Genomic DNA, 72,089 nt, shown 5'->3' on the forward strand with positions numbered 1-72,089 from the left:
CCGTGCAGAAGCCGCCTAAGGGTGCAGCCGGACTAGCACAATAAAAGCAAAATTGACAACACCAAACTGCCCGCGCCAAGACCGACTATATGCGCACCAGCACACCATAACAAAACACACCAGACCAAGTACATAACGCCTTCGCAAGCATAGCCAAGTGTGCGGGGGCACACAACCTCATCATACAAGCCTTTACACATGTACAAGCGAGGGCACCACACTCTACATCGGCTCAACCTTAGGAATGATTCCCATCTCCCTATAATTAAATAACATTATCCTAAGCTCCTCACCCGCAAAAAGACTTCGCAATTCCCCTTCACCAGTACTTGCGGCGGCTGGCAAAGACAACAGTTCCTGCCGGCCAGCCCTACTCACACGAAGCCGACCTCCCTCCGCTTCACTCACTCTGCGCTTCGCAACCGCCCTTCGTCGCCGGCGCCCGGTACTAGGACCAGGCACATCTTCCGCGTCCGCAGCGTGCGGTGAAGCCTCCGCCGCAGCCACATCCAAGGCCGCAAAGTAGTCCAAGTCCTCCTCCGACGACTCCTCGGTCCACTCAACCAAGCTCCCAGAGTCAGGAAAATCAGAAAACTCAGATGCAGAACCATCACATTTATTACCACCATCCACGGTCGAAGCCGCCAAAAATTTAGTAGTGGCGGTTGCGTGCGCAGGCCCAAAATCTTGAACCTGCGCAGCAACCAAAATTCAGCAACATATCCAAAATTCCCCAACTATCTACACCCACTACGCCACCTGCGAAGACCCAGCTGTTGCGGGAGCCTCCGTCGTTGCCTCCGCTGTCGCCTCCGCCGCCACCGTCGCAGGATCCTTAGCACTCGGCGCAGCGGCTGCGGGGGCATCTGGCGCGCCTTCGGCGGTCTCAGGGGAAGGTCTCCAACGGCCGCAGCAGCTGCGGGGGCATCCGGAGCGCCTTCCGCGGTCTCCGGGGGCGGCTCCAGGGCGGCCCCGGACGCGGCCTCCACCGGGATCGGCTCCGGGTCAGGCAGCGTGCTGTTCAATGCCCCGAAGTCATCCACCCTCTCGCCACGCGCCGCCTAAGACACAGCACACAAATTCAGCGAACCCACACATAGCCCACATCCACCAAACGCCAAACAAACGCCAAACGTTACCTGAGCCCTCGCCGTCTCGGCCCGCTCCCTGACCACCTCGCGACCGTGCGGACCCCACATCCGGTCGTAGATGGCTCCGGCGGAGTCCTTCACTATGGGGTCCTCAACCTTGTAGATATCTCGCTCAAAATCTTCATCGGCTTGGTCGAAGACCTCGAAGTGCCGGCACCCTTCGCGGGAGAGCGCGTTCATCGCCCCCTCACAGGTGACCAGGGAGGCATACGACATAAACCCCTCCACGATAGTGGGGAGTGCCTGCAACTCCTCCTGCACCCACTCCAGGCAGCGAAGTCCGGGCTCTCGGTCCGGCACTTCGAAGTCACCGGTCCGCGCGCCCAGCTCATGGTATGTATCCATAAGTTGTTTGCGCGTCCGCTCTGCCTCCGCGCGCGACGCGGCCTCGGCCCTCTCCACGCGGCTCTCCAGGGCGGTGAGCCGCTCCTGCAGCTGCTCGGCGCGCTCTCTGGCAATATTGCCCTCCACCCGCGCCAATTTGGCCTCCGCCTGCGCAGCCTGCTCCTTGGCGAGGGCCTCGTTGGTCTCCCTCCTCTCCCCCGCCAGTTGGCGCCGGAGGTCAGTCTTCTCCCTCTCCAGTGCGGCCACCTTGTCCGCCAGCTTGCGGCACTTGCTATCGGCGGCTGATTTCTCACGGACGGCGTCAGCATGTTGCATCCGAAGTCTCTCGACTTTGGCAGACACAACTGCCGTGAGCGCCCCCGACGCTGTGCGGTCGACGAAGTCAGACGCCTGCAAAACACACGTAAGACCGCGGCCCCAACAAAGCAGACATAAAAAAAACACATCGAAGTCTAGCTCAACGGACCTGACTTAGTGCCTCCTTCACCTCCTTCAGCCGGCGGGACACAGCGCCCGCCTCATCCCTGACAGCCGCGAGGGCCAACACCTCGCCTCCAGCGCTAAGAGCCCCGCCCTTCGCCTTCGGCACTACGGCAGCCGTCGTGGTCGCCGCGGCAGGCGCAACTATAGCAAGTTGGCCTTCGTCCGACCCTGCGACGTATCAACGAATAAATTTTTTTTAAAAAAAATGAGCCAACGACTTACCACCAAGATAGCCGTCCACACTAATATCGGTGGCGAAGTCGGCGACACGCTTGCCTGACGACGGCAACGCTCGGGCCGCCTTCGCGACCTCCGGCACTCTGCTGGACGGCGGCGCAGCCTTCGTCGATTTGGAGCCTCCGGCGCCTGCCGTTGCCTCCGACGCCTTGCTAGATGCAGGGACGCCCGACTTCGCCGCCAGCGGCGGCTTGCCTCCGCCGGGGGTCACAGCCTTCGCAGCCCCCCGCTGCCTCTTCGACCTGGCTTCAACGAGCCTGACAACCGCCTGGCGCTTTTGTGCAGCTCCCTGGCGATCCTTGTCCATCACTGCCGACACAACATCAGCAATATTCCGCCCGTAAGGAAAAACTCTCCATTCATGAACCATGCGAGATGTAAAAAAGTCCTCGCCAGCCGCGCGGGGGATAGGAACATTCCTAGGCCAACAACCCCCGGTAACCCTCAGCATCCGAGCCGAAGACTCCCGGAGCTCGGGCGAAGACATCCTTCCCCCCGGGGCCGCGCATGTCCTCATCAACTCTCTAGCAAAACCATCGGAAACCCCAAGTCCTCCCATGGCAGTACCTAGTTTCCTCTTCTTAGAGGATGGGGCGGCCGCCGGCGCAGGGTCGTCTCTAGTCTCCACCACCGGCTTCTTCCCACGGCGGTCCACATCGTCTTGACCGGGATAGCCGTCATACGGCAGTTGATTCAATTCAAAAACCCTGTTCAGACGGTCATTCGACCCGCGGATTTCCCAGCTGCGCTGGCCCTCTGTCCTCGGCACGTAATGACCAACGAGCCGCACCGCCCCATCCCCTGCCTCACGCACAAAGGCGGCCGGATCGCGGCTTTGCAGATTCAGCGCGAAGGCGGGACTTCGCACCACCCTCCCACCGTGGAAAGGCATCTGGCGAGGGCACACTTCGCCCAACGCCCAGCCATGCGCCAAGGGCCATACCCCGTACGCCACAAATTCTTCAACCAAATCGCGCCCACTGCTCAGGCCGGCGGCGCACCGAAGGGCCCCTTCGTCTGCATCCTCCTCCGCCACCTCAAAGGGCGGGTACGCTGAGTAAAAATGAGAGCACATCTCGGACACGGGGAGTCCCTCATGGTTTTCGACGGTACCCTCAGCAACGTAAAACCAAAACTCATTCCAGTTGCCCCACTTGTTGCGGGCGCAAGGAACCAACTCGACTACCTGCATCGTGGTCTTGCCGGTCTTCGGCGTAAACGTGCAGGACCCAAACTGAGCAACTTCATCTCCAATCATCCTCTTCTGCCAGTGCAAGCAATAATACTTCGCAAAGACTTCGACCGATGGCTGTCCGCCGTACGAAGTCGTCACCCAGACATACTTCGACAGAGCCATGCACCACGACGTTCGGTGTCAGCTGATGTATCTGAACGTTAAACCTGCGCAGGACTTCGCCAACAAATCGGTGCGCAGGCAGGCGAAGACCGGCGACGAAGAACGCCTCGAACACAACCAACTCGCCCTCCGGCTCGGGGACTTCCTCCGTCCCCAGGACACGAGCAACTCCACCGCCGAAGTAACCCAACCGCTGCATATCTTGCACGCGGACCGACGACATCCGCGACACGCCAAAATCCACAGAATCGCCGGCGTGCAACTCCTCCGCCATCAAACTACTCAGCGTCTCCTCAGACGAGGCGTTGGCCGGCGGCGAGGCGTCGGCCGGCGGCGTAGCGGCAGCGGAAGAAGAGGAGGTCGGCATCGCTACGTACCGTCGGCGGCGGCGGGCGGTCTGCTTCACTCGAGCCAGATCTCCAGCGAACAAGAGCACGACGGGCAGACGAGCAACAAGACGGTGAAAAAAGGCGGCTAGGGTTTTCACGGAGTGCGGAAAGCGAAGTTCAAAAAGCACCGACCCCCGCCCCCTTTTATAGACAGGGCGCGGCTCTTCGGGAAACCCGCAATCCAACAGGGCGCGGCGCTTCGGGAAACCCGCAATCCAACAGTACGCTGTCAATCAACGGTCATGTCAAAAACCCCCGCGGAACCACTTCGAGCGAGGGCAGCGTCTCCGCCATCTAGCGACGTCTTCGGCACCAGGTGACTTTGTCGAACTGGTCCCTCGGAGGGCAAATGTTGGGGCGAAGGCAAAGACGCCACCCTTCGCTCGAGGCCTTCGCTGCAGTCGCTGGTCTGACAGAGACAAAACGGGCAGGGACACCCTTCGCTCTATTCGGCACCAGACGAAGGCCTGCGACGGCGTCATCCCACAGTGCAGCCTCGCCCAGCTCAGAGGCCCACGTGCGATCCGGCCCATTGTAACGGGCCCTGCGTGGCCGCCGTGTGTTACGGGCCTAATTTATAAAGGCATCCCTGTAATTACAATCTGTAACCCTGCTTTATGGGAATATTCTGGGGATAACCTAGGTAGCTGAGGGCACATGCGTCCTTAACACAAGGCGCTGGGCGCTCAGGTACCTATAAATACCCCCGCACAGTGCCCGTGAGAGGCCAGATTGACAGAGCTAATGCCATCTTGCGCGTAACCCTGTTGACGTCATTGTTCACCCTTGTTGGTCCCCCTTGCGACCGAGAGCAAGTGCCAACAAGCCTTCGGTTGCTTTGCTCCTCTCTTTTTGAACCCTTTCTTTGAACTTTGTATTGGTTTATTGTGAACCTTTAGCACCTGTAGAACTTATAATCTAGAGCAAACTAGTTAGTCCAATTATTTGTGTTGAGCAATTCAACCACCAAAATCATTTAGGAAAAGGTGTAAGCCTATTTCCCTTTCAGATGCCCCTATTCGTTTCACCAAATTCCTAGCACCATGTTGCACCGAGCGCGGTGGGTTATGGTGTGCGATAACGCTAAGGGCGCATCACGCCAGCAATGGCACCGTCGCTGGGGGCCTGTTCACCGCCGTAGGGCGCCGTCGGGGGGGGAGGGGAGAGAGAAGAACGTTGTCTGTTGGATCCTCGACGTGCGGTCAAGATTGTAAGCCATGTAACGTTTTAGCTAGGAAGTGCTATGTCCATCTGATCGCATATGGGTGGCTTAGATTAGATCTAGTCGTAGGATTAACCTGGGTCGTTGATCGGTGATCTTACGGCTGCGATGTGGTACCGATTCGCGGTCTGTTTCTTTCCATGGATATCAGATTCAACGGCTAGATTGAGCCTGTGTATAAGCCGCTGTGGCAAACTTTCTAAAGAGCCCCTCATATTTTACTAAATAAACCAGCACTCCACTCCTGTTCAAAGAACTTCGCGAACTGGTCCCAAACCTTATAAAACCGACGCTAGATTTCTAAAGATTTGTAACTGCAGTCCTAGGTGCAGTGATATGCATAAAATTAAATAAAGAAATTGGTTTTAAGTATGAAAATAATGCAATAAACTTAGTTAATCCATATCTTAGTCATTTTAACTCCTTTTTAATCCATTCCAGTTGCGTTAGCTTCATAATAAAATTGTCTACATAGTAACAACATTGTTTATATCATAACACATACTTTTATAACTAATTTGTAACCCCTGTTTATTGGATTAACTTATCTAAATCTAAGTTAATATTTTAAATTAGATCATATATAAGTTGACTAGATTGTGAATTAGTGGTCACTTAGATTAAAAGTGAATGAGGTTAGTTACATTTTATCACATGCTTTATGTTAATCCACATAGAACATAATTTTTATATCTAATCACATAAATCTTTCGAAACCCATATCTCCTTAACCGTAACTCTGATTTTAGTGATTCTTGAACCTGCGATCTCATAGCAGCGCGTAGAATATTCTTATGCTATTTGTTCTCATGTTTGGTGTACTGTTTTGTTTATGTACTCCTTGTCTATCTCTGTGTATTGCTATGAGTAGCAGTAAGGTCATGAGTCACTCGAAGACCAATTTGGTGAAGTACCTAGGATCTCAAGTCACATGCAAGTTTTGTCCTTGATCACTCTTCTTTACCTAATAATATTCTATATTAATCACTCTGACATGCTCACGTTAATTTGATGGGACCTAATAGGTTTCTCTAGTACTATTTACCCCACCCCTTGCAGACAAATGAACTATTGAGTAGACTTGCTATTGCTCGTTATTATGATCATGTTCCAATTTTGTTGTTGTTTTAATTATTATTCATGAAAAGATTATTGTATTAGTTGGAACATAGAGCTTAACTTGAGATAACAGTGCTACCACAAGGGTAGTATGAGACGTCCATTGCTGACTAATTAGGAAAGGTAGTAGAGGACTACCTTACCCCAAAGGGGCAAGGCAGTAGGGGAGTTGTCGGTATAGGGAGGTTCTCGAGTTGATCATGCTACGATGGCTTTTCAGACGAGGGTTTCTATATCGCTCTCCTTAGAAATTGTAGCGGGTTTTCTAAATCTAGTAGAACTTTATAAAGGCGCCGTAGTGCTATCCTGCCTCGTCTCCTCGGCGGAGATGAATGAGAAGTCGTGATCCCTTGGTAAATGGGTAACACGACTTGTGGGTAAAGGGCGCAACCTCAAAAGAGAATAAAACTGGTATATCAGCCGTGCTCACGGTCAAGAGCGACCCAGGACTGTCGCATGAATAATTTATGGGACTAAACTTAATTTGTCATATGCATTGCATTGTTGGTGTTATTATTAATTTTGATATCTTATTTAATTGGGTTGGTATCTACTTATACTTAGTAACTGCTAATAAAACTTTGACCAACTTTAAAAGCAATGCTCATCTTTAACCATCTCTTTTGGTAAGCCTTACACTTTACATGAGTCCCACTGTAAGTGAACTCATGCACATTATTACTCACAACTTGTTGAGCGATGAACGTATATGAGCTCACCCTTGCTGTGCTCACATCCCCCATTTCAAAAACAGGTGTCGTCAAAATGAGGAGCATAAAGAATGTCGCGATGATGTTCGTGAGATGTCTATGCCGTCGTTTTCCAGTCAATTATGGTTGCTGGATCGTTGTATTTGTATGATGTAATTATTTAAATATTTTGTACATAACTTCATTGTATATTAAAGGATCGTTGTATTTGTATGATGTAATCATTTAAATATTTTGTACATAACTTCATTGTATATTAAAGATGTGTCATTCGTTTCTGTACCATGAGTCATCATACGTGTGAGACTTGATCACATCACATATTTAATTCGCGCCCGGGTTTAACCCTTAAATCACATAGATTTAGTTGAACATAAATTTATTTGGCTCTAAAAGTAATATTTATGACCCTATTAAGTAGCAGAATCAAGTTTTTGCGGTAACAAGACAAAATAACACAGACAAAAACATTATAAAACGGAAGGAGCACATCTCTAGGTCTGACCGTCTTAGTGACCGAGTCTGGTCAATTTATTTTAGTTTCCGGTCCCATATAGGAATTGAATATATCGTAATGCACACTAGTGGGTGAAGCAACAGCATCATCGCTTCCATATTATTGCATCTTCCGACTCCCTCGATTCACCAGTCAACGGCTTCATTTCTTCGCTGCACCATTAGGCTCCGTTCTACTTCTACCTAATAACAGGTGCGTTAGTTTTTTTTTCTGCTTGCAGTAGGCGGTACTTGCAATAATTATTTTTGGTTACAGCATTTGTTCATAATAAGTCAGCTAGGTTTCTCCTAGTCTGATTCTGTTGACTTTTCTGAGGTGTAGTGGGGATCTCTGATACACAGTGCTTGTGTATCTAGGTCAAACCGAGGTCAAGATCTGATCATTTTCTCAGCATTTCAGGCTATATCTAGATGCTAGTTTCTAGAGGGTTTTTTTGGGGGTTCTCAGCGTTTGTGCTGAAGAAATCACTTCCCTTTCGAATGAAATCGTGCATCTATTCGGGGAATATGCACACACCGTTGGAACAAAGGGAAATAGTGTTTACTGTCAGATTTCAACCATCTCATTGGGGGGTGTGAAGCACTTTTGCTGTTTATCATAGTTCTTCAGTCTGACACTCTGACTCATCGCTTATTATGGACGTTCTTGCACATGATGTAATGGCAAGAGCAAACGTCTGTGCTGCTATAGTGGCAAATTTCTTGTGCTCTACACTCTGACTCTTGCTGTTTATCATAGTTCTTCGCGGCCAGAGCAAACGTCAGTGCTGCTAAAGTGGCAAGTTTCTTGTGCATATATTGGGGTTCCTGTTTTCCTTGTGCTATAGTGCCAAAGCTGAACTTTAATTGCAAGTTATCAGGCCAAATGTTTGTAGATACTGCTGATAATCACGCACTGCGGGTCAGCTAAGCTTCAGGAAACGATAGGCGAAACACTGGCCACGAGTCCAGACCATGTTCCTCTCTTCCCTGTAATGGTCGCCCTTTCCTACACAGGGCGGCTAGAATGCGCAGCAAGGGTCGAGAGGCCTGTCGGCAGTGCGCCCCTTGCGACCGCGTGTGACAGTGCTGAGCCATCACTACTTGTTCTGATCCGTATCTATCCTTGTCACTACAGTTCTGCAAATAATCTTTCATGGTTCTGTCTTTCCTGGTCAAGGAAATTTACTGGTTCTGGCTTTACTAATGTATTGTGCAACTAGTTTGAAGGGTGTAGTTGTTTAATTTGAAATGGACTCTGAAGCCAGTATGTTCGATCACATTGAGCTCATGCTACTTGATGAAAGTGTGGAGCCGTCAGACATGCCATTATCATTTTTAACAGCAATCACCAATAATTTCTCAGAGGATCAGACAATTGGCCGTGGTGGGTTTGCTGTGGTTTACAAGGTTTGACTCACTCTCAAATTTCCCCAGTATGTCATCATCATCTATATATTGCTGACAAGGCAAATGCTCTGACTTTCAACTGCAGGGACTGCTGCGAAATGGACTATCCGTTGCGGTAAAGAAGTTCTATGATACCATTGAACTATCTGATGAAATGTACCGTAAAGAGGTTCAATCCATGATGAGGTTGAAACATGCAAATATAGTACGTTTTTTTGGATACTGTGCTGACACACAGTGGAAAATGTTCAAACACGATGGAAGACATGTGATTGCAGAAGCACGCCAACGATTGCTTTGCTTTGAATTTGTGCCTAATGGAAGTCTTGATAAATATATATCTGGTATGACTGTTGAAAGGAATGTTTTTCATCTTCATTTTTTCGCTGAATATTATCTGTTCCAAGTATCTCATAGGTATGATACAGTGACTTTACAATTTTTCAAATGTGTGGAAATATGTCTTACTGATCGCATAAAACTGCACAATGCATACCTTAATTTGCATCATACAACTCCAGGTAAGATTTGTTGCGATACAAATATTGCAAAAGAAACATATGTGAGTTGTTGGACGTTTATGTGGTTCAAAACGGAGACTGGAAAATAAGAAAAAATTGGTCACTTTGTTAGACACTCCCATACTTATATTATTTTCTCCAGTCCAAAATGTTATGTCATTTACACATTAATGCAGTCTACAAGGTGATATTTTGATTCTAGGGATTTCCACGAAAACGTATCTCAATTAAAAATGGCTATTCATTATGGATAGCAATTTCATTGAGAACATAGCATCATCAATGTCAACTTTTTCTGTATGGGCTTTACAGATATGTTTCATGGCCTCGAATGGAGAAAGCGCTATCAGATAATCAGGGGAATTTGTGAGGGCTTGCGTTATCTTCATGATGAGAATGTTCTTCACTTAGATCTTAAGCCTTCAAATATACTGCTTGATCATAATCTTGTTCCTAAAATTACTGATTTTGGTCTCTCAAGATGCTTTGATGATAATAAAACTCGAACCGTTACAGCAAATCTGATTGGATCGGTGTAAGCTAATCATGCCTTAAAAACTATTTTGTTCACTAAGTAGATTTGTTATGTTGCTCCTATTGTGCACTGTTACAAATTAAACATTATGTCTTCATGCAGGGGATACCTGGCACCAGAATTTTTTAGTGGATTGATCTCTTTCAAGTCAGATGTATATAGCCTTGGTGTTATAATCATGGAGGTGGTGACAGGAATAAAAGGATACTGCGAAATTGAAGATGTAAGGAAAATTTTATATAACCCTTCTAGGATAAAGGAAATACATAGTAATTGGTTATACAGAGCATTTCATAGTACTGTTTTTGAAACATGTCTAGTTGTGGAAAACAAATTTGGTTCCTGAAAAAAATCAAATCATACTATTTTCTTACATTCCTGTGTCCCAGTGAAATTTGCTCACAAACAACAAAGTATTTTGTCCCAACAAAGTAGTAGTAAAAACAGTGATATTAGAAAAGGTGGATGGTAGCTTAGGTCATGGTTCAGATATGTAAATTGTTAATTAATTTAGTTCCACAAACCTCTGAAATGATAATAGTTCTTGAGGTATACTTTGTTCTAACGGATCTCTTTGCTGAATGTCCCAAATTGTCTCAGATAGGGTTGGTGTAATACCCTGCATCCAAAATTGGAATGTCCCAAATTGTCTCAACTACTGTTGTTGTAGCACCACTGCACCAGTGTCTAAAATCTACTTATGGCCCAAGTACCACATGGAATGAGCCCGCAGAGGAATAACACAACACCCCACTAGGACTAATTCCAGCATAACACAACACATGGGCTGCAACGGGCCGAAACCAAACACTAATGGGCTGGGGTAATACAATTGGATAAGCATTTCATCAATTAGTGTTATACTCAAAGATTATCATGTTTAACATTATTTTGAACTGATGCTTCAAATGCTCCAACCGCATATCCATCACAACATGCACATTTTTGTATAGTCACTGGCTTATATATAAGCACACATTCTGCACCATATATACAATCGTTGGCGCCAATCTGGTCACCAAACGCTAGGGGTGTACCGCCTGGCGGTGCCATCTGCAGTGGCGTGGACGGTCCGAAGCCCTAGACCGGAAAGTCCATGACCTCGCTGCAGGAGCGGCTTCTCCCTGTGTGCTTGCCAAACGTTCTGCGCCTGGGGCCGGACAGTCTGCGCGTGCACAGAGGGTCTTCTCTTTCGCAGGAACCTAAATCTCACCTCCCGGCAGGGACCCATCAGGGAGGAGAGATCCAAGGGTTGTCTTGGGGTCGGCAGGCCACCCAAGACGTCTCTAGACGACGCCGGGCTGAAGAGAGCATGGTTTTTAAAGCGGTAAGGCGGTCCAAGGCGTTGGACCACCGCCTGGACGCCTAGGCGGCGCCTAGGCGACGCCTAGGCGAGGTAGGCGGGCAAGGCGCCTAGGCGTTAGACTACCGCCCGGACGCCTAGGCGACGCCTTAAGAACAGAGGAAGAGAGGTGAATAAATATGTCGAGTAAGACTAATACTAGGGCTAAACTAAGGCTAGATTACTCATACTCCTAATGAATGGAAGAACAATGCAAATAAGATAAATTTATTAAGTAGGTTTGATTGGATCGATTGTGGGGCATCAATCGACCGTACCCCTTCGTTTATATAAGGGGGGAGGTCTAGACCCATTACGGTTCCTGAGATAATCCCGCGAAGTTTAAACTGTTTTGTACCAAAAAATTATTTTAATTTGTTAGAATATGAAATTTATATTTAGAAACTTTGAATAGTCTCGGATATTGACATGCTCTACACCAAAATTTTAGTTCTCTATATGATCTAGAACTTTGTACTTTACAAGTTCTTTATTACGATGGCGCCCGGTCCGCGCGTCTCCTCGCCTCCCGCGCGCGACCCCTCCACTACCCACAGCGCCGCACCTCCCACCAACGGTTCGGCTACCCACCAGCCTACGCCGGCCACCGTCCACGCCATAAACGGAGCCGTCGCGACTTCCCTTCGATAGGTGGCCTCGTCCTCTGTCCCTTCATCCCCTTCCCTGGATTCGTCCACCTCCGCTACCTAGGGACGGTCCAAGTTCCAGAGGTGGAGCGGGAGTGTGTCGGGATCCCCTGAATATGGTCTTCCTCCACAGTCCTGGGCTGGCCGGCCTCTGTTCCGCGACATCCTGCTTCACCAGTGTGCCCCTCCTTTTCCAGCACCGAGAGTTTCAACTCCGAGGGAGCCCTCCCCACTTTAGACCGGGACGTCGAACCCTCATCAAGAGGAACGGCACCGCCAGTTTCGTGGGCTGGAGAGTGCGCCGGAGACAACACTCGGTGGGTGGACCAGAGTAGAATCAAGGAAAGCGAAGAAGCGTCGCCTGCCGACACGTCGTCTGGTGCCAGGCGACCTATTCGGTCGTTGTTTCAACTGCTTCGCGGACGATCACCTTGCTGCATCCTGCCGCCTTGGGCCAAGATGTTTTCGCTGCAAGGCACTTGGTCATCGCTCCTACGCCTGCTCTAGGACAGTGAATGGTGATAGGAAGTTTCCTGTGCATCTACGACTGTTGAGGGGAGCGGTTTGGAGCAGACTATCGACAGTTGCGCCAATGAACGCCGACCGTGCGGCGACAGGGCCTGTCCCGTAGCACCAGTTAGCTCGGGCTTCGGTCTGGGAGCGACTTCAGCCTCTAGCGCCCCATCCACGGAAGAAGAAGAGGGTCAGTGTCTGGCGTAGAATCTCCCCTCCAGGCATTGAAAAGGGTCGGGTCCATTTCGAGATGATGGAAGGGGCAGTGGATGCACAAGCATTTGTTTCTCCATCCAGTGACGTCGGAGCTGCAGCTGGTCCTGTCTCGCAGGGCCCCCTCCCGCCCCGCCCGTGACGCAGACGCCATCGAAAGCGCAAGTCATCTCCTAGGGGTGGTTCTGATCCGGGTCGTGGGCAATCTGATCAACCCGGAAATGATGAGAACCCTCTGGCTGAACCCAGCCCAATGCATCATCAGCACCCATGTGTGATCGGTTGGAACAGTTTGATGTATAAAGCAGAAGAGGATTTGAAGAACGCAGTGTCTATCTTTGTGGTCAGTGATGTGCTTGTGCCAGTCGCTCAAAAAATTGAAGTCAATTCTGATTCGCTAATCCTAAGGCAATTGGCTCATGGACATTTCCTGCTCATGCTTCCCACCCTTCAGTCAGTTGACCAGCTAACAGTGAGATGGAACACTATTCATGCAGGCGCCTTCTCCCTGCACTGTAAAAGATGGTTCAGGTTCTTTGGGTCTTCAGGTGCAAGTTTGCCTATCCCTGTGGAATTCGAGCTAAGTGGCATTCCAATTCATGCCTGGGAACTGTCCATTGTCCGACACAGTTTGAACCCTTTTGCCTGGGTGCAGAAGGTACATGAGGAGACTCTTGAGCTCAAGAATTTGGAGGTCTTTCGCTGTTATGGTTGGTGTTATGACCTGGCCTCAATCCCTCAGTCTAGAGACCTTTGGATTACTGATTCGCTGGGAAATGGACCAGACGTTGGAAGGCTATCTCTTGCCTATCGTGTCCAGATTAAAGTGTTGGAAGGACAACGTGTTGTCCCAGATCCCATCCAGGTCCCAACAGATATGGATGGTTCTGCACGGCAGAGGCGGCGTTTCCGTTCGCGTTTGCCACCAGGGGACCGTGATGGTAGAAGGGGCTCTGCGGAGGATGGTGTGCATAAGGGCAGACGATCTGCTCTTGAACGTCTAGGCCCAAGGTCTGAAGTGCAGCCTAGGGAAGAAGGCGAAGCTAGTCAGTGTGATCAGACAGTTGGAAACTATGAGATATTGGAGAAGTCCTCGGCTGTGGAGATCACCGTTGGTATATCTGCAGAATTGGCTGCTGTCCCGGGATTGGTTGCTGACCGGGCACTTTTGGGGCTAGATTCTTCCCCACCACAGGCGTGCACCTCTCAACCCCTTGCGGTTTCTCATGCCTTGGACGTGGTAGTCCCACGAACTCCGTCTGAGGCCTTATTGCTTCCTCTGGATGTGGCTGTCATGTCTACTACTGCTATGTGGGGGACCATGGCTCCGGCCCCAGAGCATGTCCAGGGTCCCTTGGCCTCTGTTGATGAGCTCGAGACCGTGGAGCAGCTGGTGCCCAGTATTGATGATGCTCACGCTGATTCCTCTATTCCAGCCGTGAATCTGCCTCTGCTTGTTTTGGAAGAAAGAGGTCTTGGTGTTGCTGTGGTTCTAGACACTGTGCCTGCCCAGGGTACCCCTCACCCTGTTGAGAGGCCTATGTTTGTTGAGCCGCAGGATGATACCATTTTTAGCAGAGGTGACCTCCCTTCCCACCTTCAGGACCACACTAACAACAGATTCAAAGTAAAGCCTCCCTGCTTCAAAGTCTACTCGAAAAGAAAGGAACTCCAGGCAACGGCAGCCCAGGTGACAGATGTTGAGAGGACAGAAAGGTTACAAGATTTCATGCAGAATGTTACCAAGCCAGCTGCAATGTTGATGGTTGCCCCCCCCCCCCCCCCCCCCCCCCCGATTATCAAGCGAAAGAAGAGGAAGACCCTGCCTAATGACTTCAATCCAAGGAGAAGTAGAAGGGTGGCTAATCTGCCACCGAAATTGGGCAATGAAGCTGCAACTAAAGTCTGCAGACAGTTGGGATTTTGTGATGACCAGGAACATATTTCCTTCGAAGACGCCCAAAAGTATGTTCACCTTTTTGATGCAGCACTGATAAGAGAGCATATTGCTGCCATGGCAGCCTTATTTGGCTGGGAATTGCCTGTAGAAGGCCGGTTTCAAACCTGATTGGAGGGGGTGTGCTGTAGGTCGTGCGTTTTTTATTGTACCCTGTTATAATGCAGCCAATTTTTCTTATCTGGAATGTAAGGGGCCTGAATGACAGGTCTAGGAGAGACATTGTTAAGTCCTTGGTCCTTAGCATCAAACCACCGGTTGTCTGTCTGCAGGAAACTAAGCTATGCTCTATCTCAGCTTTTGACATCCTGTCTATTTTTGGTGCTCGGTACAGTGACTTTGTGTACTCCCCAACGCAAGGAACCAGAGGAGGTGTTTTAGTGGCTTGTAGAGATGGAGTCTATCCTTCTATTGAGAGTTTGGTGCATGATTTCACAGTTTCAGTCAAGTTGCAAGAGGAAAGTGGTGCTTAGTGGTGGTTCACGGGTGTTTATGGGCCACACCAAGATCCTCTCAAGCATTCCTTTCTCTAGGAGCTTAGGGAAGTCAGGGAGACATGCGCTGGCCCTTGGGTAATAGCTGGAGATTTCAATCAGATCTATAGCTCAGAAGACAAAAACAATGCCAATATAAATAAGGCCATGATGGGCAGATTCAGGAGACTTATCAATGACTTGGAGCTAAAAGAAGTCCCGTTGGTAGGCAGGAATTCACTTGGTCAAATGAGAGAAATGTCCCTACACTTGTTAAACTCGACCATGTTTTTTGTACAGCCAGCTGGGAGGAGATCCATCCAGATTGTTCAGTCATTAAGATTCCGACATTAGTACTAAGATTCCATTTTGAGATCCAGATTGTCCCTACACTTGGTCCGGTTCGTGCTCTCAGCAATCCCCGTATATCTTTTCATCGCCATGAATGTTCCCAAGTGGGTTATTAGTGCTATTGACAAAATTCGGCGAGGTTTCTTGTGGAAGGGTGGAAAAGATGTGAAAGGAGGGCATTGCCTTGTGGTGTGGGATAAAGTCACCAGACCGCTGGACCTTGGAGGACTTGGTATCCCAAAATTGATATATAAGAGTTGGGCGCTGCAAGCTAAATGGCTTTGGTTGATCAAGACTGACCCGAATAGGCCTTGGAGTGGATTTGATCTCCCTGTTCAGTCACAAGTAAGGAAGCTAGTGGCCAGTTCGATGTACACCCATGTGGGCAATGGCAAAAACACCCTTTTTTGGAGGGAGAGATGGTTGAATGGGTGCTCTATCGCTGAGCTGGCACCTGAAGTGATCTCAAAGGTGGATAAAAAGATGGCCTCTACCAGGACAGTGGATCAAGCTTTGGAGGACATGTTGTGGGTTAGGGACATCAAACCAACCCTATCCCTTGTAGGTATACAACAATATCTTACACTTTGGGACACCTTGGGTGAGATCGTGCTCACTCTTCAGGAAGATCACCATGTGTGGAGATTCGAGTCTTCGGGCCTTTTCTCTTCTAGGTCCTGCTACAAGGTTTTGTTTTTGGGCTCCATCACCTTCAAACCTTGGAAAAGACTTTGGAAATCTTGGGCTCCTCCTAAGTGTAAGACCTTTTTATGGTTAGCCATGCAGAATAAGTGTTGGACAGCTGATAGGCTACAAAAAAGAGGTCTTCCCCATCCGGAAGCATGCCCTTTCTGTGAACAAGAGCAAGAAAAATATGCTTTTGTTAATCAGCTCGAAAGGTTCGAACTCCACTGATCCAAGGAAGAGCCCCTCATAAGCAGCTTTAGCCGAGTATTTGCCATTAGCAGCCAACCAAAAAATATGCTTGTCCTCCTTATCAGGGTAAAGATCAACTTGGGCCACCAAATCCCAAAGGCGCAGAAAGTCTGCAAGTGCTCCAACAAATAAACTCACATGAATATCATTAATCCATAAATTATCTCCGATCGCCTCCTGAACTGTCCTTTTGTTAATCAGCTTCTTAGGAATGGTCTCTAAAAGTCGAGGAGCGATATCCACTATCCGCTGCCCACTCAACCATCGATCACCCCAGAAGAGGGTAGAGGCTCCACTTCCAATCTCAGAATACAAGGCCATTTGTAAAAACTCTCGAATTTTCTTCGGGATATGAAGGGGCATGGATGACCAGGGCCGACCTGGCTCAGATTTTTGCAGCCAAGCCCAATGCATTTTAAAAGCGCAACTCAGTTCAGTGATACTGAAAATACCCAGCCCACCAAGCTCTCGAGGTCTGCACACTCTGCCCCAGGCCACTGCACAATGTCCACCCATGACATTTTTACGACCACGCCAAAGGAACCCTCTTCTAATTTTATCAATGTCCTTCATTGTAGCAGAAGGCAGGTCCACAGCCGTAGCACTGTAAATCAGCATCCCTGTCAAAACAGATTGCACCAACACACTTCTTCCTACTTTAGTCAACAAATCAGCTTTCCACCCAGGCAGTTGATTAGCTATTTTATCCACAATGGGCTGCACCTGCTCCCTTTTTAATTTACGTAAAGAAAGGGGCATATCTAGGTATTTGCAAGGAAAGCTAGAGATCTCACAAGGCCAAAACTGCTGAATCACCTCTAAATTGTCCTCATGACATCTGATGGGATAGACACTAGATTTTTTATTATTATTGACATCTCAGGAATGGTCACTGGTCTACCTGGAAAGGGTCTCAACTCGCTTGTTGCCTTGGGGGCATGGACAATTTGGAAGCTTCGAAACAGTTGTGTTTTTGATGGTTGTACTCCTAGTTTGTCTTTGTCCCTTAGGTTAGCTAGGGAGGAGAGGCAGTCTTGGGAAGTGGCTGGGGCTAAAGGTCTTTCATGCCTTGCTGCCCTCCTTCCTGAAGACTAGGGTGTTGCTAGATGAGTTTGATGGATCTTTTCAGTTTTCTGTGTTTTTGGCCTCCCTAAGGAGACCTTGTACCTTGTATCAGGTCTCTTTGACATGTATTTCTTTCTTCTTCTTAATATATTGAGGCGCAGTTCTCCAGCATTTTCGAGAAAAAAAGAAGGCATACTTATATTGAATATGATTATAAGGGTAGCTTAGAAACCAAAAGTTACAAAGTAACTCCTCTTGTGGTGTAGAAATTGCAAGATACAACGTCCATCAGTTCATCATATTTAATAATATATTCCATTTACATCATGTGTATGATGTTTTGTGTTGTACTGGAATAAAGATGGTGAAATATTTGTAGTTTATATTCCGAGATGATGATGCAATACTGTATCTTGACTTTGAAGTGCTCGCATTTTTAGGTACTTGAAAGCTGGAGAAAAAGATTGAAAATGCCAATGGGAGATGCACTGGAACAAATAAGGGTCTGCGTTGAGATTGGCACCATGTGCATTGAGAGTAACCCATTGAATCGTCCAGATCTCAGGCATATAATCGAGCTGTTTGATGAAATGGAAAACATGCGGCTGGTTACAAAAACTACAAGTTCATTAGGAACCCAGGTAATTTTACCGATGCCATATATTAACAGAGATTAGCACCAAAAGTAACATTGATTAAGAATAAGGGGTCAATAGCGAAATAATTGGAATTTTATCACTTGAAACGTTGTCTGCTTGTTATAATTATCCCTGTGTCTATGAATTGCGGGTTCATCTGTGTATATGAAATGTGGGTCCGATGGCAATTTTACGAATGTGTTTCGTGGTGATGGCAATATCAGATTCTCTCAGTCAATAACAGCTAGCACAGGCAAGTCTACAAAATATGGTACAAGTGTTCGGAAAACAATTTTATCACTGTCACCAGCACTAGCACGTGCCTTACCGAATACTCTGTCCATAGTAAAATATAAGCAATTTTGAGTTCTCTCAAGTTAAACTTTTTTGTGATTGACCAAATTTATTTATTTTCTTGAATACGCAGGTGAACTGCGCATTTTTGTATTAGGAAGAAAGAGAATAGGGGAGAGATCCCCAATACACAAACAGTTACCGAAAGAAAACTGGTAACAAGAGAGAGCAGACCCCGCCACACCACCTAACACTAGGCCATATGGAAGAAACCAGACAGAGCTTTACCACCAGCCAAAGACCAACACACAACCTCCTCCTAGCTGCCCGAAGTCTGAAGAGCAGCAGCTAAACTAGGATTGCAACCATCAAAGGCACACTTATTCCTGTGCTTCCATAGACCAAGCACCAAAGATCACCAGCGAATTCAAGCTCTTTTTCAAATGATTGTTAAGGCCCATGTGGCCCATATTAGCTGTGCCTATATATTCTACCAAGTCCTAAGGACTAATTATCTTTTCTCTAATCCATGATTAGTAACATGGTACCAAAGCAGGTTAGGGTCTAATCTCTTTTTTTAGCTGCCGCCGTTGTGGCCATCTCTCGCTGCTCCACCTTGAGTCGGCGTCGCAGCTCCTCATCGCTGCTCGCTGCTCCACCTTCAACCGCTGTCGCGTCCGCACGCCAGGCTGCCAGGCCTTCGTCGCCCATTGTTCCTCCGCCTCCATCGCGTCCGCACAGCCGTGTCAGACGGCTCGGTCTTCGTCACCCATCGACGTCCTCTCTAGCCGCGTCAGCACGCCAGACATTCTCTCCAGCCGCGTCTGTCGGCCAGATCCATGGCTTCTCGTTCGCCGCCAGTCGTACGCTACCGGCCAGCTCCTCACACCACACACCTCTGAGTGGTTCGGCGCCCGTCTAGACTGCTTGCTGCCGATCAGATCCTCTCCCCACCTCCGAGTGGTTCGGCGCCTTCCTCCACGACACTTTGATGGAGACTGTCTACTGCAGCCAGCCCACCGACTTCGTTGACGCCGCTCGCCTGGATCTGGTCTGCCGGCTGAACCGCTCCCTGTACGGCCTCAAGCAGGCGCCACAAACATGATACAGTCGCTTCGCCTCCTACTTGGCCTCGGATTTTTTTTGTATTTTGGCTCTTTATTCGAAAAAAATTAACATTTAGACCCCGGGACGACTTAATTCAGATTTTGGACCCTCTGCTCGGCGCCATGGCCTATTTCGCCGAGGTGACACTGCTAGGCGCCACAATATGTGGCGCTGAGGTACGTGACTAGTTGTCCGGGAAGGGCTGACGCGACGCTCACGTGCCACCTAGCTCGGCGCCACAAATCTTGGCATCGAGCTAGGAAGTTCTTTAAATTGGCCGTTTCCTGGCCGAGAGTTACGCCCGGCCATTTGACTCCCTAGTTTCCATTTGCTTCCATACCGCCGAGAGGTGCTCCAATCTTCGTATTCGAGTTGGAAAACTTTGATTTGATCCTTATATCTTCAAGACCAAGGTATGGTGTCTCACTGATTCGTTTGTTACGTATATTGCATTGTATGGTTTCGATTAATTAGTTTTGATTGGTGCACATATTGCTATTACTTATGATTCCTAGGATATATGGTTCAAATGATGGCTACATTTTCTTAGATAGTTTGTGAATCATGGGTTTATAAAATCCACTAAAACCTCTAACTTATATCCACTAAGTCCCCTAATTAAATTATATCCACTAACTAAACTAAATCCACTAAATCACGTAAATCCACTAACTAAACTAAATCCACTCAAATTAAACTTACCGCGGCGCAACGAGGCGAGCTCGTGGGGAGTGACAACAGACACATAGGCGAAGCAAGGCGTGGCAGCGTGCGTCGGCAGAGGCCACGACGACGGCGGCGCTCGGTGACACGGTGAACAGAGCGAAGGTGGCTGAGACAGAGCCAAGATCTGTGGCATCGAGGTGTTACACGTCAGCTGCCACGTCCACGAACCTATGCCAGCGAGTCACATACCTCAGCGCCATAGTCTATGGCGCCGAGCTGTGTTACCTCGGCACCATGGCCTATGGCGCCGAGTAAAGGGTCTAAAATCTGAATTAAGTTGTCCAGGGGTCTAAACATGATTTTTCCTGAAAAAGGGCTAAAATACAAAAAATTTGGACTTAGCCTCCATCGACTTCGTTGAGGCCAAGTCGGACACGTCCCTCTTCATCTACCGGCGAGGCGACGACACCGTCTACCTCCTGCTCTACGTCGACGATATTGTGCTCACGGCGTCCACCGCCGACCTTCTACAACGCACGATCATCGCCTTTTAGGGGGAGTTTGCGATGAAGGACCTGGGGCCCTTTCACCACTTCCTCGGCATCACCGTCGAGCGCCGGCCTCGGGGTCTCTTCCTTTACCAGCGCCAATACACCGTCGACATCTTGGAGCGGGCTGGCATGTCCGACTGCAAGCCCTGCTCCACGCCTGTCGACACTCAGGCGAAGATCTCTGAGGACAACGGACCCCCGGTCGCCGACACGATGTCCTACTAGAGCCTCACCGACGCGCTCCAGTACCTCATCTTATCTAGGCCCGACATCGCCTACGCTGTCCAGCAGGTGTGTCTGCATATGCACACCCCGCGGGAGCCCCATCTCACCGCTCTCAAGTGGATCTTGCGCTACCTCCGCGACTCCCTCGACTATGACCTCCTACTCTGACCCTCCCCGACGTCGGAGCTCGTGGTCTACACCGACGCTGACTGGGCTGGCTGTCCCGACACGCGTCGGTCCACTTCCAGTTATGTCGTGTTCCTAGGCGCTAACCTCGTCTCCTAGGCCGCTAAATAGCAGCCCGTCATCTCCCGCTCCAGCCAGAGGCCGAGTACCACGCTATGGCCAATGGCGTGGCAGAGGCCTCCTAGATGCGCTAACTACTCCAGGAGCTCCACAGCCCCCTTCAGCGTGCCACCCTCGTCTACTGCGATAACGTCAACGCGGTCTACCTCTCCACCAATCCCGTGCATCATCAGCACACGAAGCACGTGGAGATCGATCTATCGTTCGCAAGAGTGTCGCTGCTGGTGACGTTCGGGTTCTCAGCGTCCCCAACCACGCTGTAGTTCACCAACTTCTTTACCAAGCGGTTACGACTTTCGATTCAGTCTCAACATCTGTAAAGGATAGAGTTAAGATTGGGGGTGTTAGAGTACCCGTTTAGGGTTTGGGGTTTACCCCGTGTAATTACAATCTCACTCCTGTGTAATGGGCCAGGCCCAACTAACTTGGTCTATTAATACAACACCCAACCATGTGTTAGGGTTAGGGTTTCCCACAATGATGAACCACACAACTTGAGCAAAACGACATTCATAAAATAAATGTTTAATCGTTTCATCTTTGTGACAAAAACAACAAACTTTACTGTGTGCCAATTTCTCTTGGCCAAGTTATCCTTCGTCAAAACTATTCCACGGTGTAAATACCACAAAAAGATCTTAATTTTTAGTGGCGTTTTAAGCTTCCACAGTTCTTTTTTACTTGTCGTGTTTTAGTTCAAAAATGAACTAGCGGGTGACAAATATTCGAGAACGGAGGTAGTAGCCTTTTGCGCGCCAGGGCCTCGGTCGTATATCTTGGGAGACTTCCTCGGTCAAGATAACAATGTTCCACTATGCTATATTGGACTAATCTGGTGTAGATCAGATCGTCTTAGAGTTTCCTATCGGAAAGCAAAACTTCCGAATACAATATTCTCAGAAAACCTGTTGCCAAAATCTGTCTTTTTTAGAAAGTATGTTGACGTGTATACTGCTAATATTTAGCTTATTATTCTCTCAGGGAAGTGATGAACATGATTCAGAAGAAACGATTGCTTCAGCTATCACTGATGAAAAGAGAGAGAAACTTTCAGTACTAAGTACGTTGCCTAAGTATTTACCATTTGCATTCCTCGAGGATATCACAGATGGTTTTTCTAAAGAACGGCAGCTTGGCAGAGGTGGGTTCGGAGTGGTTTATAAGGTATGCCAACATCCTTGCGTTTCATGTTCATTATGCATATTTATATTTGTGCAATCTGAGAACTGAGACGCGACAGTAAACCGATTGAGTGGTAACATATATATCTTCTTTGCAACAGGGAATCCTTAGTGATGGATATACCATTGCTGTCCGCAGACTCCTTAGATTCCAGGGAATTGAGATGAAACAATTCGACAATGAGGTTAATATACTCATGGAGCTTAGACACAAAAATATTGTCAATCTCCTGGGATACTGCCACGAGGTTAGGGGTACGTACGTACAGTACAAAGGAAAACCTGTATTCGCAGAAACCTCCGAACAGTTGCTCTGCTACGAGTATCTGCACTGTGGAAGCATCGACAAGTACATTTTTGGTATGATTACGAAGTCTGATGGGATTAACCCTTTACCTGCTGCTTAATGGTAGATTCACTTTTCTAAATGCCATACCCCACCAACCATCAGCCACCAAAGACGTTCTAGTTTTATTTTTAGTCAGAGCATCAAGTTTGATAAGTTTACCAAAAAAGTAGAAATATTTATGATACTACATAATTATCATTAGATCCATTATAAAATACACTTTCATAGAATACTGATCTATTGCTAAATTTTGATACATCTTTCTATAGGTTTAGTTGAACTTAAGATAGTTTGAATTTGGATCACCTACAATGACTTTTTTTCCTAAGAGAGAGTATATACAAGTGGCAAATCTGAACTGTTGTTTGTTTAGTTTTTTTATTTAATTAATTGATTGATCTAACAAGAGAAAAAAATTCTTAAATCCTCTCATGAATGGAGACATAAGTGGCCGTGCGGGCCCTTGTTGCTGTGGACCACCCTTCCTTTTGGCCATATTTTATTATATTTATGTATAGTTTTATTTATGTTTGATATATTAAATCACTAAATATTTACTAATCAAATCAAGTCATTTTTATAGTTGCAAAGTAAAAAAGATCTACCACGTCTAATAGATCATGCATGCATCACTTAGATATAGGAAAAAGTATTTTTCATATCAAACTTTGCTTTATTTATCTTATTTAACAAAATAAAAAATTAAATAACTATATGTTTCACATATTACCTCTTAGGAAGTAATAGATGATCCTAACCTTATGATATAGTTAAATGAATGGTTAACAATCGTTTGAGAGTACCATAGCATATATCATAAGGAGAAGAAAATCAGAAGTGCCAAAGATCCTGAACAAATGTTTAGTGTTGCAGCAGTCAGCACTATATAAAATTCCAGGAATTGTATTCTTTCTCTTGATTTTTAGTTCTATTTTTTTAAAGGAAAAAACCATGAACTAGATTGGCACACGCGTTACAAAATGATTAAAGGGATCTGTGAGGGTTTACATTACCTCCACGAGAATGACAGAGCTCCAATTATTCATTTGAACTTGAAGCCAGCAAATGTTTTGCTAGACGCAGCCATGGAACCTAGGATCACAGATTTTGGTTTATCAAGGCTTATTGGTGAAGGGAATACTAGAATAGTCAACACACACACTCCTGGACCAATGTAAGAACATCACTGCGCTGCCACTACTTCCACTTGTACATAGCAACTGTTCTTCAATATAATCATTTTCAGTTCAACTGCTTTAATATTTTTTCATGAGTACTGCAAGCTGATAATATCTACTGTGCCTTTGTTACTTTATTAAGAGGGTACATGGCACCTGAATACCGTTACATGGGGGAAGTTTCACGCAAGGTAGACATATTCAGCTTGGGTATTCTTATACTAGAGATTGTAACTGGTCAAGACAATAGTACCAAAGTTGACTTTATCGATCATGTAAGAAAGTCTTACAACATCTGGAAACTTCTATTTTGTATATCTATTTTTGAAAAGTTTACACATAGATCTTTAATTGCTCCAAAATTCAACAGGTATGTGAACACTGCATGGAAGGGCCACAAATAAAATTTATGTATCCCTCTCTGGAACCTGAATTACATGATCAGGTAGAACTGTGCATCAAAATTGGCCTAGAGTGTGTCCAGACAGATCGAAAAAAAAGACCTACTGCAGGGGACATTATACGTAAGCTCGAGGAAGGAACCAAATTGGGCCCTACACCATCCCGTGAAAATATTACTACAGGTATATAGATCTGAATCATGGTACACCTAATAGTTGCCAAATTTTTGTTTCACAAATTCCGCATTCATGCCAAAGTTTTCTATTAACCACACTTAGTGGTAAAATTAACTATAAATAACTATAATACAAGTGAATCATGAAGCTAGGAAGGTTTAGTAAGTAATGTTACTAATAGTTGTGGCTGCAACAAAAACTTTTGCCAAAAATATAAAACTTAATCGGTTGAGATGGTTTGGGCATGTCAACCGGAGACCCCCAGAGGCACCGGTGCATAGAGGCATCATAAGACGGGACAATAATGTGAAGAAAGGTAGAGGTCGACCAAACTTGACATGGAAGGAGGCAATCAAAAGGGACTTGAAGGAATGGAATATCCCAATGAAGTTGTGTTTGGATAGAAGTGTTTGGAAATAAGCTATCCACGTGCCCGAACCGTGATTAGACCTTTTTCCTTTTAGTGCTCTCAAAAGCTTTTCCCTCCCCTTTCTCTCTCTTTCCCCTTTTGGTGATATCTTGTTGGGTTTCAACTCTAGCCTACCCCAACTTGCTTGGGACTAAAAGTCTATGTTGATGTTGATGTTATTGTGAGAACATGCAAAGCGACATTTAAGGATCCCATTGGTTGGACCCTATCTCCTCTATATGAGCACATTACTAAACATGTTTTTTTTTAATTTTTTTTGAGAATCTCAAATACATGGGTACAGGTTTTGACGAAATATATGTTGTGCACCCTGTAGAAGTGAGGAAATCCCAAACCTAGAATAGGGTGGGCAGTGTATTAATAGACCACCAAACAACTGGGCCAGGCCCATTACAAGGGAAAAGGGATAGGTATCTAACACCCCGCAGTCACAACTCTATCCTGTATAGATGTTGAGACTGGACCGAAAGTCTAGGAATACACTGGATGGTAGCCCCTTGGTGAAGATGTCGGCGAACTGCAGCGTGGTGGGGACGCTGAGGACTCGAACGTCGCCGACGGCGACACGCTCCCGGACGAAGTGCAGGTTGCTCTCCACATGCTTCGTGCGCTGGTGCTTCACGGGATTAGTGGAGAGGTAGACGGTGCTGACGTTGTCGCAGTAGACTAGGGTGGCGCGCTGGAGGGGGCTATAGAGCTCATGGAGGAGCTGGCGTATCCAGGAAGCCTCTGCCACGCCGTTGGCCACAGCGCGGTACTCAGCTTCTGCGCTGGAGCGGGAGACGACAGGCTGCCGCTTGGTGGCCTAGGAGACGAGGTTGGCACCCAGGAACACGGCATAGCCCGAGGTGGACCGGCGTGTGTCGGGGCAGTCGGCCCAGTCAGCATTGGTATAGACCACAAGATCCGACGTCGAGGATGAGCGGAGGAGGAGGCCGTAATCGAGAAGGCCACAGAGGTATCGTAGAATCCGCTTAAGAGCGGTGACGTGGGGCTACCGTGGTGTGTGCATATGAAGGCACACCTGCTGAACGACGTAGGCGATGTCGGGCCGGGAGAAGGTGAGGTACTGGAGTGCGCCTGTCAAGCTCCGGTAAGACGTCGCGTCCGCGACCGGGGGGCCATCGTCCTCAGAGAGCTTTGCCTGGGTGTCAACAGGCGTGGAGTCGGGTTTGTAGTCAGATATACCAGCCCGCTCCAGAATGTCGATGGCGTATTGACGCTAGTGCAGGAAGAGACACTAGGGCCGACGTTCGACAGTGATGCCGAGGAAGTGATGGAGAGGCCCCAGGTCCTTCATCCCAAACTCCCGCTAGAGGGCGATGATCGTGCGCTGTAGGAGATCGACGGTGGATGCCGTGAGCACAATGTCGTCGACGTAGAGGAGGTAGACGATGTCCTCGCCCCGCTGGTAGATGAAGAGAGATGTGTCCGACTTGGCCTGGACGAAGCCGATGGATGCCAAATATGTGGCAAAGCGGCTGTACCAGGCCCGCGCTACCTGCTTGAGGCCGTAGAGTGAGCGGTTTAGCCGGTAGACCAGGTCCAGGTTGGCGGCGTCGACGAAGCCGGTGGGCTGGCTGCAGTAGACAGTCTCCGTCAGAGTGCCATGAAGGAAGGCGTTCTTGACGTCGAGCTGGTGGATCGCCCAGTTCCGGGAGAGGGCGAGGGAGAGGACGGCGCGGACGGTGGTGAACTTGACGACGGGGCTGAAGGTCTCATCGTAGTCCACGCCGGGGCGCTGGGTGAAGCCCCGAAGAACCCAGCGGGCCTTGTAGCGGTCGAGGGAGCCATCCGAAGTCAGCTTGTGGCGAAAGAGCCACCTGCTAGTGACCACATTGGTGCCGGGAGGACGTGGCACCAGGTCCCAGGTGTGGTTGGCCAGCAGGGCCGCATACTCCTCCATGGTCTGACGCTAGTGAGGGTCGGCGAGGGCGGTGCGGACGGACGAGGGGACCGAGGAGGCGTCCGGTGGAGTAGCGGTCGTATCAGCGGCCAGGATCAGCCTGTCGACAGGCCGAAGAACACCGGGGGCATGGCGAGTCACCATGTGAATGGCGACCGGGTGAGTGTGTCCGGGGTCGCGGTGAATGGCGACCGGGTGCTACACCGACGGCTCAGGGGCCACAGGCGTGGCCGGACCGCGACAATGATAGATGACGGCGAGGTTGGCGAATCGGGCCGCGCTCGTCGAGGTGCCCGGGTCTGTGGGCGCCGAGAGAGGAACGCTCCGGCGGTGCCAGTAGACGATGGAGGGGTCGGCAAAACGGGTCCCGCTTGTCGACGGGGCCGAGGTCACCGGGGCCGCGCGTGGCGTAGATGAGGTCGACGGGGCCGCACGTGGCGCAGGCAGGCGTGCGAGTGGGGGTGTCGAAGCCACACGTGGCGGGCATGAGGTCGTCGGTGCCGCGTAAGAGGGTGGTGAAGCTGTGCGAGGTGTGGGTAACGGTGCGAGGCGAGGTGCCTGGGAGGGATGGGTACTCGGATCAGACTCAAGGAGGGAGTCGAGATTGATGGGTGGGGAGGAGCCAACAAGGGTAAACACATCTTCGTCGAAGACGACATGACGAGAGATGATGATGCGATGGGAGGTGAGGTCAAGACAGTGATACCCCTTGTGGTCAGGAGAGTAGCCAAGGAAGAGGCAACGAGTGGACGTGGAGACAGCTTATGAGGAGCAGTGGCGGAAGTGTTGGGATAGCAGGCACAGCCGAACACACGAAGGTGGTCGTAGGAGGGGATCGTGCCGTATAGGGCGAAGTGGGGGGGTGGGGTGGCTCACTGCCTTGGATGGGAGGAGGTTGAGGAGGTGGGTGGCTGTGTGTAGGGCCTTTGCCCAGTAGCTGGTAGGGAGAGACGCCTAGAAGAGGAGGCAGCGAATCATGTTGGTGGTAGTGCGAATCATGCGCTCTGTTCGGCCGTTCTGGGCGGAGGTGTAGGGGCACGAGAGGCGCAACTGAACGCCAATGGTGAGGAAGAACGACCGAGAGGTGTGGTTGTCGAACTCGCGGTCGTTGTCACACTGCAGTGCATGGACCGGACGACGGAACTGGGTGGAAACCCAGGCGAAGAAGAGAGTGAGGGCGGTAAATGTTTCAGACTTCAATCGAAGAGGAAAAGTCCATAGAAAATGAGAAAAGTCGTCCAAAATCACCAAATAGTATTTGTATCCAGAAAGACTGAGTACAGGAGAGGTCCATAGATCACAATGAACCAGGTCAAAAGCCTGCTCAGCCCTAGAAGATGTAGTAAAAGGGAGACGGGTATGGCGGCCAAGCTGACATGCATGACAAAGGCCCTCAAAATGTCTCCTATTATAAGAAGCTAAAGTGCTGGAAAGCTTGGTCATGACGTTAGGTCCTAGGTGGCCGAGACGACGATGCCAAGAGGTGGAGGTGGTGGTGGAGACTAGGACAGGAGGTGGAGACACGCCGGTGGATGACGACCGGAGCGTGTAGAGGGGGCCGACGCTGTCACATCGGGCAAGAGGGGTCCTGGTGGCCAGATCCTTCAAAGAAAAACCGGTAGGGTCAAACTCAATGGAACAAGAATTGTCGGTGGTGAACCGACGGACAGAAAGGAGATTGTGACTTGTGAGTGATGTGAGGGGCGACGATAAGGTCGTTGAGGTAGAACGGTCCAGGGAGTACCGACACACCTACAAAGGTGACCGGAAGAGTGGAACCGTTTCCAACGACGATCGAGGTGGGGTGGGAGGAATGGTGTGGGTGAGAACGAGATAACATGCCTGCAGTAGGGATGGTGTGGTAGGATGCACCGGAGTCGACGACCCAGTCAGGGGAGGGTGGTGTCAAAACCATGGTGCTGTAGGCGGCGGCAAGGGAGGCTATGTCCCAACCTCCAGCCAGGCGCGACGAGGGAGTCATGGTGTGGGTCCCCGGAGGCACGAGCTGAGGTGGAGTCGGGGTCGTCGGGGGCACGCCATATGGGGGCATGCCGAAGGTAGGTGGCGAGGGAGCTCTGTAGGTGGGTGCAGTCAGGAGAGCCGGCGCCTGCGCGGGAGGACGGGAGGCACTGGGGGCCTAGCCCGGCCACATGGAGATGGTGCCGGTCCAGGGGTTGTAGATTCACGGCCAGCCTTGGCCCCCCCCCCCCCCCGGCCGGTGGAACCTCCACGCGTAGAGCTGCCACCCCGCGTCCGCCCTTGCGAGGGGCCGCAGGTGTGGTGGCAGGAGGACGGGCGGGGGCCCCGATCGACGAGGTGTGAGGGCCATGGCCCCTGGAGGGCGCTTGACCACCTGGAGGAGCACTGTAGAGTGCCGGGGCCGGAGCGGGTGCCTCAAGCGTCATGGTGAGCTCAAGGAGAAGCTCATTCCGCACGACATGGAAGGTGGGAAACGGCATGGTCCGCTTGATGAGAGCCTTCAAGTGGTCGTACCGGGGGCTGAGGCCACGAAGAAGGTTCAACACCAGGGTGCGGTCGGCGACAGCCTCGCCGAGATCACGAAGAGAGTCCGCCATGCCCTTCATCTGGCGGCAGTAGTCGTCCACGGAGAGTTCCCCCTGAGAGAACAGGTGGAACTGGGCGTCGAGGTGGAGCGCACGGGCCTCCCAATTCCCGAGGAACTGGTCCTCGAGAGCGAGTTACGCCTGACGGGCGATGTCCGACTGATCAGGGATGATGTCCTGCAGTACGACGATGATGGTGTCGTGGAGCCACGAGATGACCATGCTGTCCATCTAGACCCATGATGGAGACAACGGGGTAGCGGGTTCGTCATGGACGTGGTCAGCGAGGGCGAAGCGCCGAAGGGTGAGGACCACCTGAGTACGCCAGCGAGGGTAGTGGGAGGACGCCGGGTCCAACACGACGGGCACGAGGGACCGTATGTTGTGAACCCCTGCGGCCTGGGCATGGAGAGCGGCGATGGTCTTGGCGTCGAGTCCGGAGGCATGGGGGAACACGGGGACCTCCCCCCCGAGGGGTGGCACAGTGGGAGGGGGCGGTGTGTCGCGGTCGTGGAGGAGACGCTGGGCAGTGGCCAACTGAGTGGTCAAGGCCTGCCCCATAGCCTGTTCCTGCTTCCAAGCGAGGGACGCAGCGCATTGACGCTCATGAGATGTGGCCACAATGTCTTGGATGGTGGCGATGGCAGCGGCCAACGCGGGGTCAGCAACGGGCGCCCTGGGAGCCCAAGTGACGACGGGGATCGGTGGGCAACTGGATTGAAAGCCAGGGCGGCGGCCGGGGTACTCGGTTCGGCGATGGGGCGGCGGAGTCGACGACGAGTGTGAGGGCACCCGTGCACGTCGGATATCCCGGGAGACCGAGCTCGACAGCAGTGGTGGCTACGGCCACAGCCGCTGCTGCAACAGCGACAGCGCTGTGCGCGGGCGCAGGGGCTACACCGCCGAGGGGGTTGTGGGCAGCCACGACTGCGTAGGAGAGGTGGTCGGGCTCGTCGACACCGAGTCCATGGCGGGTGGCCGGGGGAGGGCGCGCGCTAGGGAGGTCGGCCATTCGGGCGGCGCGGCGGCGAGGCAGGGCGTCGGCGGGTCGGAGCTGGGGCGCCGGGGTGGAGGCGGCGCGGGGAGGAGGCGTCGGGGAGCTTAGGCGCGCGGGCGCAGGTCGGAGCAGGGGCGCCGGGGAGGAGGCGACGCGGGGCCCTGGCGGCGCCGATGGCAGGAAGCGGCGCGACGTTCCTGGGGACGGCGCGGGCGGGCTGCGGGCCTGGGGGCGGGCGAGCGCGGCAGAGGGCGGCGGCCGGCCGACCGGCCGGCGAGGGTCGGGGAGAGGGAGCCGGTGGCTGGGAGGGAGAGAGAGGCAGCCGACGGCTGGGAGGGAGAGAGAGGCAGGGAGGCTCTGGTACCATGTAGAAGTGAGGAAACCCCAACCCTGGAATAGGATGGACAGTGTATTAATAGACCACCAAACAACTGGGCCAGGCCCATTACAAGGGAACAAGGGACATGTATCTAACACTCCCAAGTCTAATTATAAATACAGTGAGGATGATGTACTTACCATTGAACACTTGGATAAGAGTAAAAACTCAAAAAAATTTAATAAATGTTTACAGTACGTCCCATCCATTCTATGAGCGCATAAGAACATACCTCCTCAGTATTTTTTTCTCGAACTACGCAGGGGAGCTGCATGTCATTTCATTACGAGAGAAAAGAACAAGGGCAAGGCTAAAAAAGCCTAACCTGAAAACCCAAGCATATCCAATTACATGCCACACCCATTAGGTAGTATTCATGGGTGGGGTTTAGAGGAAGAGGAATACTGAAATAGGAGACACATAATACTACTTTGTACTTCTTTTGTTCCAAATTATAAAACTTTTTAACTTTCCTAAATATATTACATTCTAACTATGTAGACATAGTATACATTTAAGTCATAGAGAAAGTTATGTATCTATAAAAGCCAAAATGTCATATAATTTGGAATGCAATCAGTAGCAAAAACCACTAGTAACGTAGGAGATAACCAGTCAGCGTATAGATTTGGGTGCGATGTTGTGCTGATAAACACTACTGCTGGCTGCCAGCCTGTAGTTTTCCATGATCCATGGAGACTGTTGACTATGATCGTACTGGAAATATCAATGCACATGTTTGAGCGAAATAAGTAGTAGTGGTAGGTTTCCATGAATAATTGACCTAGCTTTGTAGATGTCAGATTGGTTTTTAACTTTGTATGCTCCATCATCACCGTTTCCTGTAACCGGTAGTGAGGATGTGCCACACTAATAAAAGTTTTTTATTAGATCCCCACAGGCCACAAACAGCAAATGTCTATCATTGTCATAACCATGGGGAGCTGTTTTTTGTTATTGCCTGAGTCAGCATATACATGCCATGTTTTGCTAACATGTTGGTTTATATGCGTTCCAGAAATTGGTAAGCCACAGATGTTTTCGTTTGAACTCCTGAATGACATCACAGAAAGCTTCAGTCCGGGACGCCTGCGTGGGACAGGTGGATTTGGATATGTTTATGAGGTATGGTTGAGATGCCGTCATTTTTCTAGCAGTTCGAATGTTTCCTTCCCCTTAGCCTCTTTTAAGTTAACAAGTTAAGCAGGGGATACCACATGGTAACGAGGGAGCGATGGCCGTGAAGAGGCTTAAAGAAAAAATAGGTATATCACCGAAACAGTTTGAGAATGAGGTTCATAATCTGAGCAGAATCGAGCACAGGAATATTGTACGGCTTATAGGCTACTGCGATGAAATACGGGAAATACTATCTCATGGTAAAAACAAGAATGATCCACCTATTCGCGAACATATTCAAGAAAGGTTATTGTGTTACGAGTATATGCCTAAGGGAAGCCTTGACAAGATAATTTATGGTACGTTATCCTCCAGATCTTTCACAGTATCGTTTGTTTGATAACATACACACACAAATGTATACTCTCAGTTCAAAATTATAAATCCGTCTATATTTTTAAAAAGTGAAAGCGTTTCAAGTTTGATAAAAAATAAAGATTTATGAAATCAAATTATTTAAATATAATTGATGAAAAATCTAATAATACTTATTTAGTATCGTAATTGTTATTATTTTATTATATATAAATTTGGTTAAACTTGAGATGATTTGAGTCCCCAAGGAAGTTTGGTTGACTTATAATTTGGGATTTATGAGTGTTGACGCTTTTTTGAAGCGCCAAATACTCAAAAAGAACCAGCAGCGGTGCTCTCTGGTCAGGCGCGGACGGTCCGCGGCCTGGGGCCGGACGGTCCGCGACCTGGCGCAGGGGCTAGGGTTTCCTGCCTGACGGCCGGACGGTCCGCGCCCTGGGGCCGGACGGTCCGCGCGTGCGCAGGGGCGGCGGAAGATCGCCGGCGGCGCCTGGATCTCGCTCCCGGGAGGGACCCCGTCGGGGAGGAGAGATCCTAGGGGTTGTCTAGGCTCGGGCCGGCCGACCTAGACTCCTCTAATCGGCGTAGAATCGAAGAGAGGCGAAGAAGTTGGGGATCGAGAGGCTAAACTAGAACTAGACTAGAACTACTCCTAATTGTACTGGAAATAAATGCGAATAGAAGTTGTATTGATTCGATTGTTGATTACAAATCGGCCGTATACCTCTCTATTTATAGAGGAGGGGGGCTGGACCCTTTACAAACTAATTTCCGAGCTTATCCCGAGATTTTCGCCAACAAACATAGCAAGAAACTCGGAACCCTAATCTGCTCTGCGCACGCGCGGACCGTCCGGCCCACAAGCGCGGACCGTCCGGACCGCGGACCGTCCGGCCTCAGGGCCGGACAGTCCGCCGGCTCATTTCTGGTTCGAACATATGCCCCCCTGCCTTTTGGTGGAGCTGGGCGAACCAAAAGCAACTAACTCGATGTGATCACATCGGTTTTCTTAGGCATCTTGCCACATACTAGGATGGTACTGTTTGAGGAAACGCCCATTCAAAGGCTTAGGTAAATCCTTGCCTTGTAATGTTTGTAGTAAATAAGCGTTACCAGACATCACCTGTTTCACTTTATAAGGACCCTCCCAGCTTGGCGACCATTTCCCGAACTTTCGGTCTTTATTCCTTAGAGGCAGAATGGTCTTCCACACCAAGTCTCCTACTTGAAATGATTTTGCTTTGACCTTCTTGTTGTAGGCCCTGGCTACCATGATCTTGTCCTTTTCTATTGCTCCCAAAGCTATCATCCTCTTGTCGGTCACCTCATCAATATTATCCATCATTGAATTATAATAATCAGTAGCAGTTAGATCATTTTGTCTGGCAAACCTGACAGCATTCAAACTTATTTCCACAGGTAACACTGCTTCCTGCCCATAGACAAGCTCAAAAGGAGATACTTTAGTAGCACTATGTTTAGATATTCTATTAGCCCATAAAGCTTCAGACAAAATCTTATGCCAATGTTTAGGATTATCAGATACCTTCTTCTTTATCAAATTAATCAACGTCCTATTATTAGACTCGGCCTGTCCATTGGCCTGAGCATAATATGGAGACGAATTAAGCAGCTTAATTCTGTATAATTCAGCAAATTCACGTACCTCTTTTGACATAAAAGAAGTACCTTGATCTGTAGTCAAGGTCTGGGGAATGCCGAATCTATGAATAATATGCTCAGTTATGAACTCAATTACCTCCTTGTGCGTCATGTTCTTTAGAGCAACGGCTTCAGTCCATTTGGTGAAATAGTCAGTGGCAACTAACACAAACCGATGCCCCTTTGATGATGAAGGATGAATTTCTCCAATAAAGTCTAATCCCCATCCTCTGAACGGCCAAGGCTTGATGATAGGATGTAATTCGGCTGCAGGGACCAACTGTAGGTCGCCGAATTTTTGACACACTTGGCAACCCTTGTAGTACTTGAAACAATCAGCTATCATACTAGGCCAATAAAAACCAGACCTTCCCAACAACCACTTCATCTTTGGAGCTGATTGATGGGTACCACAAATTCCTTCATGTACTTCGGCCATGGCTAATATAGCATCATCTGGGCCCAAGCACTTAAGCAGGACATTATTAACCGTTCGGCGGTAAAGTTCATCACTCATCAAAACATACTTGAAAGCTGTTCGCCGAATGTTCTTATCTGTCCTGATATTGGGATTTTGCAAATAATTAAGTATAAGTGTCCTCCAATCACTTGCATCGGCTTCATTGTCAGCCGAATCGATTAAGAGAACATTTCTGGTAACCTCGGACGGTCCGGCGTCATCACGCGGACGGTCCGCGATCTGGGAATTTGGCTCTGCACTGGTTATCAGATTTTCAGTTTTGTGAAATTTCCCTCTCTTTATCCGATAACCTGATGCATCTTGTACCAAATCGTTAGCTCTATGATTCTCAACTCTAGAGATATGCCGAATACTGAATTCGTCAAAAGAATGGATTATGCTCCAACATTTCTCAAGATAACTATTTAGAGTACCATCAAGACATTGATATTCTTCTAACACTTGTTGGACAACCAGCTGAGAATCACCAAATACCTTCACATGTTTTACTCCCATACCATTTAAAAGTTCTAAACCGAATAAGAGGGCCTCATATTCAGCTTGATTATTAGTGCAATAAGTTTTCAATCGGCTAGAGAAGTCAAAGGAGACATTACTTGGTGAAACAAGCACAATGCCAATTCCTTGCCCTTCATTGCAAACCGATCCATCAAAATATAAAGTCCAAGGAGTAATAGTGAGGTATGACATGTCTAGTTCATGAATATCATTAACCCGATGTTCTACAATAAAATCCGCTACGACTTGGCCTTTCATAGATTTCAATGGTTCATAAGGCAAGTCATATTCTATGAGTGCATAGGCCCACTTACCAATTCTACCACTCATAATTGGGTTATGCAACATGTATTTGATTACATCGGCTTGACCAGAAACAGTGCAATGACTAGACAGTAAATAACATCTACATTTGGTGCATGCATAAAACAAGCATAAGCATAACTTTTCAATAAAAGTGTACCTTGTTTCAGCATCCACCAACCTTCGGCTTAGATATGTCACCACATGCTCCTTCCCCTCAGTTTCTTGTGTCAGAACAGCCCCAATAACCTTGTCTTCAGCTGCAATGTATAATCTGAATGGTGCTCCTACTTGTGGTGCTTTTAACACGGGAGCCGAAGACAAGTATTTTTTAATGAGATCAAATGCTTCCTGCTGCTCTGCCCCCCAAGTGAATTCAGCATCATTCTTAAGCCGAAGGATAGGGGTGAAGGCATCAATCTTCCCGGCTAGGTTAGAAATAAACCTTCGTAAATAATTCACCTTGCCGAGAAACCTCTGTACTTCGACCTTAAAAGTCGGAGGCCCCACATTCCGAATAGACTTGATTCGGTCAGGGTCTATTTCTATACCATGTTCATGGATGACAAATCCTAAAAACTTACCAGCCGACACTCCAAAAGCACATTTACGTGGGTTCATTTTTAAACCATACCGACACATTTTATCAAAGGCTTTGCGCAAATCAGCTATATGAGAACTAAACTCAGCCGATTTGACTACAATATCATCAATGTAGACTTCCACAGTGTTTTCTAACAACTCATGGAAGATCAGATTCATAGCCCTCTGATAAGTAGCACCAGCATTTTTAAGACCGAATGTCATGACAACCCATTCAAATAAACCAATGAAGCCTGGACATATAAAGGCCGTTTTAGACGCATCTTCTTCGGCCATGAAAATCTGATTATATCCGGCATTACCATCAAGGAAGCTAATAATTCTATTTCCTGATGCATTATTGATTAATGTGTCGGCTATGGGCATGGGATATTTATCTTTAGGAGTTGCTTTATTTAAATTACGAAAATCAATGCATACTCTAAGTTTACCTGACTCCTTCTTCTCCACCGGCACAATATTGGAGACCCACTCTGCGTATCTGCAAGGTCTAATAAAATTAGCTTCTAGCAGCCGGTGGATTTCGTCCTTGATTCGTGGGAGAAGATCTGGACGAAATGTTCTAGCTTTCTGCTTGAAAGGTCTGAAACCAGACTTAATGGGCAGCCGATGTCCGACAATCTCTCGGCTTAGTCCAGGCATTTCAGTGTAATTCCAAGCAAAACAATCTGAATATTCCTTCAATAGACCGATCATCTCATTTCTAGAATCGGTCTCCAGGGTCTTGTTTACAAAAGTCGGCCTTCGAGTTTTACCATTTCCTATGTCAATCTCCTCCAAAGGATCAGCCGATGTAAACCCCTATCCTAGTTTATCAAGATCTCTGAATTCCTCTATCATGTCCCCCACAGAGAAATCAGATGATCTTTGTGTGATGGCGGACTTTCCGGTCTCGGGGACCGGATCATCCGTAATACTGTCTTTTCGCTGTGGTAGATGTTCGGTCTTAAAGTCCGAACTCTTTTGTGAAAGACCAGACCATCCGGCCTTGGCGGCCGAACTGTCCGTGACCAAAGACTCATGAACTTTGTGTGTATTCATCATTTAACTTTATTTAGGATTTAGCCGATTCTCCATCGGCTCTAGCATTACAGGAATGAAACCTTTCTTATCTATACTTATGAATTGATAATCAGAAAAGTCTACTCCTGTGAGACATGTAGCAGTCTCATAAGTCCAGAGTACAGGGGCATCGGCCACAGCGATGCAGGCCGATACATCAGCATGTACTTGTTCTATGTCATCGTCTACCCATTGTATCAGCATTTGATGTAATGTAGAAGGTATACATTGATTGGCGTGAATCCAATCTCTGCCTAGGATTAAACTGTAATTTCCTTCTACATCAGCGACGAAGAATGCAGCAGCAAGGGTCTTAGTCCCGATGGTTAATTCAACGGACGTGACCCCCCTGGCTTTGATCGAACTATCAGTTCCAACACCGCTGAGGGTCATGTTGGTCTTGACAAGTTCATCATCTTGTTTACCTAATTTTCTGTATAATGAATAAGGCATTAGATTTACAGCCGCCCCTCCATCTACCAACATCTTAGCAATCGGTATCCCATCAATGTGGCCGCGCACGAAGAGCGGCTTTAAATGATTTACCGATTCTTTTGGTTTAGTAAAGGCGGCTTCTTTAGGACCAAAATCAAACTGGGCAACAACAGGTTCATCGTCGTCGATAATAGTACAATCGGCAGAAAATGTAATAATATTTACATCCATACCTGGGCGTTCTGGAGAAGCCTCGTAGTCGACCAGGTCTTCTCCCAGCAGGTCGTCCTCTTCCATTGATGTTGTCGTGTCGTTGGAGGCTTCCTGGTGAACGGCGGACGGTCCGCATGCGGGGGCTGGACGGTCCGCGCCAGGTGCAGTTTGTCCAGAGACTTCCTGATGAACGGCGGGCGGTCCGTGCGCGGGGGCTGGACGGTCCGCGCCTGGTGCAGGTTGACTTTCTATTTCTGTGGCCGTTTGTTTTTTCTCAACGGCCTTCGGTCTCCATTTCTTTTGCGGTGGCGGGTATAGTGGATGTGTGTCATTAAATGTCTTTTCCGCCTCCTTCTCCTGGCTCTCCTTTGCTCTTAGGCGCTGTAATTTTCTCTTTTGGGATCGTGTCAATCCCGCTGGGCACCATCGAGGCATGGAGTATTTTGGATCGACTGTTTTGATGGTAGCCGTATCCTTTTCGGTTGTGTTGGCCGATTCGCTGAAAATCATCGGCCCTTTATTATCTTCTTGTATGACAACATCTGCAGCGCCTATTTTGATGATGTCCTTTTTTGTTGTTTTTTGAGTTGCTGCAGGCATATGCCCCCCTGCCGGATTGGTCGGCCTTGAAGGCCGAGTAGTCCGGCAATCCTGTTGGGTTTGTGCCTGGTGACCGGATTGAGCAGTGCTCAATCGGTCTTGTACTGGTGGCGTCAACCTGTCAAAAACAGATGTTTGGGGTGCCCCCCAGGCGGGGTACTGTGGCATCCCAAATGGATATGGTGGCATGCCCCACATTTGATTTGGGACATATGGCGGAGGTAAATATGTGTATGGATATGGCATAGGTGGATATGGAGGTGGAGGTGTCCATGCAGGTATGTTAGGTCTCACTTGTACAGTATGACCTTTCACTTCTTCCGATTGGTGGGGTGGTCCAATCGGCCTGACCTGACGCTGCTCATGAATGGGTGAGCGGGGTCACTTTGCTGGCCGGTTACTGGGGCCGGCCTTCTTTTTTACGTATTTAGACAGTAATTGATCAAAAGTTGGGCCGGCTTTAACCAACCGACCAGCTGCCTTGAATGTATTTGTTTTCCACGTACCTATCTCTGGTCGTCGTGGTTTGAAGGTACGTGGTCGCTGCGAGTCCTGAGCATGGCCGGACCGTCCGCTAGAGTCCTCCGGACCGTCCGGAGAAGCGTCGGACCGTCCGCGTCGGGACGGCGGACTGTCCGTGATGCGCAGCACGGGTTCCCGCAACTGTCTCCCTGTCTGCGCTTGCCCCCCAGTGCTAGAGGCTGTGATGGTCACCTTCAGGGTCTCTCCTCCATCGGGAGTCTTCTCGGCCACCACTTTCCTGCAAGAAACTTTTACAATCCCCATCGGCCTTTTTAGCATTGCCGATGATTGTTTCCTTGCCTTTGCCTTTATCGGCTGTATTTGGCCGAACCAGGACTTTCTTGCCCTCGAAGTCAATCATGTTCATCGGAAAGGGCTCTGTATCCACCTGCATTTCCTGAAATTTCAATCGTCCTTCGTTAATGGCCGATTGAATCTGTCGCCGAAATACATTACAATCATTAGTGGCATGAGAAAATGAGTTATGCCACTTGCAGTACGCACGACGTTTTAGCTCGTCGGCGGATGGAACAGTGTGATTTATTTTAATATTGCCATTTTTAAGTAACTCATCAAATATTTTATCACATTTACCAACATTAAATGTAAACTTTACCTCCTCTTGCCGTTTCTTTTGAACCGGCTGTAAGGAAGCACAAACCGAAGATTTGGCCTGCTTTGGCCAAACTATTTCAGCAGCGTACACTTCTGCTGATTCGTCATCTGAGCTACTTTGGTCGCATTCTACTATGTGTACGTTGTGACGCATTGTTTTAACAGTTTCCTTGCTCCGGCTTTCGCAAGCCAAAGCTCTCTGGTGTAACTGTGCTAGTGTAAAAAATTGGATGCCTTCTAATCTTTCTTTTAAATAATATCGCAGACCATTAAAGGCTAATCCTACTAGCTGTTTCTCTGCTAAATGAATTTGAAAGCATCGGTTTCTTGTATCTCGGAATTTCCGGATGTAATCATTAACCGATTCATCTTTTGTCTGTCGCAACGACACTAAATCTACCAAATCCAACTCATAGTCACCGGAGAAAAAATGATCATGAAATTTTTGTTCTAGATCCCCCCATGATGAAATGGAATTAGGAGGTAAAGTGGCATACCATGCAAACGCGGTTCCTGTTAGCGATAATGAAAATAAACGTACGCGAAATGCCTCTGTGTCGGCCAATTCTCCCAATTATGCTAAGAACTGGCCTATATGTTCGCGTGTGTTTTTCCCTTGATCACCCGAAAATTTTGCGAATTCGGGTATCCTGGTTCCCTGTGGGTATGGGTGGTGATCAAATCGGCTGTCATAAGGTTTCCGATATGATTGCCCCCCAGGGACCATGCTTACTCCGAGCTTATCTCGGAACGCCCCGGCTATTTCTTCCCTTACTATATCAATGGCAGCCGGTGCGAGACCACCGGCTCTCTGGTCAAACATAGGTGGGGTTGGCTGGATATTAGCATGTTGTCTTTCCCCCCATTGGTTTGAGTTACGTGGTGCATTTTCATTTGCCCTATATGGGTCATAGGTTTGATCGTTTCTTTCCGGCCTCCTGGGTGGGGCCGGAAAGCTTTCCTGGGCTCTGGATCTTGAATTAATGGGTTGATGCATTGTATAGTGCGATGGGAAGTGCTGCTGGGACGGGTGAGGATTCCGGTAACAATCCTCCTCAAAAAGGTCATGTGCGGACTGTCCGGACATTGGCCCGGACCGTCCGTGATTATGTGCGGACCGTCCGTTGTTGTACGCGGACGGTCCGACTGGGTAGTTTAGATTCTGTGTCGTGTGTGGTGGTTCGGGCGCATATCTAGGTAACTCATTAAAAATCGGCCCGACTGTTGTTGGTCCGGACGGTCCGCGCTCACGTGCGGACGGTCCGGGCATGTGTAGATCGGCTGGTTTGCTGCCGATTTGCGGTTGCTCAGGGTATGTGTCCATCGGCATCCCATAAAGGGGTTGTGACTGGTCGTGACAACCTGTAGCCGATGTGTTACGCGTGTTACCTCCTAACTCAACCTCGTGCGAAGGAAAATTTGTGATACTAGATTTATCAAATGCACGTACTAGTCTCTTAAGATCGCTTTGCATACCCCCTATGATGTTCTGCATTTGTTCACGCTGATCTTCTACATAATTTCTAAGAGATTGCAGATCGTTGGTATTACTTACATTGGGGATATCTGGCGTGGGTTGGAGCGAAGCCGGATCCGTCGCCCGATGTCGGACGACCTTGTTGTTCCTGTCCACTTTGAAGTTGGCCAAGAACTTTGCTTTTGCCTCCTGGATCATCCGCTCCTTGTGCTCCTCGAACTGGAGCTGCTCGTCAGCCGGCAAGGTTTCCCAAGTCGGCTCTATGATGTTGCTTGGAGAAATATCAGAGCTATCCCTTGAACCGGCCATTGAGGGCCGATTTGATGAGCTTAGATATGTCTTTCCCCAGCGGAGTCGCCAAAAAGTATGTTGACGCTTTTTTGGAGCGCCAAATACTCAAGAAGAACCAGCAGCGGTGCTCTCTGGTCAGGCGTGGACGGTCCGAGGCCTGGGGCCGGACGGTCCGCGACCTGGCGCAGGGGCTAGGGTTTCCTGCCTGACGGCCGGACGGTCCGCGCCCTGGGGCCGGACGGTCCGCGCGTGCGCAGGGGCGGCGGAAGATCGCCGGCGGCGCCTGGATCTCGCTCCCGGGAGGGACCCCGTCGGGGAGGAGAGATCCTAGGGGTTGTCTAGGCTCGGGCCGGCCGACCTAGACTCCTCTAATCGGCGTAGAATCGAAGAGAGGCGAAGAATTTGGGGATCGAGAGGCTAAACTAGAACTAGACTAGAACTACTCCTAATTGTACTGGAAATAAATGCGAATAGAAGTTGTATTGATTCGATTGTTGATTACAAATCGGCCGTATACCTCTCTATTTATAGAGGAGGGGGGCTGGACCCTTTACAAACTAATTTCCGAGCTTATCCCGAGATTTTCGCCAACAAACATAGCAAGAAACTCGGAACCCTAATCTGCTCTGCGCACGCGCGGACCGTCCGGCCCACAAGCGCGGACCGTCCGGCCTCAGGGCCGGACAGTCCGCCGGCTCATTTCTGGTTCGAACAATGAGTAATAATATCTACAACATATCTATCAGTATATTTAGATAGTTATGTATACCTACATACATACCTATGTACTTACGTACATAAGTATATATGTGTATATAGACACACTGTTAGATGTATTGTGTGCGTGCTGATGTATTGTGTGTAATTGTCCCACCTATCACTATTATTAATACATCACCCAACTCTGTTTAAAGGTTAGGGTTTTACTTCTATCATGGTATCTAGCTAGGTTTATGTTTTCTACGCCAACTTCCCACCCAGCCGCAGCCTCTCCTTGTAGTCGCCGCTAAAGTGCGCCGCCACTACAGTGCCATGAACGGCCACCCGCCGCTGGTGACTTCCTCTCCCTCTCCTCTGCTGCCAGTGCTATGGACGACCACCCGCCGCTGATGGCCTTCCCCTTCCTCTCCAGTCTCCACTACCATCTCCTTGTCACTGAGCCGCTTCAGGGCCTCGAAGTTAAGGTGCCTGAAACGCTCGTGCCACTGCCATGCCCCGTTGTCCCGACGAGCAGCAAGGTTTTGCCACCTTCACGTTGAGGATATAAAGCTGATTTGGACTCCTGCGTACCTTGGCAAGAAGACGACGAGAGGGTGGTGGCACGTTGAGGGTGGTGAAGACGACTGAGCGACGCCCTTGATCTCTACGCCGGAAGTGTCCCTAAACTTGGCGGAGCCTCGGACGCTAGAATCAAGCTTGGTGAAGAACTCCCGCCGGTCGGCCATGTGATGAGTGGCGCCGTTGTCGAGGCACAATCCTGCGATCATGTCTTTGCTAGAGCCGTCGTCGAGTAAAGCGCGTGCTTTCAACTCATCAAGGTGGAGGAGTGTCGTAGCGGCCGGTGCCGCTGGAGATAGCTCGATGCTTGCGTGTGCTAGGAGTAGAGCCTCCTCTTCCGCCTCCGCCTATGCGACATTGGCTTGTCCACGTCGTGGCTATCGACAGTCCCTGGACCAGAGGCCAAGCTTGCCACAGTTGTGACAGCCGTCGTCACGTGTCGGCTTCTTGTTGCCAACGTCGCTGCCTTGGGTGCCTCCGCGGGCACCACCCTCAGCATGTCCTTGCGCCCTGGCCTGGGTGCCTCTACGCGCCTTGCCGTGTTTGCGGCCACGTGTCGAGGAGGAGTCCCCCTTCTTGTCACCATGGCAGGCCTCCCACTACTCCCAAGTGAGATGTAGCTTCCCGCGATGGTGATAAGCCTAGAGAGAGCCTGTGGTTCGTCGCTGTCGACGACCTTGAGACGACTTATCGCCTCTTTGATCGTCATCGTGGAGAGGTCTAGCAGAGACTCGATCGAGCAAGCGATCTGCTTATACTTCTCGAGGATGCAACGGAAGAGCTTCTCGACAGCTCTCTCCTCATCGTAGATGTCGTCGCCGAACTGCACCATTTTTTGCAACAAAGTGTTGAGGCGGAGAGCAAAGTCATTATAAACCCTAAATATGACATTAAGGGAAATAGTTAGTGCTTTTATTATTTGAGGAATAATATTAGAATTTATTTGAATTTGTGTCCTAATATTGAGACATGGTGCTAAATAAATGTATGTATTGTGCTAAAAAAGGTTGAAAAGAAGAAAAAAGGTTGCTTTCATGCTCAAATTTTGATTGTGCATTTAAATCTTAGTTTAACACTTAAAACCAAATATGAATTCAAATTAAAATTTGATAAAGGAAATAGGAAATAAGAAGAGAGATGAGAAATAAAAAAAAGAAAATGGGGCTGCTTGCGCTTGGGTCGTGCTCCTATCGCTCTAGCTAAAACTAGACGCGCTAGCCTTGTTAGAAGATATGCGCCGACAGGCGGGTCCAAGGTGCTAGCCTCCGTCCGCACGCCTTGAAACATCAGGACGCTTTCGCATGGGCCCGGACTACCAGAGTCATCCTCCCGGCTGCTTGCGCGCGATCCAAGCTGGGCATGACCCCGCCACCAAGTTAACCTGAGGAGGCGCGGGGTCATTACGATTTGGTGGGCCCCGGTGATCGACTGCCTCGGCTATATAAGCATAGCCCTTGTCTCAATCTTCTTTTCATCCACATCGCGCCAATCGGAGAAGAGAGAGTGAAATTGAGGAGAGAAGGGGGGGCGCCATCACCGTCGTTCTCCATGGGTGTCGTCGACGGGTACTTGGAGATCGGTCGGGTTGTATCGCGGGGCCACAACAAGCTCATCTGTGGAAACAAGCGAACCAAGGGTCCCCAGTGACCACACAGAACTGTGTGGCGCAGAATCGTCGCCGCCGCGGCATCGTGAATAGCCATCACCGTCGCTTCGAATGTCGGTGAGTCACCTCTCGAGGTCACCCTGTATCTACGCGTTGAATAGGGTTGGGCATGGGGAGTGTTGGGCACCAGGGTCACCAGGAATTGCTCATCGACGTAGGGTATCACAACGGTTCCGCCACAAACCGTGGGCAGAGCATCGGCGCGGGCTGCATGGGATTACAACTCTCCCCCCCCCCCCCGATTCACGGGGTTGGTGGCATGGTGTGGTTCCTCGGGATTGCAGGATAGAGCATCGGAGATGTTGAGGGTGGAGATCCCCAAGATTCGTCATGGCAAACTCGGAGTGGAGTCGGTCGATGCACTGGAGAAAAGTTGACGAAGAGGCGGTGAGGATGATGTCGTCGACGTATAGCAGCAAGTAGGCCATGTCCCCACCCTCTTTGTACACAAAGAGTAAGACGTCGGAGATGGAAGCAGTGAACCTGAGTTGACGAATGTACGAGGCAAACCGCTGGTACCAAACTCGCGGTGCCTGCTTCAGGCCGTAGAGAGAGCGCTGAAGGAGGCAAACATGGTCAGGAGCCGCTGGATCGACGAAGTCAGGCGGCTGCTGACGGTAGACTGTCTCCTCAAGGTGACCGTGAAGGAAGGCGTTCTTCGAAGTCGTGCCCCCGGCCTATCACCCCATCGTCGTCCACCGGGATCCTCGACACATCCACCCGATGGTCACCTGGCGCGCGGCAGGTGTCCTCCGGGCACCTGATCGCTTGATTCTCTCCGCGACCTCTTCTCTGACCCTTTCGCCGGTGCCCACGACTGTCCGTGGTGCGCTTGCCGACCCGCAGTGGCGGCGTGACATGGAAGAGGAGTACGAGGCTCTCTAGGCTAACCACACCTGCAACCTGGTGCCTCATCCCCCTGGCGCCAACGTGGTCACCGGGAAATGGATATTCAAGCTGAACACCGACGGGTCCCTGGAGCGGTACAAGGCCCGCTATGTGCTCCGGGGCTTCACCCAGTGCCCTGGGGTCGACTACAATGAGACTTTCAGTCCGATGCTCAAGCCTGCCACCGTTCGGACTGTTATGACTCTAGCTCTGTCCAGGGACTGGCCGGTCCACCAGCTCGACGTGAAGAACGCCTTCCTCCACGGCACGCTGACGGAGACAGTCTACTGCACTCAGCCCATTGGGTTTGTTGACCCCGACATGGTCTGCAAGCTCAACAAGTCCCTCTACGGCCTCAAGCAGGCCCCCGGGCTTGGTACAGTCGCTTCGCCACCTTCTTGTGTTCGCAGGGTTTCGTCGAGGCCAAGTCGGACACGTCCCTGTTCATCCTCCGTCGCGGTCCGGACATTGCGTACCTCCTCTACGACGACGACATTGTGCTCACCGCCTCCTCCCCTGGGCTCCTGCGTCGCATCATCTCCTGCCTCCAGCAGGAGTTTGCGATGAAGGACCTGGGGCGCTCCACCACTTCCTGGGGGTCACCGACGAGCGCCGGCCCCAGGGCATGTTCCTTCACCAACGACAGTACACCGTCGACCTCCTCGAGCGCACTGGCATGGCCGAGTGCAAGCCCTGCACGACCCCGGTGGACACGCAAGGCAAGGCCTCCGCCGCAGGCCCCCCGGTCGCTGATCCTACCAGCTACCGGAGCCTTGTCGGGGCACCGCAGTACCTCGTCTTCACCAGGCCCGACATCGCCTACGTCGTCCAGCAGGTGTGCCTCCACATACATGACCCTTGGGAGCCGCACCTCACCGCAATGAAGCGGATCCTGCGGTACTTGCGTGGCACCCTCGACTTCGGGTTCTTTCTCCGCCGGTCCTCGACCACAGAGCTTCGTGTCTACACCGATGCCGGCTGGGCGGGCTGTCCAGACACGCGTCTGTCCACCTCGGGCAATGCCGTGTTCCTAGGGGATAGCCTCGTCTCCTGGTCGTCGAAACGCCAGTCGTTCGTCTCCCGCTCTAGCGCCGAGATCGAGTACCGCGCCGTGGCAAACGGCGTGGCTGAGGCGGCCTAGCTTTGTCTGCTGCTCCAAGAGCTCCATAGTCCGCTGGCAAGGAACACCCTGGTTTTCTGCGACAATGTCACTGCTGTCTACCTCTCCACAAACCCCGTCCAGCACCAGCGTACAAAGCATGTTGAGATCGATCTTCACTTCGTTCACGAGCGGGTCGCCTGTTGAGATGTTCGTGTACTTCACGTCTCGACCGCCTCCCAGTTCGCCGACGTCTTCACCAAGGGGCTTCCGCGCGACGGTGTTTGCGGAGTTTCGGTCCAGTCTCAACATCTGCAGTGGCTAGAGTTTCGACTGTGGGGGGTGTTAGAGTGTTATGTACTAGAGCCTATATGGGCCTTATGTTTGCTGGCCCATTAGGGTTCCATATTTGTACCCTTTGGCTGTAGCTAGGGTTACACATTATTCTATCCAACAGGCAGGATAAAAAACTACATGTACACCAGTCACAAGGTTAGTCTACTTTCTTGGGATGTATCTACGACAGGAGTCTGCTCACTAGGAGCAATTACTATCCACTCCTAAGGGCATGTTTGGGTAATCTCGGATTGAAGTGGATTAAGCTAGTATGAGGTGTATTAAAGTGTAATATGAACTAATTTTCCTCTCAATCCCTTTAAAACACCACAATCCACTCCAATCCCTCCTTACCCAAACAAAGCCTAAGGAGGATTTCCTCACATCATATTCTTTATTTAAATTTATCCCACAAAAGGTGTCATTATAGCACTTAGACATCAATGAGACCGATGTATGTTAAATCAAATCAAACCCCCTCGTGTCCAAACGCTAGCCATGGAGGCTGGCTTCCTACATGTAAAATGTTTCGTTACGAAGCAAAGATATCTGCGGAGGCCGGTTTATTCGTCCTAATCTTATCCAGGACCAAGAGGTCCTGGATTTTCTTTTGTATAGTGACACATGTCCTTGATTTTAGGTTTTCCTTCTCATTATTAACACTGAAAAGAATATCCCAACACAGAAGTTTGTTTTCATAATGAGAACTAGAACACAACTATATTATCGAATTTGGAGAGCCACCTCCTTTTACCTAAAGTACGCATGGCAAATGACAAATTATACAAAAACATTTTTCTGTAGAGTTAGTAACTTACAATTACTCTGATCCTTTGCAGATAACCTCGATTGGCATACGCGATATAAAATAATAGAAGGTATTTGCCATGGCTTACATTGTCTTCACGAGGGTCAACAGGATATTCAGATTGCGCATTTGGACTTAAAACCAGCAAATATATTACTTGACAGTGACATGGTTCCTAAACTTGCTGATTTTGGTATGTCAAGGCTCTTCAGTCTCGAACAAGTTTATATCCTTGCTTCCAAGCCTATGGGAACAATGTAAGCTCATTAAGTTTACTGAATGTGCTTTCTTGATCTTATATGGCTTGCAACACCTTTGAAACTTATTTGGTTTAAAAGACACATTTAATTTTCCTTCATTAGTACATGTGTCCTGAAGTATAAGGAAACCTTAGTTCGTTAACTCAAAAGATTTCTATTTGGCTAAGTTTATAGAGAAGAGTATTAGCATATACCATATTAAAAAGCTAGCTATGAAAATATATTTCATAGTGGGTTTAATGATGATCATTTGATACTCCCTCTGCCCCAATTTATAATCCGTTTAACTTTTTTACTCTAAGTTTGATCGACTCGTCTTATTCAAAACTTATGCGAGAAAATGGAAAATTCAAAGCCATACTTAAAGCATATTATATGCTAAATGACATCACAGTAAAAATTAATAACAATTATGATTTTTTTAATAGGACGAGTTGGTCAAAGTTAGGGTAGAAAAGTCAAACAAATTATAAATTGGAACGGATGGAGTCTGACATAATAAATATTATTTTTTTAAAACTTGGTAAAACATAGGATTGTTTGGCCAGCTAGATTTCGGAATTTGTCAAACTTGATAATGAAATTATCAAACCGATAAGTTATCGAGACTGTCAGTAGGTTCTAAGGAACTATTGAACTAACAGTTAAAGATGAAAAAATAATTTCCATGTTTCATTACTATTGATCTATGTTTCAGAAACTATGTCTAACTTTAATTTGTTATCAACCAATATTGAAGTGGGTCCAAACTGTACTTTGTTTCTGCATTTATTCGCTGGGATTCTAGAAACGTTGGGTGGTGGTCGCGTGTGGGTTATACTCGGAGTTTCCAACCCTTTATATTCTTTAGGGCTAATTTAGAAACTTAAACCCCCTCCGAGATTCCTGGTAATTGAGTGGAAAATGAACTAGTTTCGCACTCAATCACCAGAAATCCCAGAGCAGATTTAAGTTTCCAAATTAGTCCTTAATATAATGATACTCGAGAGGGTGGTTAGTATTTTATATAGTAGCGAGGGTTACAAAATATATCTCAACTCTTTTGTCCTTGTTTTGATTTATGTCCTCTTCTTATTGTTAAACTGTGGCAGTATACTACAGTTGTTTCTTCCAACATAAAAGTAAAATACGTACATTTGCATTATACTTATTGTTTACGTCGTGGAGCTTTCGTTTTTCTTGCAGTGGCTACATAGCACCGGAATACCTTGACCACAAAAAGGTATCAACAAAGGCAGATATATATAGTTTCGGCATTGTAGTACTGGAAATCGTAACACGAAAACAGTGCCCACGCAGTTACGCAGACATAAATGCTCAGCATTTTATCCACCATGTAAGAAAATAATGCATATACATGGTACATTTTTACATATTTCGCATGCTTTTCCTCCAATGTTTTGACAGCAAGTAAATCTGCTTAAATAACTTCCAACTTCACAGCTGCGTCAAAATTTGACAAAAGATAACTACGTCAAATCCATGTACCCGGCCCTTGAAGCGGACTGCCTTCAGCAAGTGAAACTGTGCATAGAAATTGGGCTGAACTGCGTGGAGAAGGAACCTACAAAGAGACCAACTGCCAGGGAAATAATCTCTATGTTTAATCAAAAAAAGGATTCGAGCAGATCTGGGGTATCTAACTGCATCGTTAATGTGATAGAGGCGTGGCTATCAAGGCTTCCATGGCATCCTTGGCCTCTAACTTTGCTCCGTCAGACTTAAGCTTGATGGCAACAGCGGTATTTGAAAGATTTGCAAGGGTGTCCGCTTGAGTTCCTGCGATGCAGCGGAAGGAAGAAAAAAACTAGCAGATTAAAAATGAGAATGGGGATCTTGTATATCTATTTATGTTTTATCCTTTTCATAGAAAAATTACAAGCTATGATTTTGATGGTATAGTGGCAATATTATGTCAATGTAACATTCAATGGGCATCGAATTAAAATATAATCTAAGTATTTTTTTTCCTAGCATTGTAAGGCGTAGAAATATATGTCAATACTCCTTTCATTTTAAATTGGAAGTCGTTCTGGATTTGTTTTTACATACATGACTTTTAGTTTTTGGTATGTACTCCAAATGGGTGATTAAGGTGATCGACAAAATAAGGAGAGGGTTTATTTGGAAGGGTTGCAAGGATGTGAAAGGCTGACATTGTTTGGTGAGTTGGCAAAGAGTTTGCCGGCCTCAGTCTTGGAGGCTTGGGTGTTCACAACTTGAAATTTTTGGGTTGTTCCTTGACAGAGATGGGCGTTCAGGTTCGTCCTACTGCTGCTGCTTTATTTGCCATTTCGGTCCAGTCAAGAGTTGGTGATGAAGCTTGCACAGGTGGATCGTTGGTGTCAGGGACAGTCCTTTAAGCTTTGTTTGGATAGTCTAGTATTGACCTCAATCCATATATAATCTATATATGTTGAGGTGGATTAGGGTGTAAATTAGTTTAAGTTACACTCTAATTATGCTTAATACATGTAGATTGAGCTCAATATTAGAGTACACAAACTAAGCTTTAAAGATTTAGCTCCGAATTTAGCTACATGTGTGCCTAAAAGGATTTTAAAATCTAGCACAATCCAGGAAGCACGGGCAGGCTCTCTTTGGGTTAATGATATTAGAGGCAATATTTCAGTTCAGGCTTTTATGAGTTCTTGTTATAGACTCTTTCTATGGTTCTTAAACTCAGATACATTGTCGCTCCTCATCTTCTTCACCTTGAGCTCGAACTTATTTTGAGCTCTCCTTAAGAAGCGCTTTAAAGTACCTTAGGTTTCAGAATTATCCTAAAAAAGAATACCCAAATGAAGCGGGAAAGTCATCAACAATAACAAGACCATACTTACTTCCCCCGATGCTAAGATAAGCAACGGGCCCGAAGAGATCTATATGAAGGAGTTCCAGTGGTCTTGAAGTTGTCATCATGTTCTTGCTTTGATGAGTGGTTCCTACATGTTTCCCTGTCTGGCACGCTGCACAAGGTCTATCTTTCTCAAAACAGACATCAGTTAGTCCTAACACATGTTCTTCCTTTAAAAGCTTATGAAGATTCTTCATCCCAACATGTGCTAGACGGCGGTGGCAGAGCTAGCTCATATTAGTCTTAGCTATTAAACATGCATCTAGATCGTCATTCTCTTTTGAGAAATCAACTAAATAGAGCTTGCCGTCTAATACACTTTTAAAAGCTAATGGACCATCACTTCTTCTAAAGACAGATACATAAATATTTGTAAATAAACAATTATAGCCCATATGACATAATTGACTTATAGAAAGCAAATTATAACCAAGCGATTCTACTAAGAACACATTAGAAATTGAATGCTCGGTAGTGATGACTATTTTACCCAAACCTTTGACCTTGCCTTAGTTCCCATCTACAAATATAATCATGTCTTGGGAATCCTTGTTCTTGACGTAGGAGGTGAACATTTTCTTCTCCCCCGTCATGTGGTTTGTGCATCAGCTATCAATGATACAACTTGTGCCCCCAGATGCATAAACCTGCAAGGTAATTTAAGCTTGGGTTTTAGGTACCCAACTCTTGTTGGGTCCTACAAGGTTAGCCACATAAGACTTTGGAACCCAAATGCAAGTTTTGTCTCTCTTGCACTTAGGCCCCAAACTACTAGCAACTACTTTATCATTTTTGCACAGAAGAACAAATGAAGCATCATATGTTTGATAAAGCATGGTTGGTCCATTTGATGCATTCCTAGGCACATGAGAAGCAACATGATGGTGCCTAGGTCTTCTTCTACCATGAGTATGAAAAGAGCTATATGATGCAAACATGGCATGAGAATCAAAAGCAGTATCATGACATACAGGTAAAACAACATGATTATAACACCTATCATGATGAGCAATCCTAGAAACATTCTTAACATGAGCATAGAGATAGGCATGGTTCTTTTTGTCATGTGAAGAATGAGAACTACTAGCCTCAGGAGCCTTCCCTTTCTCCTTGTTGAGATTGGAGGTCCTTTGACTTGTTAAGTTCATGGTTCCCTTTTGGAAACCAAGTCTATCCTTAATAGAGGGGTGTCTACAATTGGTGTAGGCATCCCTGGCAAATTTTAACTTTTCATAATCACTCTTGCAATTTTTAAGTTGATTTTCTTATGAGGCATCATGGGATCAGTCTTTGGGGCACAAATGGTGGGTGCCAAATGTTGGGGTACTGACAAGTGGGTCCCAACAATTCGGGGTAAGCGAGAATCCAATGTGCGATAAAACCTTAGGTAGGGATCTATAGCGGCTCATCAAGTGTGTTATGTCCAGTTACAGAGCGGGGGTATTTATAGGGTAAATAGGGGTTGGTAACCTAAAGTACATTCATACCCCTGGTAACAACTACATTCTCAGAATAGGTTGTATAATGGGGTAATTAAAGGGTGGTGAACCCCAGGCCGAACACACCAAAGTATCTGCCCGTCAGCCACTCTAACGGGCGGACCTGAGGGGGGCGGGCCACCTGGTTTAGGCATCTATACTCCATTTAGGTCTTCGTCTTCGTGGTGCCTCCGCATCCGACTGTTTGAGTGCCTTGCTACCCTTCCATCCATCGACAGAGTCGTTTGACTTGCCAAACCCTAGCCTTCGTATTCTTGGCACAGCGCGAACTAGTAAAAAAATCTATGCCTGCGGTAGGGTATAATTTTTACAGGCGATTTTGATTATCAAACGTCAGTGTAATAAAATGGCCCGTCTGACCCAAAGAACCACCCGTAGAAATTGAAAATCGTTAGTAAAAATATGCGATTTTTACTGGCGGTTTTATAAAGAAAACATACAGTAAAAATCAATTTCTACTGGCAGTTTTCTTTAAAACCGCCAATAGAAATAATTTGAAAGCGTTTTTTAGTTTTTCAAATGACATCGTTTGGAAAAATCATCAAAATAAAATTTATAGATCTCTAAATGTTATGAAACTTTGTAGTTTTTAACCTTTTCATTTGAAATCATTTGGGCTATAAAAATTGCATCTTAATTTGATAAATTTTGAAATATAATTTTTGCAAACAACCTTGGATGGAAAAAAGTACCAAAATAAGAACTCTAAAAGTTATGAAACTTTGTAGTTGACAAGTTTTTCGTTTGAATTCGTTCACAGCCTAAAACAACCCATTTATGCTTGGTTTGTTCTAATATGTGGACAAAAAAAATGCAAACTGGACATAAGGTAAGTGATGGGTGGAATGGTAGAGGAGGCTACACGTGAGGGTGAGATTGTGTGGGCTCTAGTGACACGCGAATTTTGCGCGAAAAATGCAGTGACATGCCACTTCGACGGAGGGGGGTGGGTCTCCCCTAATTAATTTTTTTTTTCTATTTTAAAACTGACTGTTTTATTATGTCGATGGCCAGTGAAAATTATTATTTATACTGCCCCTAACGCTGACGGTTCAAAAAAGTATCAGTGTAAATAGATTTTCATCCATCACTGTACAGTTTTTTTTGTACTGGTGACGGACCTTCAGTGCTCGCAGAGCCCCCCATAGGAGCATTCTTTCGGGATTGTCACCAGGCCGTAGGGGCGAAGTCTTCTGCGATGGTGTGCGCTTGGCGAAGTCAGCAATCGTACCTTGTCCTGCGTTCAAACAAAGGTTACCCTTCGCCTCGAGTCAGGATCAACGAAGGGTCGATCGAGGTATGGTTCGATCACCATTCCAACAATAACTAGATATAGGTGAAATTAAAATAGAAGAGCAGAAATCTCTGTACGCAAAAGATTTGCTTGATGATGTAAGAAGTTCATCCATATAGATGTGTTTAAGAAGAAGCACCAAAATAAAACAGCTATAATCAAACTAGTAAATAATTTTAAAAATAGAAGAAGAAAAAAAAAGAATAAATGGCTACGATGAGAATTAAAAGTAGCTACCCACGCCACGCTCTTTACGCGGGTCACCTTGCTAGCTCATGTTTATTGCCAATGGATCAGGCATGATGTACGAGCATGCTGTCACGCTGAGGTTAGGTAGGGTATAGATGCTCGACGCGACAAGGGTGCCCAAACAAAATTTAACTTTATATGACTTCAGTGGAGCCAGCTAGGTCAATGACAATCTCTGTGGCGGCCAGGCCGGTTGATATGAGTTTGTGCCACATAATTACAATGATAAATATTGACGTACACAAGCAATCAGAGTTTATTAAAAAAGTAGCTAGTATAAGGACACAGCTAAATGAAACTGAAGAAAGACAAAGAGTGGTTGGTATATGAGTGTGTTCCAGATGGCTACAATGATAAATATTGACGTATGCAAGTCATCGAAGTTTATTAGTAATCCAGGATAAGGATAGATCGATGCTAATTGGCTCTAGATTTTATATTATAAAATTTAAAGATAGAATCGGATTACAATCGAGCTTTAATTCTATTTATTTTTAAACTCAAATGAATTAAAGACTCTAATTTATTTATTATGAACAGATATTTGTATCGCGATCCATTAACCCAGCATACAACTGCAGCTGTTTTTTTTATTTTAACTTTAGTTACTGCGCAGTTTGCGTTTGTTGCTTTGCAGCAGCATCCTGCAGCACTGCAGCCGTAGCACAGCTGAGCAGACTCAAGGCTTGGGTACCGAGTGTAGTGTGCCGGCAATTACAATGATAAATATTGAAGCACACAGGTCATTGAAGTTTATTAAACATGGACACGGTTAAATAAAACTGGAAAAGGACGACTGCACCAAACGGGATCGATCACCTTCTACACTTGAATCGATCGACTTCATGCCACCACTCTGGAACATCAAATATTACACTCAGAACGAAGTTCCTCAATTACAACTCATCAAATACTTACGAAGTCTAAAAAGTATCAAGAAGACAGAACTCCACAGCGCGCCTGCTGGCAACGCAAGCCTTGCACTCTACATCGCCAAATTCGAATTCCATTCACTGTACAAATCAATCGCATCTAAACAGTTGCCAACGGAGGCTCTATACTATGTAAACTGAGAGTGCTTCTCCATCATATAAGCTCTATGGCTATGGCGATTTCTAATTTTTTACATACGGGTTTCAGTTATCCAGCATCATTGAAAAATAAATTGGTTGTCCTGACTCAAAAACTGCCATTAGAAACAATCATTTTGCACTTGGTTTGTCAAGCAAAAATTTTGTCAAATTTAAAATACAAAAAAAAAATTAAAATACGGTTTTGGTTATCCAGCATATGAACTTATCAAATTTAAAATACAAAAAATTTGTAAACAATCTCGGATGAAAAAAAGTACTAAAATAAAAGTTGTGGAACTTAAAGTTATACAATTTTTTCATTTGTATTCTTTTACAGCCTTAAACAATCATTTTACACTTGGTTTGTTCTAATATGCGATCAACAAAATTATAATCTAGACACAAGTGATGGGTGGAGTGGTCAAGAAGGCTACATGCGAGAGTGGGGTTCGGTGTTCTATTGTCGTCGGCCGCGTAGCGCGTTAATTTTACTCAATAAATGCCACGACTTGCTAATTTTAAACCCATTTTATATTTCTTGAAGAAAATTCTATTGGCGGTTCTCTTGTCTTAACTGAATCGCCGTTAGCAATGGATTTTCATTGGTGGTTCTCAATTAACCGCATGTGAAAAGAAATATTTCTACTGATCCCTAACAACATAACAACGGCGGTTTTAAAAAAACACAAGTAAAAATATATTAAGAAACGTCTCTGTAGAACTTCTTTATACTAGTGACCAGTCAGAGTGCATGTGTGAGTCAATTTGCGCTAGTAATTTGATTCTGACCTTTTTCTTTTACCATGACAGCCTGAACTCTAGTTATTGTGTGAATCCATTTGTGCTTGCCGATCAAGTTTGAACTCTTTAATTTTTTTATCATGCAAGTTGAACTATCTGAACACTAGTTATTGTGTGAATCCATTGGTACTAGTCTGGTCAAGTCTGTTTTTTTTTCTTTATCATGCAAGTGTGAACTAGTCTGAACACTATTTGTTTGATGAATATATTTGTGCTAGTATCATAAAGTTTGAACATTATTGGTATACTAGTGTAGATATATGATATATCTACGCACATGTTGGAGACCCCATCCACTACTTAAATGAGGCATCTATACAGTCATCGGACCCAGCCGCCTCTACGTTTCTATCTAGCGGCAACTACTGTTATACAAGCAGTCCTTCTGTGCAAGCGTGCAAGCAAACTATTTGATCCATTAGTTCGTGATCCAACCACACATACAACCATGGTTTGTTAAGGGGTTTTTTATAAAGATTATTGAGCTGTTGGTGGAAGAGTTTAAGTGTTAAATGTGATCTACGGTTGGATCACGATCTAATTGATCATATGGTTTGCTTGCATCCTTGCACAACAGTTGTTGTCCTATCTAGCAGTATATTTCGGATTAAACCAAGTTGTTCTTCACATTAAAACCAGTAAAATATAATATAAAAAATATTATAGAAACAATAGAAACTGGTATAGATTAAAACTAAACGAACAAAATTATTTTTAGAGAAGGCTGTTCCTAGCTCATAGCCATCTCCACAAGTATGTTTTACGATCTAACTGGTCTAGTCTCACCTCGATAAAACGGTTTACTATCTGCCAAAATTCAAAGCAAATTTAGGGTTTCCGTGCGCCCACACACACAAGTACACATGGTCAAACATCGCAACATACAACATATGAGTATTTCTAATTTTATATTATATTCATAATATTATTACACTAGTACACATAAACATTATAGTGCCGGTTTTAAACCTATTTGCACTTGCGTTTGTTGTGCCGCCAATGCTAACGCCCAGTGGAAGTCGACATTTTCACTAGCGGTTATTTTGCAACCGCAAGTGAAAAGTTATTTCCACTGACAGTTTTCTTAAGGCAACCACCAGTGAAAATAGCATTTTACTGGAGGTTTGCTTAATAAAATCGCTAATGGTAGCAGTTTTTTATTAAGCCGCCAGTGGTAGTTTTCACGTCTTTTTTAATTTTTCAAACTAAACTAAATTTATATATATTCACACACACAAACATATATATATATATATATGGTGAAAGCCTAGTTTTTCAAAGAAAAACTATTCATACTCTTCTCTCTAACACATAGTGAAAGCCTAGTTCCAAAATGTGACTAAAATTGAGCAACAATAAACAAAAATTGGCAACTGAAACATAATTAAACCAACCTTTCAGAGCAACTAATAAATATCTTAATTACCAAACCTATCTTCCTCTCTCTTCATACAAACACATGCATCATTTATTAAACAACTAAATATATTATGGATAAAATTATTTGAGAACTAAACGTGAAAAGAGAGAAAGGATAGAAAAAATCTAACCATCTAAAGCAACCTCATTTGAGGAAATAGAAAAAATAACCTAGCTATACTCTTCTCTCTAACATGGTGAAAACCTAGATCTAAAATGTGGCTAAAATTGAGCAAGAATGAACAAAATGCAAGAGAAACATAAACCAACCTTTCTTAGCAAGCTTCTTCTAAAAAAATAAAGATCAAAACCTCTCCCTTCTATTTTATGAAATCTAGACCTCCAAAATCATCTCCAATGGAAGTTAGCAGCAAGCTACAGCTCCTATCGAAGAGGACGATGGTGTATTTATACAACAAAGGTCACTTGCGGGTTTTTAACAAAACAACCAATGGAAATTAGTTATTTTCACATGCGGTTGGTGTAAGTAAACCGCCAGTTGAAATGAGATTATCACTGGCGGTTTACTTAAACAGACCACCAATGGAAATGTGTTTTCACTGGCGGTTGCCTAGTCAGGCCCACCAGTTTATTATCACTAGCGCTCGATAACCGAAACCGCCTGTAAAAAATTGAACACACTGCAGGCTTAGAGCTCTTTTCTACTAGTGCAATAACCTAATCTTAAACATGTCCACTCTGTAAGATGTGTACAATATTTTTGATATCCTATATATAGCGGACATCAAGTCACTGAAGCCTCAGTCTCCTGCTGTAATACCTAATTTGTAAGAGATCATATAAAAGGAGAAAAGTTATTTCCTTTATTTTTATGTGGGTGTCATATCTATTTATCATCACATGTGAACACCATATTTAAAAACAAATAATTAATACATAATACGCCACTAAATTGTGCATCGTGCTCGATTTTATTTGTGTGTGCATATCCTAGTAATAAAATTTTGAAGAAAGCCATTAATGTTCAAAATAGAATTTAGATTTAAATTGGAATGTTAGAATTTAAGAATCTATGGAAGAACCATACAAAATAAAGGATATAGAGGTATAATAAATATATAATTGTTTATACTAATATCTGAGATTTTACATTTAACCTAGGTATGAACTTCACAAAAATAGATTCAAAATTTGAAATCTAAATTTGAAAAGGAAGAAAAGAGAAAGAAAAGAAAATATAAAAGAAAAAGGTAAAAACGCTAGAATGGGCCTAGACTCCGCTTTTCGGCCCACCAGTGGAGTACCTCCCGCACGGCCCAGCCTTCTTTCCTCCACCCTGCGCCGACAGGTGGGCCTCCTCTGTCAGTCGCACCGCCACGTGTGCGGCCGCCCTGGCATGCGGAGACCACTCGTCTGCCGCTCACTCGCGCCCACGTCGCCCACTCACATCACTGATCTGCGGGACCCATGCGTTTGCGCTGTTTCGTGCCCGCATTGAGACCCGGCCACACACTGCGTTTGCGGGCCCATCGGGCAGTCCCTCAACCGTCGAGCGCCCGTCTTCTCCGCGCGTCCCCCCCTCCCGCACAGGCCGGGTCGTGCCGCGAGCTCCGGAGTTCCGTTGCGGCCGCCCCGATCCCCATCACGCCCTCAAATACTAGACTCCCACAAGCGCGTGCGCTCGTGCTCCCTTTTCTCCGCCGTCACTCCACGCATATATTTGTGCCGCCGCGAGCCACACGGAGAAAACTCACCGCCGTCGTGGTGTCGCGTCTACGCCGTTGGTGTGGTCGCGATAGCAGACCAGGGAGCTCCTGCAAGGTTGCCGGTGTTCGTGCGTGGCCTGGATTGGAGCTATTGGCGCTCGGGTCGCCGGTAATTGCTCACTGGTGCTTCACCACCGCCATGGGTCCGCCGCGCACCATAGTCACGCTTGCGCGATCCATAATCGTTGGTGAGAACTCCACTCCTACCTTCGCCATATCCTTCTCAGTGTGTAGCGCTGTCTAATTTTGGGTATGGGGTAGTGGCTGGCTGAATTGCGCGCCGCTAGCGAGCTATCCGCCGCGTGACCAGAGCGTCGCCGCCGTGCTCGTCGTCTGTTGATGCGCGCGATCTCGGTCGTCGATCCGCCGTTGGATGGCCGGGATTAGAAGCCAAATAACGATTCGGCCGAGGCATATAGCGACCGTAGGATTAGAATCCAATGGTGGGGAATGGATCCGCGGTTCATTAGATCTAAACCGTAGATCTCCGATCCGGTGGCCTGTGCAGCGTACCGCTTCACCCCACTTGACGATCTAATCTGAGCCATCCATCGTGGATCGGAAGGTGCCGATCCACTGAAGATCGTCAGTCGTGTCAGATTTGCTTATGAGTCCCTGGGATTGTTAATAATCAACCCGCAGTCTAGGTCAACAGTGTGTTGAGTCTTAGGAATAAATGCGCAAAGGCCCTTGCGTTTTCCAGATATTGGCGCCCAATCCAGAGAGTAATGGAAATAGGAAAATAATCACAGAAATTGGTTTTTAATGTATAAATAAATGTTAGAACTTGTTTAATTTGTAGAAAATTCATGCTAAGTCCAAATTAATCCATTACGGTTCTTATAATTTTGTAATATTATTGTCTATCAAATAGTGCCACTGTTTTGACATGAAAGACACATTAAAAATTATCTCTTACTTAATCTGGTATTAAATACATAAAACCTTTGGAAATTCATAATTTAAAATCCATAACTCCAAAATTAATGATTCCTGTTCCTATGATCTTATTTTAATGTGTAGATTATTATTATGTATTTTGTTTACATGTTTGGTGTGATGTTAATTTTTCATTTGTACTATGCTTGTTTGTATTGTGGCGAGTAGAAGAGCCTGTGACTGAGAATCCTGGTGCCCAGCAGATAGAAGTTGCTGAGCAAGAGCTCATTGAAGGCAAGTTGTGCTCTTGACCATTTTTTACCCAATAATGTTCTTTAATATCACTTATTCATGCATAGGTTTATTTCTGACGGGACCCAATAGGTCACCCTAGATTGTTTATCACTTTACCTTGTTATCCCTGAATCACTTGACCAGTTTTGCTATTGCTTTACATGGTTTTGGGTTAATATTTTATTATATCCATGTTCCAATTGTATTCTTATTCTATTTATGTTTATGTCAAGATCATTATCTTTAATTGGAACATGGAGCTTAACTTGAGAAACATGTGCCACCATAAGGGAGGAATGGGACCCCTTGGCTAACTAATTAGGAAAGCTAGTGGAAGACTACCTTACCTGAAAGGGACAAGGGCAGTGGTGGAGTTGCATGCAAGGAGGTTCTCGGGTTGATTTTGCTGCGATGGCGGTTAGACGAGGGATTCTTGCAAGTGCTCTTCCCATAAACTATAGCGGATTTTCAAAAGCTAGTGGAACTTTGTAAAGGTTTCGTAGTGTTGCCCTGCCTTGCTTCCTTGGTAGAGGTGTATGGGAGTCGCGATCCTTTAGCAGATGGGTAACATGACTTGTGGGTACAGGATACAACCTCTGCAGAGTGTAAAACTGGTATACTAGCCGAGCTCACGGTCATGAGCAGCTCAGGAGTCTCGCATGATTAATTTATAGAACTTAAATTCAATTTGTCATTTGCATTGCATGGGATTATTTATTAATTTTGTTCTAGTATTTATTATAGTTTGGTATTTACTTACACTTAGTAACTGCTAATAAAATTTTGACCAACTTATAAAAGCAATGCCAGCTTCAACCTTTAATTTGTTGATCAGCCTTACTCATCACATTAACTCCCACCTTTGGTGAGTTCATGCACACTGGTTTTCCCACAACTTGTTGAGCTATGATCATGCGTGAGCTCACCCTTGCTGTCTCACACCCCCCACAGGAAAAGAACAGGTGGTTCGGGAGGAGCCACACAACGAGGAGTTTGATCTGATCTGGGTGGCGTCTCCCAGTTTACTTATTGGCGCCAAGGATGGATTTAGTTCGTTTTATATTTATCTTTTATTTTTGTAAGACTTCCGCTATGTAATAAGTACTATGATGTTATTATGACATTTATCTCTATACACTCTGTTATTATATATGTTGTCTTCTTTGGCGCATGTATGAGATGCACCCGGCTTTGTTCCTTAAATCCGGGTGTGACACCTACACGCACCCCTTTCACTCGCATCGTGCGCTCAATTGCGCTCAAGCCACCATGGAACTGATGTTAGTCATTGGGGGTTTTGTTCAGCCATTCCATGGAACTGATGTCAGCCTCCTCGATTTTATTCAGTCATTCGTGATTTTTTCAGTAATTATTATTTGTCAACCATTTCATGAAAATTCTCTCAGACATTTTAATCGATTTAGCTATTCTAGCGATAGTGATAGTAAGACAAATATGTCAAGTGGGATCTAGTTTTCAAGCTTTCACCGCGACAAACACAATGATGAAATCAATTTTCAATTTCAACACTCGATTTAGTAGATATTAATTTTTTAAATGAATATGGAATCTTGTATGCATGTTGGACCCACGATTGCGAAAGTGTCACACCCGGTTTTAGAAGGCAAACCGAATGCGAACCATGTGTTGGGGACTTGTTCTCAAATGCTATGAATTTAAGAACAAGGCAACACAAAATGTTAAATGTTTGTATCCTTCATTCTTCGAAGCATTATTTCCCTAAGGATATAATGACTTTCGAACGAAGGCTACGAAGGACATACCTTCATAAATTCATTATATAGTGACGAAGGATAAAATGTAAAGAATATAAAAGACAACATAAATAATTATATATTAATCATCGGGCATAAAACAAAGACATTATTGAATTACAAGTGTACCTCCGATTGAAAGGAAATGAAAGTACAAGCGTGACGCAAAAAGCAAATGTCCAGTCAGCGTGAACAGTACGGGAGTACTGTTCACCTATTTATAGGCACGGGACGCAGCCCGTACAAAATTACATTAATGCCCTTTACACTTGATAATAAACATATAGTACTCTGTCGAGGTCTTAATAGCCTTTTCATCTTTAAGTCGGTTCCAACTGCTGCTGTCTCGCCGAAGCTTTCCTGCTTGCTCCTTCGGCGCTCCACCAACCTTCGTATTATTCTGGTCTACAGTGATGTCTGACTCGAGTCCGAAGATGCCTGTTCACACATTATACTCCAGAAACACTATTAAATCCTGTTTTTGAGGACCTTCGAATGCCGAAGGTCCCCAACAGTAGCCCCTCGCAATATTAATTTGTTCAAAATAATAAATTTAGATTGCGATCTGGACGAAGGCTATGCGCCGAAGGTCCGAAAAAACACCTTCCCTTTGCTAGAATAGCAATATTCACTGACAAGCGGGGTCTTTCAATTTTCAACGCACTTGGCGTATAAATAGGGCCATACCGCAAACGCATTTGACACGCTCTCAGGCCAACTGCTTCCACTTACTCAAGTTTTAGCTCTTGCGCACTACGATTTGCTTAAGCTTTTAGTTTTGAAGCTTCGGCTTTGAAAATAGTTTTTAGTGTCTCCGAAGATGTCCGAAGATAAGAAGGCTGCTGCTGAGACGAAACTAAGCCTCGACGAAGAGAAAAATTTGGGGTTTCTTATAGCGATGTCGAAGACCAACACAGAAAAAATCACCAAGGAGATTCTGGAAGGTTTGTCTGAGGATACTGGTGATAGTGACAGCTATGATGTGGACAGTGGTGGAGAAGACTCCGAAGATCGCCCCTGGCGACCGAGTCATGCGGTTTTCGGCAAATCAGCTATCAAAGAAAGCCATCTTGCCAATATGAGGGGAAGGTATTTCCGGGATCTGTCCATTGTGAGGGCGGACGAAGGGGAAAGGACTTGTCCACACCCTGAAGAGAATGAAGTTGTGGTATACCGAAGCTTTTTGAAAGCTGGATTGCGATTCCCCCTGAGCAGTTTCGTCGTGGAGGTGCTAAAAATCTTCGAAGTTTATCTGCACCAACTAACCCCCGAGGCAATCATAAGGCTGAATATCTTCGTTTGGGCCGTGAGAAGCCAAGGTCTGAAGCCTGACGCAAAAAGCTTCTGCAACATTCACGAATTATCATATGAAACAAAACCTTGGGGTAAGGAACAGTACCATAATAATTTTGGCTGCTATAGTTTCGTTTCCCGGTCCGGGTCAAGCTGCCCCGTGCCAACCTTTCGGAAGAGATGGCCCGGAGATTGGATGACAGAGTGGTTTTATGTGAAGAATGATCTGTCAGTACGAGAAGATATCAAGGGTATAATCATGCGCCCTATTTGGCAAAGCTTCGGCCTTCGGAGGCCGAAGGTTGAAATGAATGATGCTGCCGAAGAATGCCAGAGGGCCTTCGGAGTTATCTGCTCTTTTATTGGAACAAGAGATTTAGTACAAGAGCATATTGCTTTCCGGGTGTGGCCTCTTGCGGAGAAATGGGAAATGCCTCAAGAAACCATAAAAGAGGCCGACGAAGGTGGGCTTGTGAGACTGAAGTACACCTTCAAGTTTGGAGATAAATTTACTGAGCCAGATGACGACTGGCTAAAGAGTATTGAAAATTTAAGTGACGAATTGCTTGGTGCTTATTCGAAGGCCGAAGATACTGCGATGTCAGCAGCCTTCGGAGGCCGAAAAAAGAAAAGGCTGAATCGGGTATTTGATGCAATTGGGTTTGTTTACCCTGACTATTGCTACCCCGTCCGAAGGCAGAAAAGAAGGAACACAACCTCTGCAAAAGAAGAAGCTGCAACTGCTCCTAGCGAGCCAGAGCCTGAAAGAAAGAAAATAAAAGTCCTCACTCACCGGCCGCGTTATATCGAACCAGCTTCGGTGCCGGAGTTTACCGAAAAATCTTCTTCGGCTACCGAGGCTAAAAAGCCAACCAGACCAGTCACGCCGCCTGCATCTGCAGGGATGACCGAAACGGCGAAAAAGATAGAACTAGAAGAACCGAAGGTTTCGCTGCCAGAAACCAAAGAAATGGCCGAAGCGCCATCCACAGAAAAAATTGGAGAAGTGAAAAAACCAACTGAAGAAAAAGTACCAGAAATTGTGAGTCCTGCAGCAAATGTTGAGACAATAAAAAATCAAAAAGTGCCAGCAGTGACTCCAAAAAGAAGAAGAATGGCCAATGTGCTAGATGTACTAGAAACAATTAAAACTTCAAGCACACCTCCAAAGAAGGCTGCTGCCATTCCTGAAACGACAACTGGAATTTCTGATAATAAAACTCCAGTGCAAGGGACTGAAGCCGAAGCTGGGTCCTCAGAGCCCGCGAAGATAGAATCCTTGGAAGCCGAGGAAAAAATAACAAAGCCAACTTTTGTTGAAGAGATCGGAGTCATTGCCCCCGAAGCATCCATCAGAGTTCGTGATTATATTGTTCGTCATGCTTCGGGGAAAAAACTTTCAGAAAAAGAGGAGCAAGAGGCCCAGCATTACGCCCAAAAGCTGAAGTATCCAAAGGGGGCGTTAATATTCAATGGTAGTGGAGAAGAAGACTTTTTGTATTGTCTCCCTGACAACAAGGAAATTTCTGTTTGTCGGGAGATGAGCAAGAGCTTCGGATTCCCAACCTTAGAAGACGGGCTCTCGGTGCTGTCGAAGAACGATTTGGCCGACAGCCTGGCCTACAATAGCTTAAAGGTGCGACAAATGGGATCCTTGTACTTTTGTTGAGTCAAAAAGAAAAAATTTTTGTTTGATTAATCCTACTGACACACACATATTTCTCTGCGTAGGGCCTGATACTTAGCAATGCCCTCAGGGCGCAGAAAGATGCTGAAGACGAAGGGTGTTCTATAGCCCTGAGCAACCTTCGTTCCGAAGTTATTGAACTGAGGAACGAAGGTCTTGAAAAAGATAAAATATTACACTCATTGATAGATAAAATAAAGGAAGACGAAGCTGCTTTCAAAGGCCAAGCTGAAGCTCAAAAACGCGAAATTGAAGATCTTCGGAAACAACTGGCCAGAGCTAAGGAAGAACGCATGCTTGAAGAAACAAGGCGAGAACTCAGCGACCAATGGGCAGATCACCTAGAAGCAACTGTTGAAGAGCTTCGTTCGTCCAAAAAGAGATGCTACAATAAATCTATAGAGTGTGTTAAGAAGTTAAAAACTAGCTTCGCCAGAGTCGGCGCCTTCTCAAGCGAAGAAAGCTTTACGAGAGGCAATCCCGAAGGCCCCATCGAGTGGATCGACCACGAAGCTGAAGCCTTCGAAGAAATTTTAAATAGCCGTGGAGATATATGTGCCTTCTCTGGCGCCAGAGGACTTGCCACCATCTTAGAGAAGAAAGGCTGTGAACATGTAAAAATTTTAGCACAATCCGAAGCTGCTCTGTCTTTTGAAGATGCAAGAGATCCTTCGGCCGAAGCTAGTATAATTGGTGGAAAATTTTTTACCGATATTTGGGATAATGGTGGCCGAGAAATGGCCGGGGAAATTATTAGAAGAAGTGAAAAGGGAATTCATGATGCTAGAGAAGTAGCTGAGGCTGCTGAAAGGAGCGCAGAGGCCGAAAGTCAATTAGGTATTAACTGATAGTTTTATTGTGTTGTAATCTTAGACTTTAAGATTTGTTTGCGATTTGTAATAGCACTGTATCCGTATCCTATCTTACTTCAGATCCTGCTAAAGCGTCTTCGGGCCCTCAGCCGAAAGGAGACGACGAAATTAAAAAGATGGCTGAAGATATTATGGACGAAGTCGTCAATCAGCTCCTAAACGAGGCTGCCGAAGTCGTTTTGAGAGAAGATTAAGTATTTTTGTAAAACAAAAACTTCGGAAATGTAATATACTGTAACATTTGGTGACCACAAATGTAATATACCTATTTTTGCTAGTCAATTCTTTACGATGCATGAAACTTTACACATACCACTTTTGAGTCGGATGACGAAAAAATACCTTCCCTTCTTTTCATGCTTCGTGAAGAAGGATTTTTGTTTGTCACAACAATATCCAGTGTTCTGATGAATAATATCCAGGCTTCTTGACAATGTGAAGCTACTTAGCATGGTTTGCCCTTTTCAAAACATTCTTCCGAAGATCGATGTCATATCCCCTTCTTGTGCTTTATGCAATATGATGTATGATGCTTATGTTATGCGAAATGATGCGATGATGTTATGCTGAGTAAAATGTTGTTTATTCCGAAGATACACGCGTTCCTGTGACAAAACATACAAAATTTTTCATTATAAGCCTCCCTTAGGAGCTTCTTCGCCTTTTACTTCAGCGGAATCAGCGTTGACTTTTCGTTGTAAGCTCTGCATTCCCTTAGGAACGTCTTTGGAGCTTCTTCGCCTTTACTTTTGGCGGAATCAGCGTTGACTTTTCGCTGTAAGCTCTGCATTCCCTTAGGAACGTCTTTGGAGCTTCTTCGCCTTTACTTTTGGCGGAATCAGCGTTGACTTTTCGCTGTAAGCTCTGCATTCCCTTAGGAACGACTTTGGAGCAAAAAACTTACACTGCGTTCCCTTTGGAACGACTTTTTTGTGACTTCGGCAACTTACTCTGCGTTCCTTAGAACGACTTTTTGCTGTTTCGAATAATTTTCGGTAGTCCGAAGGTCCTCTTGATTATCACAAGTCTTTAGACTTTAACAATTTAAGCCTGAGAAAAAATATATTTTCCTTGTGTGAATCAACGAAAGTATTTATATGAAACCTAAACAATATCCTTTATTACAGAAAACAAAACTGGATAGAAAAGATTGCTATTAGGGTAGGATATTTGTCAATAGATGTGCTTTGACTCTGGCACGGTGCTGTTGACTGTACGAGCTTCGGACTGCTCTCGGAAGTCCCTTTGGTGTGGAGCATACTGGCTCCCTTCTGGCTGTTGGCCTTGTTGCAACGGAGGTGGAGGCGGAGGCTGTTGCCAGGAGGCTTGAGGCTGACTCGCCGAAGCAACAGAAACTGCAGGATGATTGCCTACATATTCTGGGATGTAGGGCGAGTGATACGAAGCTGTATGCATGACCTGCTTCGGCTGGGCTTGTTGCGCTGCAGCTTCGGCTATTTCCTTTTGTTTCTAAATAGTAACATGGCACATCCTGGTGGTATGGCCTTTGTTCTCACCGCAGAATAAGCAAAAGATTCTTCTCGGTTGATCGCCAAATCTTCCTCCGAAGCCCCTGGCACCTCTGCCTCTTGGAGCTGGTGGTCGGAATGAGCTTTGCTGTTGCCCCGAAGCCTGTGAGGAACAATGTGGCCTTTGCTGTTGGCTTCCTCTATCATCATTTTGTGTAGAGTTATGAATTGATCTCACATGCTTCGGATAAAACCTCCCTCCGAAGCCCCTGGTCATTTCAGAAAATCTGAAAGCCTCCTCCCTTCTTTGGCGAAAATCATTATCAGCCCGAATGTACTCGTCCATCTTCTGAAGCAACTTCTCCAAAGTTTGAGGAGGCTTCCTTGCGAAGTACTGAGCTGACGGTCCTGGCCGAAGCCCCTTGATCATGGCCTCAATGACAATTTCATTGGGCACCGTTGGTGCTTGTGCCCTCAAACGCAAGAACCTTCGGACATATGCCTGAAGGTATTCTTCGTGATCCTGGGTACACTGAAACAGAGCCTGAGCAGTAACTGGCTTTGTCTGAAATCCTTGGAAGCTGGTTAACAACAAGTCCTTCAGCTTCTGCCATGAAGTGATCGTTCCTGGCCGAAGAGAGGAATACCAGGTTTGGGCAACACTCCTGACAGCCATAACGAAAGATTTGGCCATGACTGAAGCATTGCCACCGTACGAAGATACTGTTGCTTCGTAGCTCATCAAAAACTGCTTCGGGTCTGAGTGGCCGTCAAATACAGGAAGCTGGGGCGGCTTGTAGGATGGAGGCCAAGGTGTAGCCTGCAGCTCAGCGGACAGAGGAGAAGCATCATCAAAAACAAAATTTCCGTGATGGAAATTGTCATACCAGTCATCTTCGTTGGGAAAACCCTCCTGATGAAGATCTTGATGCTGAGGCCTTCGGTACTGCTCATCCTGAGCAAGATGACGAACTTCTTCAGAGGCTTCGTCTATCTGCCTTTGTAGTTCAGCCAGCCTGGCCATCTTTTCCTTCTTCCTTTGTACTTCTTGATGAAGCATCTCCATGTTTCTGATTTCTTGATCTATCTCGTCCTCTGGTGGTGTTGGGCTGACAGCCTTCCTTTTCTGGCTTCGCGCCTCCCGCAGGGAGACTGTCTCCTGATTGTGGTCCAATGGTTGCAGAGCTGCAGCCCCAGTCGCTGAAGGTTTCTTCGGCGCCATAACGAAGATTTATGATCGCCGAAGGTGTTCAAAAAATTCAGAGTGGAAGTGAGTTCACCGGAGGTGGGCGCCAATGTTGGGGACTTGTTCTCAAATGCTATGAATTTAAGAACAAGGCAACACAAAATGTTAAATGTTTGTATCCTTCATTCTTCGAAGCATTATTTCCCTAAGGATATAATGACTTTCGAACGAAGGCTACGAAGGACATACCTTCATAAATTCATTATATAGTGACGAAGGATAAAATGTAAAGAATATAAAAGACAACATAAATAATTATATATTAATCATCGGGCATAAAACAAAGACATTATTGAATTACAAGTGTACCTCCGATTGAAAGGAAATGAAAGTACAAGCGTGACGCAAAAAGCAAATGTCCAGTCAGCGTGAATAGTACGGGAGTACTGTTCACCTATTTATAGGCACGGGACGCAGCCCGTACAAAATTACATTAATGCCCTTTACACTTGATAATAAACATATAGTACTCTGTCGAGGTCTTAATAGCCTTTTCATCTTTAAGTCGGTTCCAACTGCTGCTGTCTCGCCGAAGCTTTCCTGCTTGCTCCTTCGGCGCTCCACCAACCTTCGTATTATTCTGGTCTACAGTGATGTCTGACTCGAGTCCGAAGATGCCTGTTCACACATTATACTCCAGAAACACTATTAAATCCTGTTTTTGAGGACCTTCGAATGCCGAAGGTCCCCAACACCATGTACATGCTAGGATTAGCAATTCACGTACACAATAGTTACATAACTGGACATCATCACACAGTGCTCAAATAACAACATAAAAGATAGTAATAATCGATTACATCATGATGTCCGAAACATACACATAGTCATTACCATTTATCAAAGTGCGGAAAAGAAACGTAGATACACACAGCCTTCACAGGCAGCAGACTGGGGGTTTGCCGCTAACCCACACCTAGAACTCACTTGGAACTCCTGGAAATCCTCCTCCACGACTTCATCTTCTCCTGAGTAGTGGTTGCGATGTGGACAACCTTGGGGGTTTGGTGTGTAAATCAAGGGTGAGTACACATCAACATACTCAACAATTGTCCCGTTTGACTGTAGTGGACTAGCTTTATGTGGGGTTCAGTCAAGCAGTTGCTTTTAGTTGGTCATGTTATTATTTACTAGTAGAGAGCCAGGTTTTAGCATTAATGGAGGTGGTGTCGAGGTCCTGGTGCGCTCACTGCACACACCAGGAACCTTTCCACATACTCTATCACAAAATGCAGGCTACAAAAAGGGCCCTCAGACAGTGGAGCTTCAACACTATCTCGGATGCTAAGCTGCAACTTCATATGGCTTTGGAGATAATCCATATATTTGACATAGCACAGGAGCTGAGAGCTCTCTCTCTCTCCTAGAGAGGAGCTCCTAAGGTGCAGACTTAAGAAAAGAATTCTGGGCCTTACGGTCATCGAACGTGCGCGGAAAAAATAGGATGCCCGTCTAAATTTGATAAAGTTTGGGGATGCTAACACTAGATTTTTTTCATCGAAGGATCACTTCTAGACGTCGAAAAAATTTCATTCATTGCCTCAAATACCAAAATGGCTCGACAACAACACATGAAGGCAAGGCCGCAAAAATACAATCCCACTTTGAAAGTATGTTGAGTCGTCCACCCGCTCCGCGAATAGACTTCAACTGGGCGACGCTTGGATTACGACACCACGATCTCTCTTCTTTAGTTGCTCCATTCTCAGAGGAGGAGATCAAAAGAGCCATTGATCTGTTGCCCATTGACAAGGCGCTGGGACCTGATGGTTTCACCGGGTTATTTTTTAAGACGTGCTAGAGCATAATAAAAGGGGATGTCATAAGGGTGGCCAACGCTTTCCATGCTCTACGTTGTGGCAGCTTATCACTCATCAACATCGCTAACGTAATCCTAATCCCAAAAAACAAAGGAGCCGAGGAAGTGGGTGATTTTAGACCGATAAGCTTAATCCATTCCTTCATAAAGCTTATTTCCAAAATACTGGCATTACGACTTCATCCCCATATGAACGGGATCGTCTTCACTTGTCAAAGCGCCTTCATCAAGAACAGGAGCATACATGATAAATTCTTGGTAGTGCGTACTGCGGCACGCCGTTTTCATACAAACAAGACCCCAACACTTTTGTTCAAATTGGACATAGCAAAAGCCTTTGATTCGATACGTTGGGAGTATATCCTCCCCCTTCTTGAGCACCTAGGCTTCCCTATAAGATGGCGGGAATGGATTACGGCAATCCTCTCCACCTCAACCTCAAGAGTCATCCTTAACGGCGTACCAAACCCCCTATCTGGCACGGGCGAGGCCTAAGGCAAGGCGACCCTCTATCTCCTCTTCTTTTTGTCATTGCAATAGATCCCCTGCAAAGACTGCTCGAAGTAGCAACTGAACTCGGAAAGCTCACCAAGCTCCGTGGCCGCTCGCCCGACCTGCGCATATCGATGTTTGCAGATGATGCAGTCATATTTGCATGCTCACAAAAGGTGAGGTATCTATGCTCGCAAGGATTCTGGAACTTTTTAGTGAAACCATAGGCCTAAAAACAAATTTCCACAAGTCCAGAGTAGTACCAATCCAGTGTAACAACATCAACCTCTCTGACGTTCTATCTGGTCTGCCGGCCTCGAGGACTTCCTTCCCCCTCAAATACCCTGGACTACCTTTGTCCATGAATAGACTCAAACGGGTGGACTTCCAGCCATGGATTGACAAAGTCTCCGCAAAGCTGAGTACATGGAGCGGGAAAAACCTTTCGGCGGCTGGCCACCTCACACTAGTCAATGCAGTGCTAACCTCGCAGGTCACCTATCTGCTCCTAGCCCTAAAACCGCCTAAAAGGGTGTTGGATTTCATTGACTCAAAACGTAAGCAATTTCTTTGGGCTGGTTCAGAGAGTTTAACCGGCGGTAAATGCAAAGTCAACTGGGTCTGTGCAGCAAGACCAAAACAATACGGTGGTTTAGGCATTCTGCACCTTGGTATTTTCTCGTGGGCCTTATGCCTCAGATGGTTGTGGCAGGAGGCCAAACTGTTAAATACTCAGAGGATGACGAAAGATATACCTTGCAATACGTTGGACAGGAGACTGTTTGCAGCAGCAACCTCAGTCAGGGTGGGGGATGGTAAGTCTTCTTTGTTCTGGGAAAGTGCCTGGCTAAGGGGTATGACACCTAGAGACACCTTCCCTTTGACGTACTCCATTTCTAACGGCAAAAATAGATCCATCCATGAGGCTCTCTCAAACAACCGATGGATTCAGACCTACATTTTAATCACAATGATTTTTCTGTCGTGCACATACATGAATATTGTCAATTATGGTGCGAGGTAAATCAGCTTCACTTAGTGCACAATACCCCCGACCTTATCAAGTGGAAGTTTACTATGAGTGGCCAGTACACAACTCAGTCAGCCTACCAAGCGCAATTCTGTGGCTCCACATGCATGAATTTTAATAGTATAATTTGGAGAGCTTGGGCGCCACCAAAGTGCAAATTCTTCAGTTGGCTTGCTGTTCAAAATAGAGTTTGGACAACAGACAGATTGGCAAGAAGGGGATGGCCTCATAATCCGCGCTGTGTCCTATGCGCCTCATGCCCAGAATCTGGACTACATCTTTTGTTGAATGTTGCTTCACCAGACATATTTGGGCTGATTTGAGTATGTGGGCTGGGCTGCAATTACGGAGATCCACCATTCTTCTTGGCAACCTGTAGGTTCAGTGCACCAATGGTGGTCGAATCTTGCAACATCCACAGTCAGAAGCGTGAAGGGATTGCGAACCCTCATCATCCTCGTGTCTTGGACAATTTGGTGTGAGAGAAACTCGCGAATCTTTGAGCACAAAGAGAAGACCGTGACATAGACTATAGCGATGATTAAGGAGCAAATCCGCATGTGGATTCTAGGAGAAGCAAAACACTTAGCAAGGCTGCTGTAGGTTTTGGGGAAGGGGAGGGGGTTGGTTTTGGGACATTTGTGTCACCATACTTAATGTCTCATTCCCTAGTGTGATGTACTTGTATATTTTAGTCCTTGATGGCTCTCACCTTCTTTTTAATATAACAGGCAATTCTCTTGCCAGTTTTCAAAAAAAAATATTGACGTGCACAAACAATCAGAGTTTATTGAACTAGTATATGAACACAGCTAAATTAAAATTGAAGAAAGACAATGAGTGGTTGGTGTACGAGTGTGTGCCAGATAACTATGACGATAAAATGTTGACGTATACATGCAA

At 46.6% G+C, this 72,089-nt stretch overlaps 1 protein-coding gene across 3 annotated transcripts; it reads left to right on the forward strand.

Moving 5' to 3' along the window:
- Positions 1-7,519: 7,519 nt before the first annotated feature.
- LOC103654364 (receptor like protein kinase S.2) lies at positions 7,520-49,431 on the forward strand. Of its 3 annotated transcripts, none has more exons than XM_008681211.4 (16): positions 7,520-7,722; positions 8,739-8,918; positions 9,004-9,262; positions 9,752-9,974; positions 10,077-10,197; positions 17,912-18,112; positions 22,240-22,422; positions 22,541-22,799; positions 23,731-23,962; positions 24,109-24,241; positions 24,337-24,550; positions 31,839-31,945; positions 32,028-32,298; positions 47,183-47,408; positions 48,597-48,747; positions 48,855-49,431. In XM_008681211.4, exons 2-16 carry the CDS (start codon positions 8,760-8,762, stop codon positions 49,134-49,136), a joined length of 3,021 nt encoding a protein of 1,006 aa, XP_008679433.2. In that variant the 5' UTR covers positions 7,520-7,722; positions 8,739-8,759; the 3' UTR covers positions 49,137-49,431. The 3 variants fall into 3 exon arrangements, 2 of the variants coding, with proteins under 2 accessions (XP_008679433.2, XP_008679432.2); XM_008681210.2 differs by having other exon boundaries at positions 7,521-7,722; positions 8,732-8,918; XR_004857898.1 differs by having other exon boundaries at positions 7,533-7,722; positions 8,732-8,918; positions 47,183-47,344.
- The last annotated feature ends 22,658 nt before the right edge of the window (positions 49,432-72,089 follow it).

This window comes from Zea mays, chromosome 4 (genome assembly GCF_902167145.1).
Source record: "Zea mays cultivar B73 chromosome 4, Zm-B73-REFERENCE-NAM-5.0, whole genome shotgun sequence".
NCBI lineage: Eukaryota > Viridiplantae > Streptophyta > Magnoliopsida > Poales > Poaceae > Zea > Zea mays.

Excerpts from the sequence above, each read along its gene's own strand:
- LOC103654364 (XM_008681211.4), top strand. The coding sequence starts at position 8,760 with ATGGACTCTGAAGCCAGTATGTTCGATCACATTGAGCTCATGCTACTT. Across the intron at positions 24,242-24,336 it reads AAGTTGACTTTATCGATCAT|GTATGTGAACACTGCATGGA; the intron begins GTAAGAAAGTCT and ends AAAATTCAACAG. Across the intron at positions 48,748-48,854 it reads CTCAGCATTTTATCCACCAT|CTGCGTCAAAATTTGACAAA; the intron begins GTAAGAAAATAA and ends CCAACTTCACAG.